This window comes from Netta rufina (assembly GCF_964035555.1).
Source record: "Netta rufina genome assembly, chromosome: 10".
Lineage (NCBI taxonomy): Eukaryota > Metazoa > Chordata > Aves > Anseriformes > Anatidae > Netta > Netta rufina.
Genome location: NC_140133.1, coordinates 2,812,633 through 2,873,580, shown reverse-complemented (window position 1 = coordinate 2,873,580; position 60,948 = coordinate 2,812,633). Strand labels below are relative to the sequence as shown.

Sequence of the window (60,948 nt, the reverse complement as noted above, 5' to 3'; positions counted from 1 at the left end):
ACGTCATGCTAAACAATATATAGGGGTGGCTAGCCGGGGGGAGGGGGCCGGACTGCTCGGGGTTAGGCTGGGCATCGGTCAGCGGGTGGTGAGCAATTGCATTGTGCATCACTTGTTTGTACATACTATTATTACTTTCGTATTATCCCCATTGTATCATCATTATTATTATTGTTATTATTATTTTTGTTATTTTTTTTTTCCCTGTCTTATTAAACTGTCTTTATCTCAACTCACGGGCTTCACTTTCCATTTCTCTCCCCCGTCCCAGAGAGGGAGGGGGGAGGGTGAGCGAACGGCTGCGTGGTGTTTAGCTGCCGGTCGGGTTAAACCACGACAAGGGTGGATGGTTGGACCCAGTGATCTTGGAGGTCTTTTCCAACTGTAACGATTCTATGGTTCAATGCTACTTGTAGATGCTGGTTACTTTCCCAAGTCCTTCCCCATGGCTCTGTTAGGAATAAAGCCAAGCCCTTGAAGCCAAGCTGATGGATGTTTACAGTACGTTTGGTTACTCAAAGCTTTTACTTGGTAAGCAAATAAAGACTGTAGAAAACATGTATTCAACGTATATTAATTATACAAAATATATACAAATGTATTAGTATATACATTTAAGAACTATGATTGAGCTCTTTATCCATGATTGCATAGCACCAACTGCTGTGGGAACCTGGTCCCTTGCTAGAGCTCTTAAACACTGACAACACTAATAAGAATCAATAATTATTTTTGGTTTCCTACAGGGGAGGAAAAAAAATTGCTGATTAGTTGGTTCTGTCAATTTCAAGAAAAGTTCTACCCCTAAATATCTGCCTAAAGCAAGATGTAAAACTGTAGGCTGAGTTATTTGCGAGTAATCCTGACCCTCACATAGAACAGGCTTTGGGGCACCAGGCTCTAGAGCTGGTGATTAGGATCTTTATGAAAGCTATTGTTTTGGTTTTCTGTTGGAGGTGGAAGAACAGGATGGATTACACTACTACAGCTGTGTTACTACAATGTTAGCAAACTGCAGAGTGTCTTCAGTGTGGTTTTTATCTTCTGTTCTTTGGTTAGTCAATGGAGCATATTTTCCATTAACCTGTTTTTCTGAGGTCAATGACAAAATATTCTGTAGTGAAATCTGAAATATTTTATTTGGAAAAAAATACATCTTCACTTGAGCTGATGATTTAAAGACAAAATAAAAATGCATTATTGTGTAAAGGCAAAGCCCATTTGTATTTTGCCATAGAAATTAATATATTTTTAAAGACACCTTAAATACATAGTTGCAACAAGAAAATATAAACTAATAGGTACATGTTCCTCAGGAATAAAACAGTATATAAAAACAGAAGACCGGAAGACTAGAGAGCAATGGATAAATTCCCATGCTAAAATTTTGTGGTTGTAATTCTTGAAGACAGATTAGCATAAATCAGGATTATCTTTAGTGTCAGAAATTTAAGCAAAAGCAGGACACTGTCTTATAGCACAAACTTCAAAAGCTCTGCCTGAAGTAGGCAAGAGAAAAAAGGGAGTTTTCTGTACCAGCTGTTTGGATATGCCAGGCTTCAAGTGTATTCAGATTTAACCTGCTTCAGTTTTGCTACACTTCCTTTTGTTGCAGCTAATAAAACTGGTACTAATTTCTATTCTATTTTATACAGGAAACTATATTTGGCTATAAATGACTTGAGGACTATAAACTAAAAAAGAATTAGTTGGTTGACATTCTGTTTAGTAGAGCAGCAAATGTCACAAGAATCTATTACTGTTTAAGTAGGCACAGCAGCTGCTATACACAAGTCATCTATTAATTTGGAGAATCCAGATCGATGCTTCTCACCTGCTATGTTTTCAAGCTTAGCTAGTGGAAGTTCAGGGCTTATTTGAATAAAATATTTTCTAGACATTTATTTAGAATCTATCACCTTAAGCAAAAAATAAGAATCATGGACTACTTCTGAAGTCATGGTAATGATAATCATTTTTTTTCTTTCCATCTCAAATTAAGCAAATGGTAATTAAAACTTCTGGCACTTTCTGGTCTGCTGTCTTGTTTAAACTTTTCTTATTGTGTGCAAGGGAAAGCTTCAGACAGAAAAGCCAAGCTTTAATCCATAACGTTGTGCTTGTTTGTGTGTGGCTGTTCATGATGTTCTTCCCTTCTCTCTTAGCAGAAACGAACTACATGATGTCGTACTGTTTCAAAGCTTCCGCTGCTTATTTTTCTTGAACCCCATGTTTATATTTCACTTGAATCCCACATTTCCTATCGGGATGCTATAAAATCTAGAATATTCACTGTTTTCTTTCCAGTTAGAAGTGCAATGCATTCTCTTTATGTGGCACTTTGCCAAGTTTTTTTTTTTTAAATCAATATTTATGTGAACTACAGAAATTTGCGTGGTTATGAGCATTTTTGCAGCACCTTGATAACTGCAACATGGAGAAGGGAGGAAATACCCATTGTGGCAAAGTTCTGTGTAGTGTAGTACAATAACCATATTTCTGAGCATACTTACATCTGAGGATCAGCTCTCATGTTCAAAACACTTTGAAAGTCGAAATCACATTATCTTCATTATACAGACTCTCAACTGCATAATTAAAAGTATCCAGCAATTACAGCAAAGGCAGCTAGAAATAGTTCTTAAATTCAACAGCTCACACAGCCATTCTCTCAGGAAGGAATTTGTGTCTGCCTGGGACTCGAGGATTCCTTCCTGCCTCTCCTTTCTATTCTTGCTTCCTGATGCTCAATAATTTTCCTTCTTTAAGATATCATTTTAAAAAGAGGTGGTGGGTTTTTGTTTTTGAGACAAGCAGTAATTTCAACAGTTAGCGATGGACAGATCTGTAGCACCATGTTCTGTTTGTCTTGGTGTTTTGAAGATGAGAAAAATTGAGAAGTTTCCCACATCAAGGGCTCCTCCTGCAGGTGTCCAGTATTTTATGGGTTTGTTGTTGATTTGCAGAAAATGGCAATGCTTGGCTACTCAGAGCATCACTGTTTCTGTCCTTGGCTCAGCAAACTAACCCACGATTTTCTTCTGTCACAGTCACATCATTATCTGGATATTTTCAGTTCCCTTCTGTTGCACTGATGTAGAGCCCCCTCCTATGCACCGATCCTTCCCCAAGCGCCAGAATTTCCCTTACTCCTTTCAGCTTCCATTTTCCATTGTTTCATTTGTATTTGGGCATTAAACTTTAATGAACGTGTTCCTTATATGATTCTTAGTAAACTGTTAAAATACTGCTTTAGTGAACATGTAAAATTCAGAATAAATGTCATCCTTTTATTTCTGCACCAATACTTTATTCTCCATTAATCTCACAAAATGTATAATAATTTCTTTGACAAAGTATTGTTAATATTTTTGTCACCTATTAAAGCTTGAAAGTGGCTATAGTATCTAAATATTTCTTTAAAGCAATTTAAAATCCTTTATGATGAAAAGTACATAAAAGCATAAAATTGAATAGTATTTTTACCTTAATTTTGTAATGCGATCTTTTAAAGAGACTCAAAATTTCATGGCAGTATGTTTCATTAAATGTGTTATGGCTTACTGTTGCTCTTAGGAGTATGTTTGCATCCTTGAATTTCCATTTCAGTTGAGAGCAAGTTGATGTTTCACATTTTTGCTAAATTTGTGGGAATAATTGCATATAAAATCAAGCAGCAGCAGCACCACCTGCCTAATACACAGACCAAATATTCTAACTTAAAGAGCAAGGGAAAGAAATGAACTGTTTGTGAAAGGAGGAGGAAAATATATGTTAAAAGAGCTTACTTTAAGGGAAGTAAGGCTGATTATCAACCCATTATTTTAATATAAAACAGAGATAGATTAAGGCTGAAAAAAAATGTTACATTGAAAAGTGGGGACTTGTCATTGCTTGCTGTATTTCACATCTTTTTGTAACAGCAGTATTAACTTTCAGACAAAATGGCAAAAGGGTAGAAACTGTAAGTAATTCCATTTTATCGTTCCAATCTCCTCTTTACTAAAGTTTAGAGTTACAGAGGTGTTAAGCATACAAGGGAGTAGACGTGTGTTGTCTAACACCTGTTCTGTAAACACGTTTTGTGTTGTGCTGTAATCTGTATGTTTCTCTCCATATTGTAAGGTATGCCCTTCTGTATTTATTTACTGACTTTCAGCCTAAGTGCATTAAGTTTTTCTTGTAGTACTTTGAAAATTTGCTGATGGGAGAGATGCTGGGGTGTGTGGGTGGGGGGAAACTCTGCGATATAAAGTGCTTGGGAGGAAGCATGAGGATAATTAAAATTCTCAGCACACAGCTTGGGCTACAAATGATTTATAGCAAGGTTGGTTTTCAGAAGAAAAGATAATTCTGCCCAGATCAAAGAGTTTGTATCATTTTTATCAGTGGAGATGAATCTGGTGGCCTGCTGAATTTGGTACTGAACAGCTGTACTGGTGGTGAACAAGCTAAGCCGGTAAAATATCAGTGGAAAAATAATGCACCTTCCTTTCTCCTGTCTATTCTACGTCAAAAGCAGAATAACAGTTTCTCACACTGAATTGAAGACATGAAAGGAAGCTGATTCTTCATGCACTAGAAAGAAAATGGATACTACTGTGGCTACAGACACTGGCTACAGCTGTTGTACGTCTAATCCTCTGTGGGTTAATGGCTTGAATCCATAGGTGCTATGCCCAGCTTTATTAATTAGGCTTCTTTCCTTTAAAATTCTTGTGAGGAGAAGAAAAGAATATCTTTAAAGAATACAGTTGTCCCAAAGGACTGGGAAGGAGGAAAATTATTGAGTTCAAAGCGTTCGTTATATCCAGGTAGCTTCTCATTCAGTGTTAGACTCAAAGACAAAAAAGACTTGAATGTTGATAGCCATCAGTGTTTTAAAGATGGTAATCCATCTTTTAAAACAAAGGGTGACAGCTCTCTTCTCAAGAATGAGATGGTAGTTGTGGTGGTTTTACCGTGCTGGGCAGCTAAACCCCACAACCGCTCTCTCACTCCCCCTCCTTTAGATAAGGAGGGGGAGAAGTAAAGCAAAGAACAACTCACGGGTTGAGATAAGGATAATTTAATTAAAGGGAAATAATTATAATAATTAAATAAAGACTACCATGAACTAAACAATTTAACTAAGGGGAAATAAAAGGGAAAGGGGAAAAAGGGAGGAAAACAAACAAACAAAATAAATGAAAGCGATATGGAAGTGCAGAGGAAAGAAATTACTCTTTACTTCCCACAAATGAGCGATGATTGACCACGTCCTTGAAGCAAGGCCTCAACGCACGCAGCCGGTGTTCGAGAGGAGGACCGACGTCTTCTCAACGAGAGCCCACCCCTCCCCTCTTCTTCCTGTTTCCACCTTTTATTGCTGAGTGTGACACCACATGGTATGGAATATCCCTTTGATTGGTTTAGGTCAGCTGCCCTAGTGATGTTTCTCTCCTCACTTTTTTGCCCACCCCCTAGGAGGGTTAGAGAAAGGCCCAATGCTGTGCCACTGCTGCTCAGCAGTAGACACAACACTGGTGTGATAACACTGCTGTTCCAGCTACAAGTACAGAGTACGGCACTGAATGGGCTGCTGCCGGGAAAGTTAACATTCCAGCCAGACCCAGTACAGTAGTGTAGAGCCAAAATATTGACTCCTGCCTGTTACTGCAAAAATTCTCTTAGGCCGTGTACGTAAGATATTCAGAAGTTTTGATATAATCTTTGTTTTATGATTTGTCCTTACAGCCCAGATGCTTTTGATAAACATTACACAAATATAAATTAACCTGATTCCCAAGATGTCTACATAATATGCAAATTCAAGGATCTGAGCTGATCTGCCTCTATGCTTTTCATTTCTGTGCTGAAGCCACTGAACACCATTATCAAAAACAAAACAGCCAAGCCTACCAGTACTTAGGTAATTGCTGAGTTGCAACTGCATTTTGGCACGCTGTTTGCGGTGATCTTGTTGCTGCTTTGTATGCCCCTTGACCATTTGTTACCTGGGGACCCAGTCATGCACTTCGTGTATGGGCTCAGGATTTTACTGGAAATTATTTTTGCAATAACTAAATAATTATGATGCTTCTGAGAGAAACCTAGGTTATTGTGCCCTGACTTTAATAAAGTAAACAAAAACCCCTTCAAATAATATGGATTTTTTCCCCTGTGTTTATGTGTGTGTTTGCTGCAAGAATAAACCAGGTGTATAAGAGACACAAAAAAATCCCAACGGATGTGCAAAATAAAAAGACAATTTATTTTGCTATGTATTTTTTTTAACAGCTCAAGGTGATACCTATAGCTAGAGGAAACTGGGAGTATGATTTCTGCCTTCAAATTAGTGTTACTTCTTTAAATTTGTGGTTTTGCAAATAAAGGTCACAGAGAAATGTCTTTATGCAGACATGATCGCTTAATTTATGTGTATAAGAAAAATAACGTTACATTTCTTACAGTCCATTCATTCTGTGTGGCTTAGAAAGAGGTATGTAGAAATAAGTTTAAAAATCTGATTTCCCATCTGTCTTTGCCACAGTCATCCTTTCTTTACATGTTTCCCTATCTAGAACTTGTGTTGCTTATTATTATTTTTACTTTTTTTTTTTTTTTTTTTTTTTTTTACGTTCTCTCTGATGTAGTAGAATCTAGTTAAATTTGTTTCTCGCACCTTAATGCTCTCAGGCACTTACCTTCCTTCTCAGATGGATTTCTAGCTGCTTCACAACTTATCCTGGAAGAATTACTGTGCTAAGGGGCATTGCTCAGTTCTGCGGGAGAGGAAGTTCATGTTTATTGCATAGCTGTTTGTCCACCAGAACACTTGAGTTCTGACGGTTCATTTTGGCTCGTTACTTAAGCTAAGATTACTATCTGATTATATTTTACCTGATTTGATTTTTATCATTGACATCGAAGACTACAGCTTAAGACAAATAACTTTCATCTAGACAAACAAGAAGGGGGATAAAAATCAGACTCTTTATTTTACCGTTTTTACAGAATTTTTTCTCTCTAAAAGAGAGAAGGTACATGGGAGAAGAAAGGCTTTAGTATTCATAAACAGATACTGAAATTCAAGACTCAAAGTGTATTTTTTTCTCCTTCCTTCCACTCCCAGCATCAAGTAAAAATGCACTCCAGAGACTGATGGATAGGTGGGGAATACATTGGCTATGATCTGTCTCTTAATTCCTGGTTCTCTTTCTTCAGAAGGTCCTGTTCCCAAGCTGAGGAAGCAGTACCATGTTGCACCAGCAGCATGATTATTATCTTCATAATCTCAGTGCTGTATTGGTTGAAAAACAAATCGAAACACAATTCCAGTCCTATTTCATGAATATAAGTTGGAGTCTCAGCACAGATGGTAGGTTTTTTTTTGTTTGTTTGTTTGTTGTTTTTTTTTGTCCAAGTGGCTGGTGGTGATCCTAAGGAGAGTGAGAAAATGAAATGCAGAGGGTAATGTCAGACACATGCCATGAGCAAACAAAAGGTATCCTGCTGCCTTTCAGTTTAACCATAGAGGTTTAAGAATGAAAGATAATTGTTCTGAAGAGATTGGTGAGTACAAACCTACACGGTTCCAGATCAATAGAGGCGTGTTGTCTCCTGGTTTGATTGATGTGTTACCTGACTTTGTGACTCTGGGTGCACTGTTGCAGTGAATACTGCCACCCCCTCCAAGCAGCAAATACATGTTCAGTAAAGCGATGACTTGGCTGCAGTCATAAATACACAAGATACTATGCCACTGGCAACCACAGGCAGGACAGGGCTTGTAGGCAAACATAATACATCGGAAAAAATAGCTAAGCTCCTGTTAGAAACAAAAGCAGTGGATGGCAAAGGTAAAAAAGAGCTGGGAAAAAATGATTGGAGTCTAGGGAGAACAGCATCAACAAGATAGAAAAGGTAGTAGTTGTTTGTGGAGTGGAAGGGATATTAACATAATTTATATTGTATGGACAGGGTGAGAAATTAGAATATGCTATAGAATTGCAGAGTCCATTTTTCCCCAGCAGAATTATGAATTCTGGTTCCCACATCTGGGACTTCCCTTGTTAGAATATAAAATATTTTATAAAGGATTTTCTGCCTCCAGTGGGATGTTTTTAAGTCTGCAGTGAAAAGACTGAAAACTTTACCAGATCTCCTAGGACAGGCACAGGTACAAAATGAAGTTATTCCTGTGACTGAGCAGAGAGCTGAAATAGACTAAAACTTAGATATTTTGTGGTTTAATAACAGGCTTTTTTTGTTTGTTTTCATGAGATGAACATGGAATAAACTGGATAAAACTGAGAAAGGTATGACAGACCTTGGTGTTAGTTCTGTAAACAGGCCAAAAGATCAAGTACCATGGCAAATTTTACCATTGCAGCATCTTATTCAAAGAACCTATTGTCACAGAAGTTTTCTCTGTTTAATGTTCTATGAGATGAAACCATTTTTATATTTTGTTGATCTTTTTTACTATGTCTGTTTTACTTCAAGCCAGCGTCAAAGAACTGACAGCCACAAAGATCTGTGTGACCAGCAAAGGAATTATTGAACATTTTCAGTGTATTTGATACAATTAAATGGAAAAGTTTCAAAGCCAAACTGCAGCTGGTAATCAAGGAGTAAGAAATTTTCAAGTACTTTTCTTCATCTGCCTTACTTTGGGAAGTGACATTTAAAAATATACAGTAGAAATGTCCCTTCTGCTGAAATGATAAAAAGGGACCTAGAAAAGGAAAAACTGAACATTGATACTTAAGATATTTACTGAAATAGGATTTTTAGCCATGTGTGTTGGAAGATGGAAAACAAAGCTATAGGAAAATCGGTCTGTGGAAAATGCCATGGAAAGCCATGGAATGCCATGGAAAATGCCATGAAAATCTTTCCATGGCTTACCTCTCCTTGTGTTCTCAAGTGAATGCTTAGAGCTAGGGTAACGTAAGCCAGAAATACATGAGCTGTCATTGGATGATCTAGGACAGAGGATGGTGTGATAGGGAGCAACTGTCCTTCATTGTAGGCTGAAATAAAATTATCCCATGTTGTCTGCAAGCTATAACTGTGCATATGTGTAATTATTACACTGATACTTTGTAACTTGTTGCAGTCTCTGAGTTCGGAATTCTCATTTCCTAAAAAACTATTTTTGTCTTCTTACGTGCACCTATCTGTTAGCAGATACTTATTTATATAAATTCTCCATTAAACCTAATCCCACTAGTATACATATTTCTAAGTATGAAGTCCTCAAGGCGAACTTTTCTTCATTTTTATTTTAGTGGCAGTTCTATTACATTGGATTCCCTGTAGAACCGAAACAAAATATTTCACCCAGGCTTACAATGTACCCCCAGCAAATATAAATGGTGATTTTCCATCAAAATCCCTTTTGCTAACTACACTGGGTAATTTACCAAGAATTCTCTGGTAATGATACTACTGTCTTTTTCCACCCATGATATTGCACAGTCTTCCTTAATGAGGTCAGAAAAGGCTTCTGTTTTAAATGTGTTTTGAAATCTATATGGCACCCTATAGACACACCGTTATCAAAGCTCTGTACTCAGATGCAGGCAGTTCCTTAGCACTGTTTCTTTCCATTTTGTTTTCCTCCAGGCTTGTTTGTTTCTGTATTTCCTTGCCACTTATATTTTAGCAATGGATTAATATAATTCTAAAGAAAAATATTTGTTCTGCTGTCAGTTTTAAAATAATTTGCATTTTTAACTGTATAGTTCTTCAATGTAGTTTTTTGTAAAACATTAATCAGGAATATTATTATTCCTCTAAAGTTGTAAGGCAGACTGTAGGTTCAGAGATGCTTTAAAGAACATGTTGTTCTGGTCATTTTGTCCAGTAACTGTTGAACTGTCTCCACACACAAAGACAAAGAACAGCTTGGTGCTTGTCCTCCAGGACAGCTGTCTAGGAGGACAGGTAGTGTCCTCCTTAGAAAACAGCTGTATTCATTACGCCTCCCTTCAAGACATCACGTATCAGGATCAAGGCACTGCTGCTGTATGCAGCATTCTTCCAGCCAGAACATGTTCTCTTCCTAAAAAGGCTTATATTAGTTTTGTTTGAAATAGGTTGTATGTGTTTATAACAATTTTCTTTCTTGTTTTGAGTTGGATTGTTGGGAGATGGAGAGGACTGCTGTTGGGAGATGGAGAATAAGCAGAGCAGACTGATAGTAGGATGTTTTTCTTCTGGTTTCTTTTAATCTGCAGTAAGATAAGTGAATCGTTTGTAAACAAGCTTTTGATTCCACAAGAGAGAGCACTGGGATTTTTTTTTTTAAACTTGAATGCCTAGTTATCACCATCACATTTTAGGCAGCTCTCTAAGAAGATAGCTAAGTGGAGTATGTCTTGTGTGTGTGTTTGAGGTGGTGATAAAAGTAAGGATGGTAATAGAAAATCAGACAAAACCACTAAGCCACTGTTGATGGAGCCAGAACTACATAGGCTAGTACTTATTTCTAACTGTCCATTTCAAAATGCACTGTGCATAAGGATTCATTTATGGCTAATTTGATGGACTTTAGTGAAAATGTACACACATTATGCAAGCATTTGCTAAAATTTTTAGTATCCATTTACATTCACAGGCTGTAATGACAACGTAATGAAATGCAGCAAAAGTTGTATTGAAACGGGTAAGTGCAATGTATGCATATAGAGATGAAGAGGGGAAAAATAACTTCATAAGTTTTACAAGATCATCTTTGCCTGCATACTGAATAGAATCTAAGATCTACTTTTTTTTTTTTTTTTTTTCTGTATATTATAGTTCATGGCCCTACGATGGGAATTTTGAGAATTCTTCACAGTTTAATTTAGATAATAACACCATACTTCAGTCCATGAAAATGTGATTGAGAAGTTTTCTTGGTTTCTGAGATAATGAATTTAGTTTAGTTACTGGTAGATACATTATGACATGAAAAAAGGTACTTTATTTAATAGACTAAAATTCCTTGCAGATTTTGGCATGCAGACGTGTCATTAATAGTAAGTACTACTGCTTTTCAATCTGTTGGAGCATTTATGGGCTAGTTTTAGCACATGTTTTCAAGTGACAGTACCTGAAGCAGCTGCAGGGTCTCCTTGTAACTAACACTTCTGACCGGCCCTCTTCCAAGGCACAAACACTCTCTTAGGTCATAAGCTGCCATCTGCAGGGTGTTCATTGCCTATCACAAGCACATTTACAGCAGAAATCCATTTCATCACTTAGTTATTACAAAAAAATAAGATGAAATCTTTTCAACCCTCATGAAGTTTGTGGAATCCAAATATAACTGTCTGTAAAACAGAGACAGGATTAGAAGTGAATTTTACAACAAGAAGTCTTGGGCTTGAATACTTCGTAATTTTGGCACTCATAAAGCAGTATTAAGTACTTCTTGAAAAAAATGTGGGAGCAAAGGTAATTTTCTGTTCAATCATAATATATTGAAAGCTGCGTCCTCTAAGTTCTTCTCTGCTATCATAGTTGTGCTCCACTGTTCCAAAGTGCTGCACTCCACTGTTCCAATACATTCTTTCACTTTTTGAGATGGTCTTTTTCATTTTATATGATTTTTTTAAACAAAATTATTTCATTCATCATGAGCTTAATCAGTAAACATGAAAATATAAGAAGATATATAGTCACTAGTTACTTAGGCTTAACTAATATGAAACTCATCCTTGCCTGCATTTTCCATTATGATATTATTTATTAACTGCATTTAAAGATAAACATATACGCTGCATGTAATAATGATACTGAGACATTAATACATATATAATACAACCTATTAAATGCGATTTGAAATGCAGTTAACTATTACCTGTAATTTAACTTACTAATGACTCCTTTTGTAATAAATGTCTGACTTTTTCCTCCCTCTTGCACACTTCTTTGGGATTTCATGATTAGATAAATGAAAGCAGAATTTCTGTGAAGATACCAAGGCGTGATGAGAGCACTGATATTTTTGTAGAGGTAGGTAATCTTTTGGATTTATTTTCTGTGAACAGAATATTTGCTTGTATATAGTTAATGTGAAGAGTAGTATCGATTCTGGCTATCAAACAAGATGCAACTATAGCATTGTACCTATTTTTTTTCTTATTAAAATGGCTTTTTGATTATGGATTGATAGACATCATGCCTCATCTCACGGTGGTAATCGGGGTCTGAATTGTTCAGTAGTGTTCCTGTGCTATAAAGCTTAAAGCAAACATACCTAATATATTCACGCTGAATTCTCTTAAATTCTTACTTACCTTATGAATGTCTCTTATTTTTTGTTATTTATATCATTAGTAAGGAAAATATCTTTCAAGAAAATCTTGTTTTAGGAAGTGCTATTCTTCCAAGAAGACTAAACCCTAACACCAAAGAAAATATATGTAAGGTGTTAATCTGTGCAGAACTTCAATTTAATTGTGTACTTGAATTGTTCTACTTTTTTCCTTTTTTTCCTCCCCCAGATAATTAGTAATTTTGGTAAGTGCGGATATGACTGCCCAAGGCCTATAGAAAACCTATCAAACTGTGTGCAGGTGAAACACAATGGTTAGTTGAGTGTTTATCATTCCTGAGTCACAAACTCATCAGCAACTGTTCAATATTTTCTGTTGTATTGTGTATATTCAGCAATTTTCCATGGTACATTTGACAAAATCTGGGAAAATAAATGTTTTGGTAAACAAACATTGAAATGTCTGTCCTGGTTTTGGCTAGGACAATTATTTTTCTTCCTAGTAGCTTATATGGCGCTGTGTTTGGATTTTGGCTGAAAGTAATGCTGGTAACACACAGCTTAGTTATTGCTGGGCAGTGCTCACCTACATCCCTCCTGCCAGCTACGGGGCTGGCGATGCACAAGAAGTTGGGAAGGGAGAGCACCAGAACAGCTGGCCCAGACTGGGCACTGGGCTATTCTGTGCCACGTGGCATTGTGCTGAGCAATGGAACTGGGGGGATTTGGCTAGGGGGCTGATGTTGTTCAGGGACTGCCTGGGCATTGGCCAATGGGTGGCAAGCAATTGTGTTGTACATCACTTTTTTTTTTTTTTTTTTAATATTGTGTTGTGTTTTTTTTTTTTTCTTCCCCTTTTCCCTTTTTTATTAAACTGTCCGTATCTTAACCCATGAGTTCTTGCACTTTGTCCATTCTTTCAATTCTCTCCCCTTGTCTGACTGTGGGGAGTGAGCAAACAGCTGTGTGGTGTTTAGTTGCCTGCCGGGTTAAACCACAACAGCATCAAAAACCTATTAAAAAGCAGGTGACTTCAGTCTAAGGTAATTTTATACACACCGGCCTTGGTAAATTTTGCTTTACATCTTCCCTCTCTTTAAAGTTGAAGTTTTAAACTTAACACAGTCAGTAATGCTGCAGTTCAGAGATTACTTAGTAACTATCGCTCATGGCCAAACTCTAAACAAAAGAGTAGAGAGAATAAGTAATGAGAGGTTGCAGGAGGAGGTGCTGGCAGGAAGTCTAAGGAAACAGATTCAGATTGCTTTTTTTTTTTTTTTCTTTTCAAAATAAGGAAGGAAGTCAAGTAACTCAGTACACAGCTATGCTGTTCTCAGTGTGATTGTGTGATTATTAGGCCTTTTGCGTTAACTTTTAGCGCGATTCTTCTTCCAAGTATAGTGATATTGTATAGACTCACTTTAGGATAGAATAAATCTTGTGGTTAAAAATTAATGAGAACAAAATAGATGACATCTTGTTATCTGTCGACCTCTTGTTATGTTGAAGCATCTTGTTAATTGAAACATCCCGTTATCTGTCGACCCTCAGTCAGGCTGAGACTTGAGATAACTTGAGTCAACCTTCTGTTATGTCTTGTTAACTGAGACATCCCGTTATCTGCCGACCCTCAGTTAGGCCGAAAGCCAACTCAGCTTGGAAAATAACTGATTCATCCTACCTGGTATTTTTTTAAGCAAAAGGTGAAAAGTGCATCACGAGGAAGACCTATGGTCTTCCTCCCAAAGACCACTGCCCACATCCTGAAGACCCTGGCCCACAATTCTTGGAAGGCTTTGCGCAAGAGCAAGGACTGATAAGCTAATTAGTATACAAAGCGAGAGTAGGCGGGTTTAGGTAATGAATATGTATAGGCATAATAAAATGTTCATCTTTTGCTGTATAAATATGAGATGGTTTGTTACTTCGGACATGCACGATAGGTGGAAAGATCCCCCGTGCATCCAGCGCTGCAATAAAGAATATACCTCTTAAGGAAATTTTGGCTTCGATCTTTAAATCAATAGACACTCGAAATGTTCATTTCAGTAATTCATTAACTGGAGACAGATTTTTCAGCTATGCAAGACTTGTTTGAAACTGTTGTTTCCCCACCACCACCACCCCCCCGAGATCCTAACAATCAATTCAGCTGGAAGATTTGTGTCTTCTCGCTGCTCTACTTGCAGTTGTATCTATTATTGCTGTGGTAGTTTGTATCCTTAGAAAGCAAGGTAAGAGTTCTCTCTTTTTTTTTTTTTTTTTTCGAAGTTCAGTATTTATGTAATTCCTGTTGATTTTTGTGATTTTTACCACATTATCCTTTTAGATGAAATAGATTGTATAAATTTCACCACCTTTTAGGTATCATTGCAATATATAGTCACAAGGTTGTTTAAGAAACTCCAGGTAAGTCTCCATTAACGCTTTATTTTAAATCAGTATTGTGCTTTTCAAGGGAATCACCCACCATGCTCATTACAGTTTGGTTCATATTGCTGTGTAGTTGAGGAGTGTGGCCTTGACTCTCGCAGATGAAATTGAACTGGAAGACAGGTTCTAATGAATCTAATGTAGTGCAACCACTAGTGGGTATGCAAGCCACAGGACCATACCAGGGATAAGCTGCAGTAAAACCCGAGAGACTTGGTGCAGTCTGGTCCTTGGCCCAGTTGTTCTGCTCTGCAGTCTGTTATTCTACCACACTATTCACTAACGTAAGCCTACCCTTTTTCCTTCCACTGTTTCTTTCCTAAATGGAGAATAGGTACTCAATTTCTTAAACACTTATGAAACAGTAAATTACGTAGCGTGGACAATTTTTGGTTTGCCATTTCTTCTTTCACATGAACCCAGCTGATGTTTCCTATAGTTTTGCTGTTTTTCTTTGCTTAGTACCTTAATTCACAGTATTAGTTTTGCAGAAGGACTAACAGCATCCTTCTGCTACATTTTATTCTTCACACCAGTCTATAATGCAAGGCTGTGGTCAACCCCTTCATACTGAGAATGCCATTCAAATTTTGTTTTGTTTCTAGAAATACTGACGCTTTAAGAGAGCATATGGTGTCTTTTTTGTTAAACAGATACATTTAGAAGGCAATTCTTCCATCAGGTGTGACTACAACTACATGTTAAAATACTGGTTATATATCCAGAAGAAGTGTGTCTTAATCTGTCCTTTCTGTCCTTTCTTTACTGTCCTTTCTTTTGCTGAACTTCTGCACGAGGGCTGCCAGACTGATGTCATTCTAGACTTGTGGGAGAGAAGGAGAATTGCTGAAAAAGGTCCTGTAGCATGGCTTGCTGCTCAAAAAGCAGCAGCAGATAGGGTTATGTTCCTTAGTTCAAACCCTACCACTGCTGCGTGTGACGGTGCCTGTAAAAGTGTGAGAAACTACAGTAACACAGAAAGCATGTTCTCTCTTGCAGTTAACCTCTTCTGTAGTGACATGACAAATCAGTCCTCTGTGCAGAAATATATGGTTGTTTCTTTCAATGAGGTGAATGCACAAGACACTTTACCAAGTGCTCTGAATATCTGTCCAAAACACTGTCTTATGAAGGACATGAAGAATTTCTATAGAGACGTTTCTGTTTTATACAACTAGGTGCACAGCAAGAAATTGAGAATTAATAGTTGACTGAATATTAAGCTCTAGTCTTACAAAAGCTGTACAACAGGGACAAATTTAATATGAGCTTTCTTACTTGAAAGAAATCACAAATTAAATACTTCTATTTTAACCGGTGAAAAACGTAGAAGTGATTTCCACAATATGAAATGAAATAATTTGTTCTCAAGTAACATAACCAGTAAGAAGTAATCAGTTGTGAAAATAATGGAATGTAGTTCACTAAGTAATTTAGAAGCACTGCTCTTTCCTGCACAGAGTTTGTCAACTTAACTGGTGGACTCCTCAGTTGCAGTGAAGTGGTGCAGTCTGGCTCAGAGGCTGTTTTGGTGATTGTTACTTTGTTGAGATACAGTGCACATTTACAGTATATTTGATATGGTATTATAAGAATGAAGTAGATTTTACATTTCACTTGCTGTCCAGATGTCATCAGCACTCACTGATGTAAAGTTGTGATTTTTTTTTGCTGTGGAGAATATTTGTAGGTCAAAAAATCCACAAAAAAAATAATCTTTATACATACATATTTTTCTTCTGTATCACCCTCAAGTGACTTAAAAATCTTAAAAATTAATTCTGTAACTTTTCTTGAACCACTCCCCCCGCAAAAAATGAAAAACAAAACCAAACCCAGCACTGACAAGTAACCTTGCCAGAGTAAAACCTGAAGTACGGTATGCTTTCTGGAGATCTGCAATGAAAGGGAGCTCACAGTTACTACTTTTAAATAAAATATAATAACGTAACTATAGTCTGCAGTGAATTATTTTTAGATGAGTTTACAGCATAATTTGACTAGAGAGATCCTTTCTCTAAAACTTTTAATGAAGGCAGGTTAAAAGTAAGTCAGTTCTTTCTTATGTGATTTGCAGAAACATTCATCTTTGATATTATATTGTTTAAAGAGGTTTAATATTAACCTACATTTTAATTGGGATAGGGATTTAAGGCATGGTTTGCAGGTGGTAGGACTCTTCATTACAGAAGATAAAAAAACAAATAGCACTTATATAACTAAGGCTTAGTTTATAACTAAGGATTCAGGAGAAAAAAAAACATGCTATATAAAAGCTATATAAATAAAGAAGAGCTCTAAATAGCTTTAGAGCTACATAAAAAATAAATCTAGTTTTAGGTGTATTATATTTTCTTTTTAAATAGGGAAAAAGGGGAGCACTACCACAAATAAGGAGAAGCTAAAATGAGATTTCAATTATGTGACCAGGGAAGAAAATATATTCCACTTTCATAAGTTTTTTCAGTGAATAATATAAATTATTATAGAAGCGAAATACAACAGCAACTGAAGTCTAGGTTCTCTATTTCACTTTTTCCATGATGAGCATTTGTGCAACGATTTTATCTCCTGGGAACATTAGTGTAGGAATGGGAGTAACGCATTAATCACACAGAATGCACGCTTCAGGTGTTGTTTCTGTGTATACTTATGTGTGCCTGGCATTAATCTTGGTTTAAACTTGACCTTTTCAATATGGTATATCATATTCCAACATTGTGCCACTTTGTGTGTGTGTGTATATATTTAAAACCCACATGATATAAATGTAGTGAATCTGGAGATAAGTGGTATTCTGTACACTAAATTCAATGCATACAATTGAAAAGATCAAGGATAGCAATGCTGAAGTAATATGCATGCAATAAGATTTTTGCGCCACCATTGGAAAAATCTCAGTTGAAGTTAGTTTTAATAAAATAAAACATCAGCAGAAAATCAATACATCTGCACTGGAAGAAAGTGACGTCTGGGGATCGATTAACCATGCTCTCCTGTAAACATACCAGTTACCAGACAAACGCAGCTCGCTCTCGTAACATTCTTACACCAAAACGCTGCCATTCTCGCTGATATATCCAGAGCTCCTGAGTTGTGTCAAGACAGGCTAAAACAGCACCTCCTTTCCATGCAATTAAGCGGGGATCCATATCCTAAATTTAAATACATAGAGAGAGTCACTACTCTGTGCACAGTTCTAAAATGCTGCCTCCTTTTTTTTCCCAACAGTATTCATTACTTAGAATCTTGGTAGTGAGGAGAGGAGAAAATTTTTCAAAATCATTCAGAATAAAAGACTTTCATGATACTGAGATTAAAAAAAAAAAAAAAAAAAGGAAAAAAATATTTAAGGTGTTTTAAAAGTCACTTTTTTTTTTTTTTTTAAACGACATGCCATGAAAATCCTGCCCTCAGCAGGCAGGCCAAATGCTCTGAAAATACTCAAACTTTGCTTTTTACAAATTTTGTTTGGTTACAGCCAAGCTAAAATGACCATACTTTAACACTGATAAAAATTAAAACAAAACCAAAACCTAACAATTCTTTATTGAACAGAAAGATACTTTCATGGATCCATACTAATTGCTTCTTTGAGAACATGGCCCTCAGCTAATAAGCACTTCCATGATCAATACCAGTAATTATCTTGCTTTACCTGTAATTGCCCACCTGTAATACCAGTGCTATAGTATGAGCTGCCAGCTTGCCTCCTCAAAAATACACAAAAAAGTGTAACCGTTCTTTCTGTGGTTTTGAAAGAAATGTATTATTAAAGATCTTTTGAAGATTTCAACCAATTCTAGTTTACTAACTGTGTAGCTATTAGTTAATGTTATACCTTAGGTCTTGTGATGACTTCAACATTTTCAACGACTCTTCTGAAAGAAGGGGGCATTTTGTTGAGAATTCGGTGTTGAAGAAACTCTTGAGCTTTATGAAACATGAGACCTCCTCCCACTACTAAGATGGAGCTGTACATCTTCTTTTTTGTATCATCAGATGCTGGAAGGAATGGATATATAGAAGTATATCTATTTTTAAAGTTTAATACAGCCTGTATTTATACTTCAAAGAACCTAATGTAACTCAAACTAGATACAAACTGGTAAAAATTTACTTTTAAAATTCTTTTGCTGTTCCTGGGAGCTTCAAAAACAAGCTCAAGAAAGCTCAACAAAGATTCAAGTTTAACAGTGCAACTATTCTGGAGATGATAAAATAAAGGGACATACATACTACTTTCCTAAATTAAATCCACATTAAAATATGGATTTAAATGTGGAGATTAAAACCACACTGAAAAGCAATTTGACAGAATTATACAAATGTATTTCTTACCACAGCAGTCAATACTATGAAGGATGGCTTTGTCAAGACCTAGGGCTTTGCCTTCAAACTGAGAAATTGCTGTTTTCCTGGACATGTGTGCACTTAAAGGTTCCTCTGAATCATTTCCAGATATCATACAGTCACTTTGGGAAGATCCTAGTTCCACTTCTTGGGGGTAGATCCTCTCTGAAATGTCTGTGGCTTGGCCTCTCAAGTCTCCCTCAAATGTACCAGGCTTTGACATAGACTTTCTATCAGCTGTAGCTTTTGCAGACTTAAAATAAGAAAACAAGTTTATATTTAAACTATGAAAAATAGGAAAAGATCTTCAACAGGTTACAGAACAGTACAAAGGCTTAATTAAGCACCACTTCTTTACCTTTCTGCACAGAGAACAGTTAAACATTGCATTGCTACCTCATACAATTTTTGATTCAGACTAAGTGTTTTAATTTCAAATCCACTAGATGTATCAATGCCATTATTAAGAAGTCTCCTTAGATACTGAAAATGCACAGTTCTAATTAAGGACTTGTCTAGACATGTAATTCCTAACTTTACATTTGTTCTTTAACACTGCTGACCCAGATAACAAACCTTGGTCTCAGAGATGAGGTAGTAAGTCCTAATTTCATTCCCTAATTACATAATACTCAATGAAAAATAAACCAGCAGTCACACACCTGCTCCTGCTTACTTTGTGTGGCTAGCAGATAATGTTCATCATGAGGATCTTCAGGGTCACCTTGTGACCTGTGTTGCAAAGTTGTCATTTTTTGTCCAACAATTCCAAAAGTTGCTGGATAAAACAGAGCCATAGGAGCCTGCAGAATGAGAGATTTGGCATTTTATTATGTGCATTTTTACCTAATTGGTATTATAGAAAAATCATCTTCTACCTTAGTTGTCTTGCAATTCAAAATTAATTCAGTTTTTTTTCAAGTAGTTTCATAAAAGACTTAGTGGCTTCAGTTTTGTATAAATAAAAAAAACACATTGAATATACTTGTAGATGTTCATAGGTTTCTTTACAGCCTTCTGTGATGTACAAGTAATTCAAATGTAGTTTGTTACAGAGCTAGTAAAAATTTGCAGAGTCAGCATTCATTCCTTACATTTGAAGGATAAACATCGTCATATTCAATTGAACTCACAAACCTTCTGGCTAAAGCTAGTTAGAAATGTTGTACATTGCCTTGTGCTTCATTAGGCACACTCATATATATTGTAATTCATTTTAATATTATTACTAAGCATATGTAAAAAACAGTATGTAAATTACGTGGGCTAAATAGCATGGAGACAATACAAAGGGAGGCCCTGAACCCAAACAATGAATGTATTTCTTGTCCCTTTTACAAAAATCACCTGTAATTTTTCATCCCCTAATCGGAACTGGTATAATAGAGCTGGAGAATCTGGATGCCGAATTTGGAACTCATGGTCTTGCAATCCAGAAATATCCTGCAGTGAAAAATGTTAAAAATAATTTTAAAAATAATTAAAAAAAAATATATATATATGTATTTTTTGTATCTCTATGCCAAGCTGCACAATCTAGTTAAACTGTGGGCAATGACAAAAAATAACAATTCTAAGTTTCATAAATCTATTCTTCAACTCCTTTTTAAAGTCTTTTCCTTTAAACAAGATCTACCAAAACACCTTTCCACATGCTTAAGCCTCTAAAATGATGATGTGTTTGGAACAATGAGACCTGCTGGTACATCTCACAAAACTGTAGCTGAAAAACAGCATATATGCAAATACTGTCAGTTTTTTTTTCAATAATAAGAACAAATAAACCTCCTTTCTAAGAGCTGGGATTTCTTTCAACTACAAGAAAAATAAAACAAATTTCAAATACTTCAGCTCTAAACCTTCTACAATTTTTGCCAGTATTTCATTTTCTATGCCCATTAAGCCCATTTCCTACAGCTCTCCTGTATCTAATAATTAAAAATATACCAGTTAGAGAGGACTATGAGATGACTATTCTATATTAAAAATAAAGCACACAGTATGTGCAAACACAACTTTTCATTGAAAAAAATCATGCATCTGAACTGTTGCATTATGTTCTAACCATTCTATATGCTTTTTCCATTTGCAAGCAATTGTAGACTCATGTAAAGGTTCCCCAGAGTAGCATTCTATAGAGGAAAAAAAGAACAGACCATTTTCCTTTCTCACCTGGTCTAGATGACAGAATGTCTCCTTTAGGTGCTGAAGCAGAAGGCAATCCAACTTATTAGTTAACTGACAGTCTCTGTACGGAAACCCTGCTCGTTGCATAAGCCAATAAAAACACCTTGACACATCAGATCCTCCATATGCAAGGCACAGCCTGAAGAATAGAGAAGAATATTTTATTCATTTTCTGTAATACTGGCCTTTTACAGTGGCATACATAGGAACGAAGGCAACATTTTAGATGGACTATGATCATGACTTCCACATAGTTTGCAGAGCATGATGTTCTGCTATTTTATTCTTTTAAACATTTCAGAATTCTTTAAGGTTTACATTCTATCATGATGACCTTGTTGAACAGCTCACAATAAAACAAACAAAATAACCACACGACAATGATGACAACAACAACAAACAACACAAGCAAACAACTGTACTTGCAAAAAAGTTTTCTGTATTTGTAAAGTTGTCCTCATTTTTTTAAGTCAAGTCTTTGGTAAGTAACTAAGTACATGTTTGTAATAATTCTGCACATGAAAAGATACCTGGTGTTGCGATGGGAAACACCATCTTCTACACAGCAAACACTTGTCTTCTGATCTCCCACATCTACTATACACGCACTGCTTAAACCACTTCCAAAAGTAGCACAGACAGACTCCTGGTGTACTATAATTCCTAGCAATATGAGAAAAAAAATATCCAATTTACACCAAGCACGACAGTTATGTTTCTGAATTCAAAGTATATCTTTTAAATGTCTTTTATGTCTTTAAATACTTTAAAAAAATCTACTCATAGCCTGAGTCTCCACTGAAAGTTTGTACACTTAGTGATGATTGGGTGGAGGACTAACACAGTTTTTGTTGGGTAAACCTTTGAAGTCCTGCAAAAAGCTACTACCAGGATGGATGCCTATATTTGCATGTTCTTATTTTTTGAGATTAAGGATACTGTTGCCAGACAATCTGTTTTTGTAACTTGTATTACCAGGTCTTGGTTATAAGATGCATATGAAACATTTTCCTATTTTTTTTTCTAGAATAACATTGTACATTTTAGAAACAGTCATTTAGAAATACTTGAGAAATCAAGACTTGCTACAGCCTTTTTATCTCAGCTGAAGCAAGAAGCCCACAGTTGGAATACCTGATAGCAAAGCAAGAAAATGATTTCAGTGCTAGGCAACCATTTTGCCCTATTAAAAGAGGCAACAGTTACAGGAATATCAAAAGATGAAAGCTGTGAGCCCTGGCCAAGCTGGGATTGGCCTGCAAAAATGTGCGTTAAGGGGAAAAAAACCACACACACAATTTTACGCTATTAATCATTCCGTGCTTGCTTCTGTAGGGTTTTACCTGAGAAGCCCATCTTCATTAGGATCATATTCACCAGTTCTTTCACATGCTGTTTATTGTAGATGTCTGGAATTAGTAAAATGCACCTATAGTACTGAATATAAGAACAGTAAGTCAGCTCTCAAACTGAGTTTCTCTTTGCCTGCTTGAACACCTGTTGCCAATTAAGAAAGCATAATACACGAGGTGCTAAAAGAAGCAAAATTATGGGAAGGTGGAACATTTTTAATATTTTTTTAAAAATACTGAGAATCAGTACCAAGTTAGCAATTTTTAAGTCATTAAAATGTTTTCAAGTATACCAAACACAACAAAAACACATACTCGGCCAGGAACAGAAATTATGCACGTGTTAGACACCCATTCCTGTTGACTCCTTTTTAGTCAACATACAAAAAAAAAGACAGAAATTTCTATGATGGATTCTATATAGGACTTTTGTTCCATAAAGGATTTATAGATCTTCTTGCTAGAAGTTCTATTAACAAATTTTGTCCTAAAGGAACACACAAAATTCCAAATGAAATCTTAGACAGGCAGATAGCCTTAGACAGTCTCACAGTCACCAGACAGACTATCCATTAAGAAAACTACCAGTAAGAGGTTACCAGTTTGCAGGCAGCCTCTGCTAGCAGGTTGATTCTCTTTTATCACAACATTTACAGAAGTGGATACAGCCCACATGTTTATAGCTCACCTTTAGGTCTTTCAGTGGTATTTCCAGATATTTTTGTATTGCATGGGACCATATCACTTCAAGATCTGCTAATACTGCAGTGAGGGAGCCACCAGGTCCTGTGTGGAGATTCAACTGCCCTCTTCTAATAGGCCAATGTATATTATAAGAATCCAGTGGATTAACATATAGTGCCTGAAAATAAGAGAGAAAGATAAAATAATTAAATTAAAATAAATTTAAAAAAATTAAAAATAATTAAAATTAATATTTCGGAAGTAGCTAGAACATGGCATACAGCAGAACCAAGACCAATGTAACAGCAATACAGTGGATTTCTTTTCAACAGGTCTGGATTGCATAAAAGAACATTCAATACATGGTTTAAATTGCCAGAATTTTCCTATCCATGGACGCAGAATCATTTAGGTTGGAAAGGAACTTCAAGATCAAGTCCCTAACAGTATCTTTTTTTTCCTGTTATCTCAAATTAATAACTAAAATAATTTAAAAACTCTTTGAAGCTCGTGAATACCTACTTACTGAGCAGTGATTACATGTGCTGATCCTTTTATCAGTTTCTTGCCTTTTCTCTGAATTACACCACATGGGCTAAGTTCTTACCTAGTCCCTACAGAAATGGTGATTTACAACAGCAAAGAATCCACCCTATTGCTTCCAATAACTAGGTGAAGCTTTAGAGTAGTCATATATGTTTTACTTATCCTTGACAAATACAAGAATGAGAGAGGCACGGTTTATCATGCAGTTTGAAAAAAAAAATGCTTACTTGCTAGGCACCTAGGAAAAAACATCTGGTCTTGCTGAATAATAACATTCAGTTAGTCCCTAGTAAAGTTTCTCATATATTGCTAAATTTAGCCTAAATTGCTCTTCAATACATACTACTATATAGCAAAGTACTACTGATTAAATAACCATGTTAAAAGATAATAGCCTCATTTTAGCAGGGAAATGAATCTTACCTCTTCTCCTACCAAAAATTCAGGATGATTTGCTGTGTTTGTCCACTTTGCCCCAGAGCTGTGATCTAAAATAGCTGGTCGCATCTGTCTGTTGTATGACCTGGCCTGAAATGTAAACAAGTCAAAAGCTGTTGATAAATATTTTACCAGTCGCTTTTTATGCATAAAAGCTAAACAAGACAAAACCAGAAACCAAAGCAATCAACATGGAAGAACCAATTTACATCTTCACCATCTTCTCAAATCTTAAGTATCAATGCACACATAGCACCATCTGTATCTAGCGTGTAACAGATGTCTGTTCTTGGGCATTAAAACATAGCATTATATCAAATGATTACATGAATTACCAGTGTACTAAAATCTTAAGAATGAGTTACCTGGTCAGGTGACACTGGTATACGCCTCGCACCATTTGACATCTTTTTGGACCATATTGCTTGGTCCACCATTTTAAGGCCATTTTGTCTCTGCTCAGTACTTTCAGGTTTCTAAACAACAAAAACACATATATAACAAAATACTTACTTTCCAGTCTGTAAACTAGTAGCATTGACTGAGAATCATGATTATAGTTGCTAGACTGTAGGACTTTTTTTATATTAGAGTTTCTGACACCTATTTGTGAAAGTCACCCTGAGTTTTTGTAATTGACTGTAATGGCTGCTGGACTTCATCTCCAGTTTGAGGAGCTCTGGACGTTATCTATTTAACTATAAAAATATAAAGTAGGAAAAAATGTTTAAAGAGATCTCAATTATTTAGAAGTGAGCTTAAGTATTAGAGATGTGAATTTGATTAACGATTTATGGTATAGATTTTGATTATGAATAAAATCATATATTTTCTGAACAGACTAATATTACTGGCTAAGTTATCAATATTACAAAACAAGTTGTAAGGGGTGCAATCACAAAAGGAGGGGTTTGATTCTAGATCCGCAGCTGGCATTCTATAAACGCAAACAGTACACACGGTAGCAGATCATGTGGCATGTAAGTCAATGAGTACAAGCTCTCACTCTATCAATTAATGAAATTTAATTCATTGTGACCAAATGAAATGACATGAAGTGGTGCATGTCTACTGGCTTGGTTAAGGTGACATCTACAGCATGTAAAAGGGGGGAAAAGAAAAGGTTTGCCCTCAGAAGTGTTCTGTGGAAAAAACATGCATGAGGGTAAGAGCCGCGTCACACAGCCGGAAAGGCCAGGAAATACGGCACACAAACACCAGTTCTAGCGCGGTCGGAGGGCACTGGGGTGCCGGGCTTACGTTAAGGCCGTCCCTGAGGAGCCAGCTGTCCCTGCAGGCCGCCTGCCCGGGCTGCCGCTGCCGCCGCGCGATGACGTGCGGGATGCCCACAGGCAGCGTGTCCGTGGCCCGGCCGAGGCGCAGCGTCGCGGAGCCGGGGTGGATGACCACGATGAAGTTGCTCTGTATCTGCTGCAAGCAAGCACAAGGCGCGGGGCCGCAGTGGGTGCCTGAGCCCGAGCCCGAGCCCGGGCCCGGGCCCGGGCCCGTCGCCCCCCGCCCCTCGCCCGGCCCGGCCTCACCTCCTGCAGGGACTCGGGCACGGCGGCAGGGACGATGGGCCGCTTGGCACCGCGCTGCTCGCGCTCGCGCTCGCGCTCCTTGTCCTTGCCGTTTTCCGCCTCGCCCTTCTCCGCCTGGGTCATGGCTCCAAGCCTGAGGAAGCCGAGCGGCGCCCAGCCCGGCCTCGGAGCGAGCGGGGGGCGGGAGCGGGCGGGCCCGCAGCCGGCACCGCCCCTCAGGGAGGCGCCGCTCGGGGGCTCGGCCGCCCGGGGTCGGTGTTGGTGAGGGAAGGGCAGCGTGGTCGGCTGTGCCGCTGCGGGGGAAGGAAGCGGCCTTCTCCGAGCGACCGCAGGGACTGCCCGCGCCTGGTCGCAGGGCGGGGGAGCTCCTTCAGGAGGAACATGGGGAGGCGAGAGCGTTAGGGGCAGCTGCTGCCACGCAGCGTGAGGCGAGGGGAGCTCGGCTGTGGCTGTGGGCATCGACACCTGGGGGGGCCATTTCACTATAACTAGTAGGCAAAACCAACTAGTACATCCTATATTAACCAAGGGGCAGTGTTGGATGTAATAATTACCTGCTATATAGGTTATTAGTTTTAGTGGAAAAGCTTCAAGTGGCACCTTACAGAAAATAAGCCAGTCTGGATTCTTCTTAGCAGGTACTATTTTCTCAAATAGACCCAGTCCTCTCCAACTGAAGTACAAAATACCAGTTGACCCCCAGAATAATAAAAATAATAAAAAAAAATACACCGAAGTGCAGAAAAGTAATTACAGTTTGAAAGAAAATAACTCTTCTGTGTTAGTACTGGGTGTTACCAAGTTTGTTACCTTTTCTTCCTTTTAAAAAAAGGAAAGAACTAACTTTATTGAAAAAGCGCCCTATCAGCAGTTGTACAGCAAATAGGCATATACCTTCATAATGGAAGGAAGTTGTTTCAAGAGTGCTTATAAAATCGGCATGTTGTAAAACCCATTATTGGGCTTAAGGAAGAGAGTTCGTAAAAAGGAAGATCTGTAAAACAGTAATTTAAAATTCATTTAAAAACTGTTTTTAGCATATCAATATTATGAAAATATGGCAATGCACAAAAAATACAGCAAAACCAACACCTTTCAGGAAGTATGGCTTGAAGTTGACTCTTGAATGATCCTCTGTATCAAGTAAGCATAGTGTATTTTTCATTTGCACAGGAAAGGGTTTTGAATAGAACCGTTTGATTTTCTAGAAATGATAAGAAAGAGTCTGCCTACTGACAAGCCATAAATAATTTACTTATTTTGCAACTACAGTAAAATGTTCAGAAGCTATACAAAGACTTTAGACAGACAGTAAACATGTATTTAATAAAACTGCAGTTCAGTTACACTGGATCCTTGAAGGAGTTCCCAGTACAACTTCATTAGTCTGCTAGTATTGCAGAACAGTTTTTGGTTAGGCATACACATTCACAACTTCAAACTCGTTTGGTCCACTGCTGAACTCTTCTTCCCTTTCACCTTGCAAATGTGCATTCTCATTTGCCTGCCTCTTACAGCAGGCGTTTACCTAAAAGACAAATTATTGCTTGGTTAGAAACAAGGCCTTCCTTTGCAAGATAATGTTATATAAGTAACCGTTTAAAAATAAAGTTGCTTTTAATTTAGCTAAATAGGCCAAAGGTTTGCAAAATTCTCTTCCTCAGATTACACATCATTGTTATCACACAAAAGCCTTCCCCCTTGGCTTTGCTGGCCTCATAGCTAGTCAAATGAAAAAAACAGATGAAAAAAGGATCATGGAGAGTCACTTATCCCTTTTTGGGACAGAACTGAAGGACGAGTATGCATGGTTGGTTTTGTTTTTTTCTTGAGTATGAACTTTTACTACAAGGCTTCTTAGTATTGATCACCTGCATATGTTTTTCTTGTATCTTTTATTATGGTAACAAGGGAGAATTCATGAAAAGAGCTGTTTTCTTAAGCCCTAAAGTAAATTAAACCATACTATATATACATGCAGTGTTAGATGAAAATCTGCTCAGCCTAGTGAATAAAAGACACTGCAGATTTTGAATTACAAAAAGCATCCCCTTTAAACAAAAAATCTCACCTGTCATATGATAACCATTAGAAATGCAAAGTTTCACTTACTACTGATCTGGATGAGACTTTGTATTAGCAACCAATAAAGAGTTCCATATCATTTTTTATCAGATATGTTCAAATAGCTGTTCAACACTTAAGTAGAAGCTCATCATTTCTGAGCCAAAACTTTATGCCATACCCCTTCACACACACTCCCCCCCACTCCCTTAATGAAGTGTCTAACCACTTGGATTCTCTTCCTGTTAACTTTTACAAAAGTAGGACAAAGCACTCAATTCTACCTTAAGCTCTGATTATCACTGTTATCTCCTGGATTTTTAAAAAATGTTCAAAGCAGGATATATATTTGGAATTACCTTCCTCATCCACCTCCAGCCATTGGTGGTGGATTGGGGCCTCCGCCCCAGTGATTTATTCGACCCATTCTACGGCGAGGATTTCCTGGATGCCTAAAAAGAAAACAAAATGTATTTAGTAAACATTCCATTGTACAACTAGAAATATAAAAACACTGAAATTACTGTAAAGTAGGGACAAAATTAGAGATGCTAGAAAAGTTGTTTGGTTTCAAGTGAAAAGCTGTAACAAAAAATTCAACACTTTCATAAAACTTCTCATACACAAACTGTTCTAATTACTCAAGTAATTACAGACATAAGAGAAAGCTAGAGGCATAAGACAAAGCTACCACTAACCAATGCTTTTACACAGCTCTACAAAAAGGAAAGGCCATCTAATACATGAAATGACTGATTTCATGTAGTCTAACACTTAATTTTAGGAAGTCTAACAAAATAAGAATTTTGAAGATACATATTGCTGATTACGCAGCCTTGAAAAATTAGTTAGACTAAGCTGTTATTACAGCTATTCAAAACTAAGTATTGTTATCAACAAGTTTCAGACAAAATGCTGCAGACAAAAAAAAAACAAAACACATTTTAGTCCTCTGACATGACTGATCCAACACAAATCACAACTGTAGTCTGAATACATTTGAATCTGAATGACAGTTGTCTAAGAAGAGGAAAAAAAATGAGAACTATTGATAATATGAAAAATACCCTCTTCCATCATTGTGTCCTAAATAGGAGGACGTGTAGCCTCTTCTTCTCAGATCTGGTTGAATAATGCTCTGGAAACTGAAAATAAAACAGGAGGAATTCAGTTGAACTGACTGTTAGATACAACTTTGTATTTTTGGAAGTTAAAGATAAGAAGATAAGAAAAAACAGTAGTGTCAGGAACAAAGTTCTGTTAAAGTTATTGTTAATTTTTGCCATCTTCTTCTCTATGGGAAGATAAAATCTGAAGTAATTCCAAATTGCAATACAACTCAAACCCAATTTTCAAATATTTAAAACTAGTAAAATTACTTTTGTGCTAAATAAAGTGCAAGGAATGCATAAAATGTAAGCCTATAACTGAAATAATGGACTGTTGAAGACATCAAAAGAACTCTTTGTTTCTTTACCGGCCTCAATCTAGGTCTTACCACTGTGTGATTATTTTCATGCAGACAGAAACTATCCTTACCAGTAAAAGTTCTCCAAGTAATATCTCAATTTGATCAGCTATTAGAAACTAGATATTTAACAAGAATACACATTTTCTTTTTTTTCAGTATAAAACTGGAAAAAAATCAAAAACTCGTTTGACCTGCTACTATGTTAGCACCAGATTCCATGTAGTTTTTATTACATATTTCAAAGTGCTTAACAACCAGGGCCACGTTGTCATATTAGAACACTCACACATGTTTTGAAGGCAGTAAATATGGGATGTTAAAGAATAAATCCAATACTTCTGTTGCATTGTGTTGCCTATAGTACTTAGTGCCATCTATCTATGACAAATCTAAAATACTGTTGATTAGAAGAATTAATTTTTACTTACAACAGAACCACAAAATCTGCTATTGACCAGAAGAAATCAGTTATAGATGACAAACTCCAAGGAGCCCGACTCTGGTTATCCAGCACTTGTCCTGTCACGACAAAAAACATTCAGCGACGTTTAGTAAGCGACGCCGCGCAGCGCGTTACATAAAGCCCCGTCCACGGAGCGCAGCATTTACACCCAGGCTGCCACACGACGCGCGTAATGGTTTATGGACAGAACACGGGAACAGCCGGGCTGTCGCTGCCACACGGACACTGCGTCTGGACAGCGCAGAGGGCCGGGCCGATCAACGCCATCTCCCCTTCGCCGTGCAGCGTTTCGCCCTTCTTCTTCCCCATTAAACCCACGCCGAGGGCCGTGCCGTGACGGAGGAGACCCTCAGCGGCCCCTCGCCGCCGTGGGGAGTCCCGGCCGCGCCGCTCACCGTTGGAGATGTACACCATGGCGCCCGCCACCGCCCCGCCGCCGGCCCCTGCCGCCGAGCATGCGCGGCCGGGAGGCGCATGGGGCGCTGAGGGCGGCTCCGCGCTGAGGGCTGACGAGGCCGAAGGGAACGGGGCGGGGGCTGCGGCGGGGCCGGTCGTTGTTCTGGGGACGCGCCGCGTCCGTCAGCGCGGCAGCGGGAGGTGCTGAGGGCGGCTGCTGCCTCACGGTGGGCGGTGCTTCGCCTCTCAGCGTTGTTATAAATTGCCCCCTTAATTAATTTTCAGAGAGCATTGCATTAATAATAGAAAGGAATTTACTGAGTAAGCAACAGCAAGCAAAACAGCGCTGGGCGGCCGCGGAGTCTCGGCTCCACCAACGGCACGCACCTCACCCCCACCAGGGTCCCTTTTTATATCTTGGTAATTCTGGGATTACGCAGCACATCCTGGTATATTCTGCGACTGCGCGCACTGTTGCTAGGGGGTCGTCTCTGTCCCTCTGGTGGTCGTGAAGATGAAGGCCGTAGTCTTCCTCAGTGTTGTGGTTCAACTTCTTTTTTTATTTGGTCATGTTGGCCCAGCGTGAGACAGGAAGGCAGGATGTTGATACACTAGTTTAGCAACTTGTCAGGAGATGGTTACATGAACTTTGCAGCAGTGTCTTTGAACAAAAGAGGCAACTGAGATGCAGAAGGAGAGAAGGGGAGGGGGTTCTCTTTTTGTTACATTAAGCAAAAGAATTTTCATAGTGTCTAGCCAAACATTATACAGCTCCTTACTTCAGCAGGGAGTTTTCACAACTCCCGTTCCTCAAACAGAACTCTTTGTTTTATAATACAAAAGACAATGAACAAACATTTATTGTGTATTACAGGAACACTTAAAAAAAAAAAAAAATTATCCCTCATACCTAGGTAATCTGTCACTCAATAAACGGGGTAGTACAACGGTGTTCGGAAATAGTGGGGGCTTCAGAGTTAGTGCACAGAGTAAGTGTGCACAAATGCAGAGTGTATGTTGAAATTATTCTGGGACAGCATTTGTCCTTTTTCTTCATTAAGTATGATTTTTTTTTTTTTTCCAAATAATAGTAAAGTTTCAGCTTAGAACTCGCAGAACAGACTGTAGGTGTATAAGAAAAACAGGCATTCACTCAGTAAGTCTTTGAAATGTTTTTGGAGTCTCAGGGAAACCAGCTACATGGAAAAATAAAAAGAAGGAAAGGTGTATTGGTATAAGTTTAAACTACAGAATGCATTGTAGATTTGGTACAATGTGTTAGGTGATATTGTTGCATAAATACTAAGTTTATATGGAAAGTGAAAGGATTACTTTAAAAAGGTATTGTCAAATAATAGGAAAATAGCTACTTAAGGAAAGTATATGTCAAAAGTATACCCTTTTATTTATATGCTAAAATGTGAAAATAATATAGTTTTGCTTTTATATAATTTTAACAAATATACCTTTTTTTTTTTTTTTCCTAGTACTCTTTCAGACAGAATACCAAATTGTCTTATGTTTGGAGAACTGTTGCACAAGCTGTAGTTAGAAGATTTGCCAAGAGGAAAACAAAAACACGGAGAATGGCAATGGGAAATTAGTGGCAATAAATTGAGATAAAAGAGGTATTGTAAATTTTATGATGTACTGAAAATACACACAAAATGACTCTTGCTTGTATAAAAACAGATATCAAAGTCCGAGCCTTCCGCTGTGGCTTAGACAGAAACATAATAATGAATGTGAATAAGATCAAGTAGTTATTCTACCTGAACTCATACGCTGTATGCAGTTGATGCTGTCCTGCAATTCATCCAATAACAGTTTGAACAATTCATTTTTATTTTTAATGGATTATCTTTCAAAGGGAATGTGTTAATTCAGCAGAGAGGAACATTGTGGGTTTTGTTTTCCAAATTAAAAAAAAAAAAAAAATATATATATATATATATATATGTATATATCTCATACGATGTTTAACTACGTATGTGCTTCTTCAGTTATTAAAAAAAAAAAAGTAAAATTACATTGGAGATTGTCTCGGTTTATTTCATTAAATTGTTATCTCAGTGCTCTAAAATTATATAAATACAATAGAAACTATGTGAAAGGTAGTTTTGGTGAATGAAATTAAAGACATACTTATTTTAAATTCAGATTACCAGTGCATGTTTATTCCTATTATATATTTTTCCATGAAAGCATATCCAGGTACTTAACAGTAGTAAAAATAAGTAACCACTGCATAAAATGGTACATGAAAATGTTAGTGTTAATAACTATTTCTAAATGCTCAAATATGCATTATTTATTTATTTATATACATATTTTAACTTTATACATGAAAATGTGAGATTCAGAAGATGTGGTTAAAAATCTATGGTAGCATAACATTGTCAAGCATTATCCATTTATCCATATTATCCATTGGGCCATCCTTGGTTTGGGAATGGAGTACAGAAGAGGAAGATGTTTATTCATGTGCATTTGCAGTTTATGGTGTGGCTGGGACAGCAGGTAGGGACATAAGCTCTGGTCTAAACTATTTTCTGGTGTTTGCACTGCCCGAGCATCCTGCTCTGAGCAGCTACTCCCTGACAAAGGGCAGGGCAGGTCGTGGGGGGGGCTTTGTTATGTCACAGTTGTTGCTATACCTATGTCACTCTGTGACCCTCAGTCATGCTTTCAGTCTGCCTGCCTGATGCTGGGAAGTTCAGAGGACAACAGCAGCAGTGCAGCAGTGTACCTGCTCTTGATGAAACACAGGAGGAGGCATTTTGAAAGTTGGCAATGGAAATAAAAAAACATCTGGCTTGCCTCCCTGAAGGCATATATGAGGGAGAATGAAGTCAGGCAGTTACAGGTATGTGCTAAAAGTTAATGTATAAGCTGTTTGGAAACTGGGGAGATGAGATCGTTTTTGATTGTATAGTAAAGATGTGTATGAAGCTAGTAACAGTAGAGTAGGTCATATATTAAGCTGAGTAATTTCAGAAGACTGATAATAAGTGGGATTTTCTTTTTTTTTTTTTTTTCATTGTGTGTGTGTTTAACACAATCTGAACTCTCAATTGTGATATCTTTTGTGCTTTTAGTATGTGTAGTTTGTTAATCTCTATTCTAGATACAGATTTGTGTAATCTGGTTCTTTGTGAACTGCATATTTACATATCAATACCTAAGTACTGGTGTCTGAGTAGTGTGTTACTGTGCTTTAACAACTAATTATGATTTTATTTTTTTTTCCATCAAAAGTACCAAGAGCATAGGTCAGCTATTTTTATAGTCAGCTATTGTTATAGCATTCTATATGCTATGGAATTACGTTCTAGGTGAAATGCAAAAGAGAAAATTGTGTGCATCTGATCATAGAAAAGTGGTGATATAATATGACAGAGGATGTACTCTCTAAAGTCTGTTGTCTGTTTGTTTGTTTGTTTTTATATCAATGTAACTTTATATCAGAAAATCATTTTGAATTAAAAGGTAACTTGGAGAAACCTGACCGTGTCCTGAAGAAGATCTGCAAACTGTTGACCATATTCGAATAGCAGAAATTGCAAAGGCATCTTTTTTTTTTTTTTTACTTGCCTATAGTATTTTTCACATCACATAATTCAAATAGAAACATGCCAAAATTCAGTTAGATTTGAATTACTTGTAGAAGAGTTGATTGTCGTGTAGTATTTGTCTTATGCACATGCAATTAATACTGTAAGTATTGGAGGTAGAACTCCAAAACAAATTACAAATGTAGAATGTTCCTTACATATTTAAAGATGAAATTCAGAGGGTATTCCACTGTATTCTATTTTTTTAAACAGCTCTTATATGAAAAAAATAATTTGCTTTATTTGAATGAGCTGAAACTTGGTTATGCTTGAAAATTAAGGTATGTTGATTCAAAGTCTAAATTTTGACCAGAACTTAACTGTTTAAATGGGCTTCAGTTCTGATAATTGATTGAAGACCTATTTTTTCTAAGTTCTCCTTCCTCAGACAAGAATATACTCATGTACTGTAGGGTTTCAGTTAAAGGAGGAGATATATTGTATAGATATCAACAGGAAGATATATTTTGCAAAGTTTGGAGCTCTGATCTAAGCATAAAGAAAATAAGCATGTAATGCTCTGAACTGTTTTTCTCCTTATCTGGGACGGAGACCAGGTGTTGCAGTAAGTTGTCTGTGATCTGTCTTCATTATGCTTTGCTGGTATCTGATTAACAAACATGATGAGGCTTTGGTGCAAGCTTACTGCTACAGGACAATTAACAGGCTGAAAGCAAATATAGACTGAAGGACTGCCATATGCTTTGTTATTTAATTAGATAATAGCATATCCTTATGTATAGAAAGCTATAACTTTCTGTTAACATATCTACTTTTCCTAGTAACAAAGACTTGACTTCTCAGTAGAATGAAATTGTTGGCCTTCAATTTGAAGTTGTAGAAAGCCTGGAAAGAAACTCCCATACTCCTCTAGGCAGGGTGAATAGGCCACTACATTTTCTTTTCAGCCTGAAACAGAGTGTTCTGTAGTTGGGCAAGCAAGTGCCTGACCAAGGGTGAAGAAATCCCTGCTCCACTCATGGGTGTTGAGTGGTGGTGATACTTTGAATAGCCAGAAGCTGGCAGACTAAATGTGAAATAACACAATCTACTTTGTTTCGTCGCGGTACACGTTTTCACAGAATCACAGAATTGTCTAGGTTGGAAGAGACCTCAAGATCAACGAGTCCAACCTCTGATCTAACACTAACAAGTCCTCCACTAAACCATATCGCTAAGTTCAACATCTAAACGTCTTTTAAAGACCTCCAGGGATAGTGACTCCATCACTTCCCTGGGCAGCCCATTCCAATGCCTGACAACCATTTTGGTAAAGAAGTTCTTCCTAATATCCAACCTAAACCTCCCCTGGCACAACTTTCGACCATCGTCCTGTCACCAAGCACGTGGGAGAGTAGACCAACCCCCACCTCACTACAGCCTCCTTTAATGTACTTATAAAGAGCGATAAGGTCGCCCCTGAGCCTCTTTTTCTCCAGGCTGAACAAGCCCAGCTCCCTCAGCTGCTCCTCACAAGCCTTATTCTCCAGACCCCTCACCAGCTTTGTTGCCCTTCTCTGGACTCCCTCAAGCACCTCCATGTCCTTTTTATAGCAAGGAGCCCAAAACTGAACATGGTACTCGAGGTGCGGCCTCACCAGAGCCGAGTACAGGAGGACAATCACCTCCCTAGCCCTGCTGGCCACACTGCTTCTTATGCAAGCCAGGATGCCGTTGGCCTTCTTGCCCACCTGAGCACACTGCTGGCTCATATTCAGCTGACTATCAACCAATACTCCCAGGTCCTTATCTGCCAGACAGCTTTCCAACTACTCAGCTCCCAGTCTATAGTTCTGCTTGGGGTTATTGCGCCCCAGGTGCAGGACCCAGCACTTGGCCTTGTTGAACTTCATGCAGTTGACCTCAGCCCATCGATGCAGCCTATCCAGATCTTCCTGCAGAGCCTTCCTACCCTCGAGCAGATCAACACATGTACCTGTTATAAATGAAGTCTCAACTCAATCTGAATTTAGTAATATTTATGAAAGGCAAGTAAATAGTGCTGGGTGCATGGGGAGTCTACGCTCTACCAACACGCACACATGAACATCGAACATTCTAAATATCACACACACAAGAACATCAAACATTCTATATATACAGAACATTGCTTTTACATACTAAAACCAAGTACACCTATACATACGTACAATCAGAAAAGGTAACAAACAATCCTCTAAGTTCCATGACTCAACAGTCTCCATTTTCCATTCTCATTTGTATGCATATTGTTTTTGTTAGAGCTGGCTGCTCCTGATGCTTGGTATAGTGTGGTTGGCTTTACCAGAAAGTTTCTGTCCCATAGCCTATTCCAGTTCTACTGAACACCCGTGCTATCTCCAGCTGTAGCTCCTGGAAGAATTTCTGACGATTTATGTACTGAGGTATTTATACATAAGTTAAATTTCTTGATTATGTCTATCCCTTTAACATAAACAGTAGTCTTACTGCTAAATATTGTTGAAGAACAAAGAAAATTTCACCTATTTCTCTGTTTCTTCATACATAATCAAGTGTAAGAGCATGTGTACCTGAAAATATATATAGCTAGGATATAGACTGTGCTGTTTTCTGCTCGGGTTGTATCTACACTGATGAGCTAACAGAACTGGTTCTTCTTGGTGCAAAATTACTTTACTGTACATTTGGAGTCCTGTGCTTGTATATGGAGTCTTGCCGTAGGCACTTGGATGTATACTATTGTGCTGAGAGCGGCTTCCCTAGGGATGAGCAAAGGTTGAGGTTGTGCAGCAGCTCTGGAGCACTCCTGCTGTGTAGACACAGGGTTATTAGCTCTCTGTCCATCTGCTGTAAACACAGAGGATTAGCAGCTGACATTACAACTTTACCAGCAGCAAGGTTCATGTGGATATGCAGTCCTGGAATCATACCAGATTTCAGTGGATGAAACCTTTTTTTCCCCACTTAGCACCACACCAGCCAGTGATGTAGACTTGTCAATGAACATTAGGTACAAAAAAGTTAACATAAATTTGAGGGATATTCACTACAGCAAACAAAAAGGCAATGCAAATAAGGTGACAAATGAAAAAAGGCTCTAAATGCAGCTAGAGGCAGATATCTCTGATATCTGATCTGCAGCTTTAGCTGTTGAACTTTAACTGTTTCAGACCTAACAACCGAGTTTAAAATAACAGGTAAGGTACTTGTCAGAAGCAGGTAGGTGAAGCCTGTTCTATAATATATTTGCTGAATAAAACAGTGATCTGATAATTGACAAGTTCTGAAGAGGTCTTATGGTTGTGTTGGAGTAATATCAGTGCTTGTCTTCTGAAAAGTTACTACTTCAGTAAGATATGTTAATGAGAATGAAAATCCCATAAACTGGTGCAAACAGTGTAGATATTTTAAAAACAGTTATGATTTGTTAGGGGGTGTTTGCGAAGATATGAATGCTGTGAAGGGCACTGACATAGTGATTCTGTAGAGATACCTTGCTTTGAGGTTGTGATATTCTTACTCTGTTCTCACTGCTCCTGATTTTGATGTTTCTCTGTCTGAAACATTGCCGTTCTTGTTTTTATTGAGCAGAACAAGGACACTATGGCCATGACAAAAGATTCAGTGCAAATACAGATTGCCAGATCTGCAAGATGTATTTAAACCAATGGGCTTCTGATAGGACAATCCCCTAAAAGCTATAGAAGGACAACACACCACCAGAAGAATACCACATTTTTGCAGGAGGTTTGTACATCTTGCAGTACAGTGTCTTGCAGGTTGCAGAAATGTTGAGTTACCATATGAAATACCAGTATAGGTATATGCAAGATGTTGTACAGTAGACTCAACCAAAGTATTAAGTAATATATGATTGGGGCACACACTATACCCACATTTTGAAGTTTATATGAATATCATTTGCTCCTGCCATTAACACATGATAGAGGACTGCAATGAATATGATTTAAAAATATATCTGAAATTCTTTATTGTCCTATTTATTGCATTGTCCATCTTTTTTCATTTCAGATAGCCCATTGTGTTATAACCTAGAACATAACATACAATGGCATTTTGTTATTAGAAGCAGAACTAGCCATGAGCAAGAAAAAAAATCCCATTAATTAAATGTTTTTGTCTGCCTCAATCAATTCTCTACATTCAGCTCATCATGACTTGGACAATTCATCCTTTTACTCCTGGCTTAAATAAGTAGTTTATAACTCAGAAGGAACAAATATGGACATTGAGAAGAATCCCCAGTAACTTCTTTATGTTGACAATTAGTTGAAATTGAAATGTGCTTCATGCTCAAGGAAAAATGTCTAGCTTTTTTTAAAAAAAAATTATAAGTGCTATTTTCATTCACCGCTAAGTATGGTAAGAGTTAAGATTCTTTGGAAATCCAGTCAGCATGAAGCTGACCTTCAAACGTAGAAGAAAATAATGGAAGTCAATCTAAATAATGGGACGATAAAATTTCTAGTTAAAACCTTCGATAGAATAGTATGTTCAGTTCTAATTACTGCATCATAAAAATGGTGTTATAGCAGTACAGAGAAAGGAAGTAAAAGCTGATTTCTTTTAAAAGCAAAGTCACACATATATAATAGCATCTAAGTATCTTAGTAGGTAAATAGTAAGAGAGTTGATATATCAAAATGTAAATGGATTAAGCAGTGCCAAGTGTTGCAGTTTCCTTTGTAACAGAAACATTTTATGCCCATGAAAATTAGTCAGTGATAACAAGTAGCAAGAAGCCTTTTTTAGTGTCTTGACAGAAAGACACTTCCATGCAGAAGGAGGTTATGCTTCTTCAAACAAACGAACAATAAGCTCAATAGATATTACTTGTGAGAACCAAAGAACTTGAATTCCATGCTGTGATTTTGTCCTAGAAAGTTTGTATTAGTGATATTGTGAGGGTCCATAGTCATCTCAGTACTTCAGCATAAAATACCCTTTCTGTATATATTTTTTTCTTTTTCTCCCTTCCTTTCTATTGTTACCCTTCCTAAAACATTTGTTACCTGACTATGAGATGTAGGTCTCCTTTGCAATGTGTCATCTGTAGAAATAGGTCTCTGCAAATTATTTAGTATTATCTGCAAATTATTTAGTATTATCCTTTAGTATTCTATGGCACCTGTGTATAGCCCCGGACAAGTACAAAATAGTTGCAATATAATATAGAAAGAAGACAGAAGCAAAGTGCTTTGTGTGCAAGTGTCTGTGCACCAATGTGCTACAGCTATGCTATGTACATGTATATTCTCTGCTGGAGTGGATGGCACAGAAGTTTCAAGTCATGCTACATTACTCCGCTGAAGTCTGCAAACCCTCCCTTTGAAGTATGTGTTTTTGTCGCTCTTTGAGCCTCCACCATACCTGAAATTGTTTCTATGAGACTGACTGTGTTGTGGCTTGTACTGGCTGCTACAAGTAGATCTTTTCTGGCTGAAGAAATTATGACATGTGTTACACACAGAGAGTTTTCACAACCTATATTGTAAAGTCAGTTTAATTTTTCTAATACGGAGTTCTTCAGGTAGAGTCTTCACAGCGTCCTTACAGAGTTCTTAAGCCTTGATCATTGCATCAGAATGTATTACTATTCAAAATCATAAGGGGCTTTGAACTCCTGGACCTGCTGTGACTTCATGGAACTCCTACAGATCGTTGCTAGCATTTTTGCAGGACCTTTCCTACTCTGCATACTTGTACATTGTGCTCATCTCACTTGTAACTAGTGCAGCATTTTGTTGTAAAATGCTGTTGTAAATCAGTTTTATATTTTCAAATGTCTTTGCAAGGTGGTGAATGACTTAGCAGAAAGTGCAATTGCTGACAGTATGTTCTTTCCCTTAAGAGATAATGCTTGCAAAAAGAAAACATAATGTAATAGTGTAAACAGAAAAAAATCTGGAAGATGTGTGGCTCACTTCAGTTCAGTGACCTTGGATGTAATCAAAAAGACTTCACATCTTTGTCTCAAACAATCCATAAATAGTCTACACAATCTTGACTGTCTTTATGAAGAAAGATGGAAAATATGGTACAGTCTAGGAATTTGATGTGAAAGGTTGTTATATTTGTTGTTATATATATGATATTATGATATATATATATATGATGTTATATATATGAATATTGTTTTTGTTGTTCTAAAAAGTTTTTATAAGAATTGTGTAGTCTCGGATCTGAACAAATACAATTTTTCTACTTTTTTTTTTTTTAATATCCAGCAGCTCTATCTAATGCAGCAAATCTACTACAGAAAACAAGGTTTTCGTTTTTCGAACAAACCTTTATCTAATTACAGAAGATTGAGTATCCTCTTATTCTCCAAAGTTATCTGGTTAATTATGTTATCTATTTCATTATAAGTTTGTGTCCTTAGACAGACCTTCTTACATGAAAATAGGGCATTTTAATCTGACCATGTTCATTTTGTCATGGGATATCTTATTCCAATTATTACTTCTCTTCCTTTTGTCAAGGATCCTATTTTGTATATCAGACAGCTGTGCTAACAGTCAGCTTATGTGAATTTTCTTCCGTACTCTCCTAGCATATATCCTGTTTTACATATTTTTATTTTGTTATTGTTAACCAAATTGGTTCTACATGCCGTCAGCCATGATGTGTTTTTGTTTATAGTGTTCTGACTTAGTTCAGTGTTACCATGTCTTCCTTTCTCTGTGATTGCATGAAAGTTAGCAAGACTGTGCAGTGTGCTCAGGTGGCCAAGAAGGCCAACAGCATCCTGGCTTGCATAAGAAACAGTGTGACCAGCAGGGCTAGGGAGATGATCGTCCCCCTGTACTTGGCTCTGGTGAGGCCGCACCTCGAGTACTGTGTTCAGTTTTGGGCCCCTCGCTACAAGAAGGACATCGAGGTGCTTGAGCAGGTCCAGAGAAGGGCGACGAAGCTGGTGAGGGGTCTGGAGAACAAGTCCTACGAGGAGCGGCTGAGGGAGCTGGGCTTGTTCAGCCTGGAGAAAGGGAGGCTCAGGGGTGACCTTATTGCTCTCTACAGGTACCTTAAAGGAGGCTGTAGTGAAGTGGGGGTTGGTCTGTTCTCCCACGTGCCTGGTGACAGGACGAGGGGGAATGGGCTTAAGTTGTGCCAGGGGAGTTTTAGGTTGGATGTTAGGAAGAACTTCTTTACTGAAAGGGTTGTGAGGCATTGGAACAGGCTGCCCAGTGAAGTGGTGGAGTCACCATCCCTGGAGGTCTTTAAAAGACATTTAGATGTAGAGCTTAGGTTTAGTGGGGACTGTTAGTGTTAGGTCAGAGGATGGACTCGATGATCTTGAAGTCTCTTCCAACCTAGAAATTCTGTGATTCTGTGATCTTCCTTTTTTTCTTTTTTTTCCTTTTTCCTTTTTCCTTTTTTCTTTTTTCTTTTTTCTTTTTCCTTTTTCCTTTTTTCTTTTTTCTTCTTTTTTTCTTTTTTCTTTTTTCTTTCTTCTTTTTTCTTTTTTTTTCTTTTTTCTTTTTTCTTTTTTCTTTTTCTTTTTTTCTTTTTTCTTTTTTCTTTTTTCTTTTTTTTTTTTCCCCCCACCTTAAGTCTACTTATTCATTTTTTTTCTGGGCTCTGGTCCTCTGGAGGAATTGTGGGAACTTTCACATGTTGCTTAAGATCCCAGAACAGCTAGATAGTCTTAGGGGTGGGATGTGTGAGAGACCATGAATTTGTTGATGTACTTAGCCTGAGACTACAGAAAATACACTGGGCTCTTCGGCTGGCTATGGGCAGCATGAGACTGGAGTGTTAGTGGTAGGCTGCTCTAGGACCATAGTACAATTGCTGAAAACCATCTTGAAACTTCACATTTAAAAAAAAAAGAACTGTAAACTTCCCAGTCTGTATTGACCATGGCAGAATTGAGGTACACATGGTTACTTTATGGGGAATGACTGCTGATGCTTTCTGGCAAGCCCAGTTCTTTTAGGATGATGTTTTTTAAAAAAGGGAAAAGCACATATGTTCTAAGCTAAGAATAACAACTATCTTAGGGCAGTAGCACTAGATGACATTTCTCTTACCTGTTCTTATGATCTTATCCCAAAATTAATAATAGTCTTTGACTGCTATTGCTGTGATTAGGAAAGAGTGACATTGCTTGTTAAAAGTACTTCACAGAATATTAAGAAAAAAAAAAAAGTTCTCAGATTAATAACACAAAGTTAGCTGATGTGTCAGGGCAAGCAAAGTAGTCTTGAAGTTCCAGTTACCAGAAGTTCATGAATGTCACCGTAAGATAATGGACAAGATGCTGCTTCAGGACTTTCAGGGACAATGTATTCATTGTTCTTCAGTTTGTCTAATGTAGCAATTAATGTGATTAAGCTAGCATCAAATCTGTTTTAAATACTATTGCACTGGGTCATTAACTTTAACACTGTCATCATGTTCTCCCTCCTGCATTTACCTTATTTAGGGAAGATACCAATGCTTAGTACTCACTTGAATCAAAGAATATAGTAATGCTTCTCAAATTCTCAAAATATTACTCAAATTGTTCTTGTACTGGGAACTGGACCATAAGGGGGAAAAATCAGTCCTATATCTCTTGGTCACTTGGAACTTGCACTGAAATAATGGCAAGTTTGTAATTAGCAAACCTATTGGTGGTTTGCCAGGGGTGTGTGTGTTTGGAGGGGGAGAGGGTGGTTTTTTTTGTTTTGTTTTTGTTTTTGTTTTTTTTTTTCTTCTTAACAGTTGCTGGTTTAGATTACCTTTAAGGTTGTCTGGAAATAAAAAATAAAAAAAGAATAAAATAATAATTAAAAAAAAACAATAATAAAAAAAAGAGCTGTCTGTAGATCCTGTGAAAGGATGTTTCAAGGTAATTCAGAAGAAGTCATCAAATGATTCTCAAGGAAGTCTTTTTATTCGAGATACTCCTCAAGTCATGCAGGTTTTTATGGTGAGAAGTATCAAGGGTAGCTGGGGAAGGATGTGAGGGGTACCTGGGATAAGAGGGTACAGAAAGGCTCTGATGTCAGACAGCCATGCACCTACAGAAACAGTTACTCAGGTAGCAGTTGGTGTATGTGGTTTCTAATCTTTATCAAATGCACTTGAAACAAAGAAGTGAATTAAGATCATGTATAAAAATATATACTGTAAATCTGCTGTAAGAAAGGGATACAGACATCAGTCAGGCAACACTCATTTTTCACATGTGGAAACAAGAGTAAGAAAAATGACTAAAATAAATTTTTATAAATATGCATATAAGATGAAGAGGAAATATACTCTGTGTGGCTCTACTCTTCACTTTTAAAACTCTCCCAAGTGAGGTCAGATACTGAAGTCTCGAGGATTTTAGGTCCACCCACCACGACATATGTAAAAGTCTTTTAGGAACTTGTTCGGAAATGAATCTGTGAACTCAGTAGCACTAAGATTAGAATACATTCACAGCTCTGAGGTAGGAGGTGGGAGTTCTTGACTAAATGATGCAAGAGCACAAGCTAAAAAAAATGGTATCAGTCTCATCTGAAAAAATATAGAGAAATTAATAATAGGGTCAGATGGATGGGTAGAAAGATCAGCTGCAGATAATGGGGAGCCCCTGCATTGTGAAGAAGAGAAGAGAACAGGAGAAAGAATTCCCAACAGGAATATAGGAAAGGAGATGCACAGATTCTAGTGTATGGGGGCACAATTTCTAGCCTAGGAAATTGCGCGCAAAGAACTTGGTGAGGAGGGCTGGGGATGGAAATCTGTAAGCAAGCCACAGTGTATGCTATCTTCTCAGCCTGTGGAACAACAAAATGGAACCTGAGTAATTGGGGCATTGGTTAGATGTACCTGGAAATATTTTTATGGGGAGATAATAGACAAAATCTTGGTTGTGAAGTTATAGTCTGCTGACTTTGCATTAAACCCTTATAGGTATCTTTATAGAACTCAGAGTAGGCTGTTTTGTTCATAGTCAGTAGTAAAAAGAGAGCTCAAACTGGGAACTAGGATGGACTGGTGAGTGCATGGTAAACTCCTTTCCTAGTTTATGTTGTGCTATGTTCCATGTGTGGAAAATCACATAGATGTCTAAGGGCTTGTATGCTTAGGAACAGTTACGATAGTTAAGTTAGCTTTACTGAAGAAAGGTAAGACCTCAATAAGTGAGATTTGTATCATAGTAAAGATGAGGTGGGAGCGGGGGACTGTCAAGAAGTGTAAAGTGACCATGAAAGCATTTTTATTTTTTGTACTTGTGTTGCCTTCTATGAAGTGCACCAAGCAACTGAATCTCCTGGAACAGACAGTGTTACATTCTATGTTATTCTATGTGCTTGTTGATATCAAAATCTATGTCAATAATTATGCTGAATTTCAACCCCCCTCCCCCCTCCACCCCAAGTTCTCTTAATTTTCAAAATATTTCCCTGTGTTCTGCCAATTCCCTAAAATATATTCTGGAGAAATAAGAGGGTAGCTTTTTTCACTTTCAACCATAGTCCACAACATAAACTGGATTGCCTCTGATAGCCTCTCTTCTGCTCTGAAACTGATTGTTTTATTTTTTAAAACTAGGCAGTCTTTGAAAGCATGTGCCTATTGCATTTTATATCTTGAAATAAGATAGAGAACTTTCACAGTTCAGTAGAATTATCTGACTTGAAGTGATCCAAAGAAGATGGAAGTTTTTCTTGTACACTAGCCAGGTGGATACCATATTGCACAATCTGATCTATACTCTTGGCAATAGTTCGTTTCTGATGTACAGCTTAGCTTCAGTTTTTAATTTGTGATGACCTTCGCTTTACAAATTTATAACTTTGAAGTATGCCATCCATCAGCTGTTTGTTTAATCTAGTAGCAATATAGTTCTAGAAATTGCTTCCCAATAAATTCTCCTTGTGGTTTATGTTTTTGGAGGGTGAAAAGGAGGAGAATTTCTTCTTGCACATTTCCAAGTTTTTACAGAATTGGGATCAAGAATATATAATGCTTAAGAATGCTTTCCTTTTAATGACCTAAGCAAAATCTTACAGAAAATATGTTATTGGGCACAGAAAGTATATTAACTTTTGCATCTTCCTCAAGTAGTAAAACAATTTGCTATATTTAAAATTATAAAACATAGCAAATATGTTTTGGAGATTGCCTATTCCAGGTTCTTAATTGGAAAATTAATGCACTTGTTTATCAGAAAGTCTAGGTGTTCATTGGTCTGGCAAAACTGAATGAGAACTGCAGGTGTTAGGTTGCTTTCACGGTTGTGTTCAAATATAGTGACTCAAAATCAGACCTTATGTTTTGAAAATGCCTCCAGTGCATAGCAATCTAAATGATTACAAAGGCTTTACAAAGACTTAGAAATGACTCACAGTTTCCTAGAAGACTTGCTTTTTCTGTAAGAAGTAACTGAACACAGATTTTTTTTTTTTAAATGGCATGTGCCTGTCATGAGTGATGTAGAGGGCAGGTGGGCTGAGAGAAGTGAGAAGATACTTATCTACGTAAGTGTCCCTGTGAAATCTTTCACTAAGACAAGAAGAGTTAAAAAGACTTATGTGAAAGTACTGTGGGCTCTATTTATGGATGCAAGTAGAGGACTTTTTTTAAAATGTGCACCTCCAAGATAAAGTGGTAGCAGTCCGCTTTGTTTCCACTCCAGGAAAGGATCTATGGCACATGAACCAAGTCCAGGGAAGTAAGGTCTTTAGGTGTTATTTTCTTTACTTTCAATTAACAAGTATCTGAATTTTGTGTACATATATATATTTCATATATGACAAACTCATTAGCTCTGTGTTATCTGAGAACATGGGACATAGAAGAGTCTAAGAAACGTTAAGTCATAGAGTAGTGAAAAACTGTTTCCAGGATCAACTTGTCAAATCTTTTAGATGAAAATCATGCACACTGGGAAAAAAAACAAACAAACAAACAAACAAACTGCAATTCAAAGTTAAAAGAGATTGTTTTCAGGAGATTAGTGTACAAAAAAATGCATAAATTATGGTTCCTAAAAGAAGCCCTTTGAACTATTATTCTTACCGCTATTGCATTTGGTATTTGTAATACAGAATCCAGAGTGCTGATTGTTGTCACCTTGGACATTTTGAAGAACAGTTAGTTATTTGCAGGTGGCCATTGTCATTTAATAATAATATTAAAGTCAGTATGCCATGGCAAAGAGTTTATGGGCATCTCTTGGTTGATAATCCTGATGCTAATTCATACTGGTGCACTTGTTTTACTCACTGCACAAACTTTAAGAATCTCTGTAGTCAGTATCACAGGTCAAAGAAGCTTTTCTACATTGGTCAGTGTTTTCATCATTAAATGTGGCCCTTTTATTACGTATTTTCTTGTAGGGTAAAAATGAATAAATTACAGTTCTTTAGTGTCATATTTTTAATTGGATAACCTCAGCTTTATAAATTAAGTGACAATGCTTTGGTTTTTGTTTCTATAAATTGCTTTTATTGGCTTCTTGAAAAGGGTGACTTCAAGCAGCTGTATTTAAATGAAGGTGGAAGTAATTTATAAGCAGAATAAAATTGTCATAATGTTTCAGATCAATAACAAAATAACTGTACCTTAAAAATGAAAAAATAAAATTTTCACTACTAGGGTGCATTTCCCTTTCATCTTGATGACCATCTCTTCTTAGGGAATTTACTTGGTTCACAGCTATTGCTAGCGCTTTAAACTGCGTTTTGACTTTGATTCTAAATACGTTGGGATATTTGGAGCTTAGTGGCTGGGTCATATATAGCCTATATTCAATAAATGGCATGAAAGAACGGTATAAATATCAGTATATATGTAACTGATGATAGCTGTTCTCATGCATACACAGCTATGGTGATTTTGGGCACTGAAAATAACTAGATTTCTACCTCTCTTTTTAGTAGTAGTGCTTATTTTCCTACAAAACAAAACAAAACAAAACAAAAACAAAAACAAATATACTTGGAAAAAAGTCTGAAAATTTGAGATGTTTCAGACCCTCATGGAAAATCCATATTTGATCTTTTCCAGCAAGGAAAGAAAATTCTTTATAGATCAGATGTTTTCAGGCATAAAAACCCAATAAAGTCAATGCAGCATCTGCAATAGTTTTCCAGCAAATTAGCAATAGATTGGGGTAGCATGAAGGGAATCAAGTATACCTTATGGTAGTTAGTTGATTTTCTATTTAAGAAATAGATCTTCATGCCATAATGTAAGCATCTCCCATGGCATGGCATGGATTTCCATTGGGTATCATTACAGGTAATGGACTTGGGTTTGCTTCTTGGGTTTTCATAATTTTACAGAGCAGAAAACTTTGATTGCCATGTGCTTCCTTGCATCATTGCAAACGTAGTGGTGGAAGCAATATCAAAATCACCAGAAGACCCAAACAAACAAAAAGCAGCCCCAACTGCTAAAAGGGAAAGTACGTATCTGTGTAAGTAATACTGAAATTCAGGAGTACATCTACAAAAGACCCTGCTACTTGTGGGCTATTTTTTAAATTCCAATTATGGAGCAACTTATAGAATGAATAGTCATTGAGGTAAGGTAAAAATGATAGCCCTTTTTGTTATTTGAAGAGGCCTGTTGTAATAATCCGCTTTCATGAAAGCATTTTAGATGTAATGCGAGGCACTTATGAGATATGCATTTCAAACATTTCTGTTCTTTCTTATCATCACTGGAATGACCTTTCATACTCTCTTCCTCTCATCAGTCTCTTGGCTAAAATAAAAATTTGCAGCTTGCACATCCCTCTTTATTTCAGTCTGTAGTTAATGCACATGCATTCACTGATTTGGCAGGTGCAGATGCAGTTCATTTCATAATCTCAAGGATACTGACTCAGTTATTTACTAAATGTGCAGATCATCTGTGGCATCATTTATTTAACTATATCCTGGTGAATTCTGTACAACAGGTTTACACTGAAGTGGTCAACTCCAATTTACTGATCAATAATCTTGGTTTGTAGTAGGCAGCTCTATAAAAATGCTATCTTGAAGCTTGACAGTGGTCAAAAAAGGAAGAAAAAAAGGTTAAGATAGTAACTAAAATTGTTACTGTTCCTCTGAATGCAAGTAGTTACATCTTGAACAGTGTACAGTTGAAGTCGTCCTATCTCCAAGATGATGTAGTGTAACTAGAAAAGATGTAGACAACGGTTTCAGCACTATCAAAGGTATGGAGATGGCTTTGGGTGAAGAGTAGTTGTAGGACTCTTTAGCTTTGATAAGAGAATTGAAGAGAGCTATGAGTGTATTCAGTCATGAGTAGTGTGGAGAAGTCAACACAGAACAAGACTCTTCATATCCCTGTAGTGCAAGAATAGTAAACATACAGTGAAGCCACAAGTGGCAGGTTTACAAATAACTGTGTAGTTCTCACTATACAATTAGGCTGTGGAACCCTTCTCCTGTTCTATTTAGGTTGTTTGTAGATTTTATGTGAATTCAGAAATCAGATATGTAAATTTATGAAATAAGAATTCTTGAAGGAAGAGGAAGCATAAAGATATCACATCTGGGTTAAGATGTCTGAGCTGCAAACTGGTGAAGGTTAGGAGGGTATACTCTGGATTATCAGAATTATCATGACTGTGGCCTGGCAATACTTTAGGGATTTTCACTAGAAATTTTGAAATGGCTTAATTGCACACACTCTTGGGTGCTTCAGCACTTAGCAGACAGGTGAGGTTGGTGATAGCTTCTGAACAGAAGGTAAATATGTTTGTATCTTCTTGAATCTAAATATCTTTGCTGCTGTCTTCTTGGGTGATAGACAAACTGAGGTTCTACCATTGAGTTTAAGATAGTTGATTAGAAGTGATGTTCTCCCATTTTTAAGATGAGCAGTGGTATTTGAGTTGCTAACCTGGTGAGGAATGAGGAGCAATATGAATAATTCAGTTTATCATGTGGAAAAGCCAAATAATTGTAGCACAGATGAAATTCTACTGTACCATTCCTTCTCCTTTCCTATGGGTGCTTGGACTTGTCTCAGCATATTGCCTGGTTTCATCAATGTAACAAATCCAAAAAACTGTCAGGTTTCCATTATCACCATCTCTTTGGAGAATGAGGTAGTTTTTCAGTAGATGATTCATGAGGATGTGTTTTTGGAAAGGACTGTTCTGAAATGTGTGTGGCAGATGTCAAAGAAATATTGCTCACATATTTTAAGTGTTGCTTCCAATTGGGGCATTCTTGAAGTGTAAATATCCCATAACAACAAGGAAAAAAATTCTTCTGTACTCATCAAGAAATACTTTATATATAGTTTTCTGGAGCCAGGTTGAATTTTTGTAATGATGCTGACAGACATTTGTCGGATAAGGGACAGACCTAGAATAATACCGAAGTCATCCTTGTGAATGTGATTCTGAAACAGATTGCTGTGCTTCTATTCTACTTCGCAGCTTTTGTGTGAAGGTTACATCTTCTTCACTGCCTTTTGTCAGTACTTAGCACTCTAAAAGCTTGCAAAAACTTTGTGTTAAATGTCCGAAGTTTTACAAGCACCTTGCAAATGACAGTAATAATATCAGATATACAAGATATATAGGTGGGGATCCTGTTGTTTCAGCCAAATTTCCTTGTAAATTTCCTTGTGTGTGAGTGGGACCAGCTTGGAAAAGTTAATAATATGGAGAAATTGTCACAAATAACAAGTTGCAATTAAACCTTCCAAAAAGTTGATTCCTTATGTGCCTTGTGGACTAAAATATGGCCTAAATTATAGTGGAGGTACTAAAAAACTAACCAACTAAATTAACAACAACAACAATACAAGTGTTTTACAAATTCCAGAGAAGGTAAGGATAGTAAGGAGGAAACCCTTCAGATAGACGAGGGCAAAGGGATATACATGCCAAAACTAGCTTGAGACACTTTTGCTCTAGTGGCTGCTCTGTAAGAACCATGAAAGGGGGAAGCTGAAGTGAAGGAGTTTGGCCAGAAGGAGAAACTTGTGAATGGCTGTGAGACTATTACGAGCTGGCAAGGATGTTGCCAGAAAATCCAAAGGTACCTGAGGATAGTGGTAATAGAAGGGAAGTAGTTACAGAACTTCTGCCAGGACTTGGTGATTTTGTAGGTTACTCCATGAACTGAACATGCTCTGTTTGTTTCCGTTGGAAGTAATTCTTGCAAGATAACATATCTGAAATGTCTTTATATTTAACAATGTTTAGCAAGCAGTATGTCTGTAAATGGCACTGAAACGATGCTTTTTTGGTTTTCTGAGACCAATAAAATTGATTTTTCACTAAGCGAGTTTAGTGAAGCGGAGTAGAATAGTGCACTTACAACCACAGTAATGCTGAAGAGCAAATATGAATAAACATATGTGTTAAGGTGAAAAAAAAAAATTCAGATACTGAAAAAAAATTGCTAAATAAAGCACACTTTATTTTTTTAATAATTGTTTTCCTGATCGTAATTTTGTGCTAATAGCTTGATAGACTTATTCCTTCCTACTAGATCAGGTTTCTTTCAGTACAACAAGCAAAAGAAAAAATCTCCTTAGATCAGGTATGATCTATGACCCTTTCATAAAATAAGAAGCAAATCTCTTTTTTTTTTTTTTTTTTTTTTCTACTTGTGGAGACCAGAAAGACAGTAGCAGTATTTCTCCAAAGGTTGGGATATATATTATCTGCTAATATAAAATAATGCATCTAGTTTTAATAGGAAATTATCTACATAGACTGCTAATTTTTTCAACATCTCTTTAGATTCCAGTAGGGAAAAATAAGTTTATACAATCAGTCCATAACTCATGTGAGGACAGTAAGTGTTGGAGTTGGAAACACTGCTGCAATCAAGGCTTGCTCTAGCAGTGGCAGAGCCCCTGACTAGACTAAATTTCTACTTACTGTGGTTCCAATTTACATCTGTTGAAGGCAGTGGCAAAGCTTTTAATCAAGCCTCTTCCTTCTGGCTTTAACCAGAGACACACTAAAAAAACAACCAAACAAAACAACTACAAACTTGTAGCAAATGCAAGAAATTATCTGTAGCTGAGATCTACTAGATATCAGATTTGAGCATATTTTGTAGTTAAGTTACATATATCACTATAAAGGGTTTTGGTTGAAATGCAGACCTCTATGGCTATAGAAACAAAACACACTGCTTATTGTTGTTTAATTAAGCAAAATAATTTACTTTTTGATCTTTGGCATGGAAAGTACATGTATGCTTGTGGCTATAATAGCAATAATTCTCTGCTTGTAATAAGCCAAACATACTTTAAAAAGTGAATATATTTTCATATTTTTTGTAAGTAGGAATTAAGTTTTGTATGAATTCTGGTAAACACGATTTCAGATTCCTCTCATTTATCCAAATGGTCCCAAATGCTGATCAAAATAAAGCTTAATGTTTTCAAATTTGATGAAATACTCAATGGCAAGTGAACTGAGTAAAGGCATTCATTTTTAAATATATGTTCCCTAACAGTCTTGCCTTAGGACTTGAAGTAATGTGTAAATGTGTTCTCAATACTATTCCAATGATAATTTCTTTATCATGTTTTCCTCAGCAACAGACTATTTTATATTTAATTCCATGTAAGATTATCTCATGCATCTCTGCACATAAATAGGACTAGTTTACTGGTCCAAATGTGCATCAGGATGTCAGGTTTCCTTGTTGCCTAACTTTCCCAACTTGTTAACAAGTTGTTAATTTCTTTATAACCCGTTATACAGGTTATAAAGAAATATATGCTAAGAACTTAATCATATAAAACAAGTCAGCATCGGAATTATTTCTGCCTAGAGAACTGACCATTTATACAGCAGCCAGTGTTTTGTTTTATAAATGATAAATGAAACACTTAGACTGAGGTGGTTTTTAGCAAAATGGACAAATAAGTGGGTGTGCCTGCCTTGGGTGTACTGAGCATTGTCGTCCTTTTAGGAGGCTAAGTGAAGCTCAGGGGAGAGTTGCAATTGTGATTATTTTATTTTTTTCTCTACCTTTTTCTTTGCAGTGAAATTAAATTTTACAGAGGTCAGTATCATAAGTTATGGTACCGTACACATTTTTATACCACGCATATATTTGTATATACCATACTTATCTATGTATATCTATTTGAAAGGCTTAATTCTTGTTTTGTGTCTGATTATATAATGATGGAGTTAAGAATGTATTTCTCTGCTTTTATACTGTATAGACCATGTTCCAAGTAATGGTCATAGAAATAATCTTTCCTCTTGGTTTCTGTCTGCAAGTTCAAATGAATTCCATGATGTGACACAGTCAGCTAGTTCTGTGCTTTCATGTATTTGCTAAAAAAGAAGCACACTTTTGATATTGTTCTACTTATGTCTCATCAAACGTTTTGTGGCAGCTGCATTTCATGTTTCTCTGCAAAACCACCTGGAAAACATCCCTCATCTGAAAGTGATATTCTGAAGAGTGCCTTGCAGACTCGTATTTGCAGGTTGCTGAATGCTGCTAAACTGAAAATGACTTTATTTGAAAGGAAATAGATGCTGTCAATCCTTTAAGAATATCAAAAGCTACAGTACAAACAGCTCACAAAATGTAATGAGTGTCTAGAGATCCAGCTGTAAAGCTGCAGTGCTAGTGTAATCTGTTGAATTTTAGTCATATAGAATAAGATTTTGCACATTTCTTTCAGAATGATTTAATGCTGAATGTCAATTTTAAAATTTTACTGAATACGTGATTGCCTGTGCTTATTAAAAGAGACAAGACCAACATTAAATGAAATTGTAGTTAAATACTCCTGTTACCCTTTTGTTTTTCCTATCAAGTTGTCAAAGAGAAAAACATATGCATTGATATTTCATCTATTTTTTCCAAAGATACATACATTTAAAAGATCACTGAAAAACGATCATTCGTATTGTTCAATGGTAGATAGAAAAATAACTTTTTTTTTTTTTTTGAGAGAGAGAGGAGGAATTATAAACGTTCATGGCGAAGTTACTCATGAAGTCCCACAGGCATTTGTCCATAGACCTATGCTGTTCTATGTAATTCTATACATTCACAAATTATTCAAGGAAAGAGTAAATAATATGCATCATCAGCAAATTTTCAAACAGTAAAAACTTAATTTGACTGCAGACAGTTAAAGTAGGCTCTTTTAGTACTGTGTGGTGCAGTTATATAATAACATTTTTCCAAAAAGTGCCAAGTAATATGAAGAGGAAAACCAAATATTCGGCACAGAGATCTCTAAATTGGCTGTGGTCATTTGGGGGAGAGGGGGGGTGGAGGTGGTGGTGGGGAAAGCACCAACAAACATCTCTGACAGTTCTGGCAGGCTCTCCAAAAATGTCAGCTGAACGTTTACACTGGATTATTCCAAGTGGCTTTAGAAAAATACACATTGGTGAAATGTATCTTCTTTTACTAAATCAATTTTTGGAAAAAAAAAAACAAATCAGTCTCGTTTCTTCCCCTATTTCCCCTTATCCCCCCTTTATTAAAATTGTTTGCATATCCAACTTGTTAAAGTAAATCAGTCAAGGAAAATTAGGATACAAAAATATCCAAAATTAATGGAAAAGTTAAAGTAACATGAGAATCTCTGTTGTCTTTTTCATTTTCTTTTGTATTAATCTGCTATGTATTTCCATCAATCATTTCTAGTGGCACTTAAATTAGTGTTGTGATTCATACCATTAATTTATTCCAAGAATTACACAAATAGCACATAATAATTATCTGCTATGGCCCGTAGTGTTGGTTTCACTAACTGCTACATGAAAGGATAGATATCTCTGCACTGATCTGACATCTTTTACTCTTCAGGTGATGTAAAGGAGCCAGATGCTGCCTGCAGTTAATCAGCAGAGAATTGTTCTGCTGATGGAAAGCTCTCAGCTGGAATAAAGCACACAAAGCAGGCTTCTTCTCCAAACACTTCTGCTACTCTGACATCAGAAGAGGGACAAAATTTAAATCTATTAATCCAATCGATGTATTGGATTATGGCCTGTGAAAAACGTGTTACTAGGTCACTAGGTTGGTGTTGGTTTACTCACAGAATCATGCAGCTCTAATTGCTCCCTTGTTTTTCATCTGCTGCACTGGTCAAATGAAGAATGTAGGAGCAAACATAATGCAAGAAGAATTTGACTGCACCATTTTTATGAGTAATGCTTGTCCATTAAACAAACAAACAACAAAACAAACAAACAAACAAACGCAACACAGTATTATGGATACACAAAACTTTATCTTTTAAATATTTCTCCTCCTACATCTATGAATATTTGTGATGATCTCATAGTGACAAGAAATACAATAAAATATAAGTTATTTGAAGAAAAATATTTATTTAAGAAAGGAAAATTATTGTTTCCAATTGTGCACAGAAAAGCAGCTAGTAATTTGCCTTTCTCTCTAGGTCACCCAAGTCAGTAGCATGCATATATTTTCTCTTGAACTGTTTCCCTATTTCTGCACTGCAGTAGAAGTTAAAGAAAGCAAGATAAAATCAGATCAGGAAATAAAATGAAAAATTCAATCTTTATTCAAAATATAAAACAAACATTTTGTGGAGGCTTTTATAACTGTTCAGAAAGAAAAAAAAATACATCAGGTTTTAATTCTTCTGTAGCTTTTTATGACCTTCTGTTTCTTTTAAATCACAGAAAACAAACAAACAAACAAACAAACAAAAAACATTTCAAAGAAGAAATTGCTCTTAAAATGGTTAAAATACATCTTTTATTTCAAGTATTGATTATGAAGACGTTTAAATGAGAGATACTCTCACAATTTACTGCCAAGAGGCAACACTAACATTTTTGGAAATTGCACCACACGTAAGAATTCTGGGCAAATTTACGTAGCAGCAGCTTGAGTCATTTACCTAGTATTACCTAGTGTCATTTGATTCCTGTGCTGCCTTGGTTTTTCCACTGGGTGTCTCCACACTACGTAGGAAAGACACACAGTCCTTTTCAAAGGGATTATGTAAAAGCGGAGAGAGTGCGTGAATACTGAAAAGGATGTTTTGAAATAGAACTCAACAGTAAATTATTGAAAATGGGAATATCTAAACGAGCCCTGTCTTTCAGGCCTGAAACCTTGAGTGGCAGCTGACTGCTTTCATTCACCAAAGATTTTAGAAATGTGTGCTGATAGAGATATTCTTTCTATATTGATCTGACTTTGAAGAATTCATGTCCTAGTATAGCATTGAAGTGGAAGTGGATATTCATGGAAAGAGAAATTACAAAATCTTACTTTTTTTTAATTCTTTTTTCTTTTTTCTTTTTTCTTTTTTTTCTTTCTGTGTACATTAGTTATAGAACTCAGATCCAGACCCTTCTTTTGAATTCCACATTCAGTAGCACTTCTTTGGCTAGAGACGGTCATTCCTATTTCACACTGTAATGACAATGACTGATACCTTTGAAATTAACAAACCATTACCTAATCCTTTGAGTGCAGTTGTCCTACATTTGAGTTCTCAGCTGCACTCTTAACTATGGTCACAGGCCCATATTTGCATTGCTCTTTAGCATTCTCCAGAGCACCATCAAAGAGATACACTTCTGTGCTGATTCCTTCTCTCAGCATCCAGTGTTTTACACAGTGCCTTACACCCAAGCAAGGCTGTACTGCAGGAAGAATCCTTGAAAACGACTAGAATTGCAAATGGTTGGGGGAAGATGAATTCTACTCTGAGTTCATCATGTTATCATCATGGCTAGGTAGCTGTCCTATGTTGTTAAATGACTAGCATCAATACCTAGTGCATACATGACAATATTGCTGGAATTGTAGGTGACAGGTGTCCTGTTTGAAGACATATAACATGTTTGAAGACATGTTATAACTAGATATGTCCTGTTTTTGCATTGAATGTGACCAGGTTGCTAGACACCATGACCAGCAGCTGAGTACCAGTTCAGAATAAGAGGCATAGCATTTCCAGACCTTAATGACATAGGTTATCTTCAGGAAAGTAGTCTGTTACAGCAGTTCCTGATAGGAATCAGGTATGCTAGCTACAGAGATGTGAAAAGTACCTGCCAGGTTATATCCCCCCACCTTTGCTTTTTGTTTGGGATTATAAAAAGCTGGCATTGCCACTTTCTGGAGATGTGAGGAAACCAAGTGTGTCTGCCTAGTAGACAGGATACATGTTGTAATCCAATTTCTGCTGGGGGTCATCAGTAATTCTGACAATCAGAAGTATAATTTCATCACAGTTGCCAAACATTGTTCAATTCTTACAGAATTTTGAGGTAGGTGTGATTCCAGCACCAGCTATGCCATTTGAATTACTGTTGACATGAGTTTCACAGTTGGTTAGAGAACACCTGGAGTCCCACCAACCATGCGACTGAAGGAGCAAGCTGTATCCTGGAAGCCCTTCTCTTAATCTGGTGTCAATAATAAATGCACCTTGAGAACTTCACTTGCTTGTGATTCCTGGGCGCAAGAACCCATGCAGACCACCACTGTAGCTAAGAAACACCAAAACATCTCGAAGGGAAGCAAGGCTTTCCATGTCTTGATGTATTCATGTTAATACTGTCTGTTTTGGGGGGATTTATTATTAGCCTGAGCTGTACTTGAGTTAAGCTTTCTCTTTAGAAAACTGGATGAAAATCTAAGGTATATTTTACAGTAGCTGGCCATTTTTGTGGTAGGCTAAGAATCTATATCCACTTTTTAAGAACATAGATTCCTGACTGATTCTGTGTTTTTCCTCCCACTTATTACAAACATTCAATGGAAAATCTGTTTAAAATATCCAAGTGTTACTAGGTCTCTTCTGCAATGAACTAAGTGTGCCAACATGGGTCATAGGCAAGTCTGTGGAATGGGATCTACCATTTAGTAATCTCATTATTTTATAGTAATATTAATAGTAAATTGCTGTGATGTTTGTACTGTACACCCTGGCAGGTTGATTGAGTGAGGCCAGTATAAAGAAAAAATAGCTATGTGAAACCATTAAGGTAAAGTGAAACATTTTCAAACTGACCATGTAGATCTTTAAGTATATAAAACAAAATTGAACTAGCTGCTAGGGGCACAGCTGGATAGCACAGTTTGTTTTATCAGGGAAATCTGTCTTAGGGCTGGTAAACTAGTAGACCCTTGAAAGGATATTGAACTTTCCGAATTTCTAATACTGGGCAAAGGAATCTTTTGCTTCAGCAGGAATATTAGCTTCTTCATTCATGGTTTCTCTGAAATTTCAGGATTTTTTTTTTTTTAAATCTGCAATAAAATTGATGTTATTTCTAAATTGTAATATGAACCCACATAGGAAAAATACCAGATGTAGGCACTTTCCTTATCCCTGATTGACCTATTATCATCAGTTTTTAATGAAAACAGTCACTTGTCTATTAGCTGCCTGTGGGGGTCTGTCATCTTTTTCCCCCTCTATTGCAAATACGCATCTAATATATACAATTTTTGCTGCAGTTGCAGTGGGAGTTGCAATGGAGTTATTGTTAAGAAATGTGGAACTCTCTTTAATGAGTGTTGCCCAGCTTGAAATCTTTTCCCTATTGCTTTGGTTGCCTTCTTGCCACTTTTGCCATGCAGACTAGCAGGCTGTTGCTTCCTTTTTACGAATTAGTAGAAGGAGAACATAAAGGAAAATATGCTTGTTTATATCAAAACATTTCTCCATGTGTTTCAGCAGTGTTCATATCAAAACAAATTTCCATGTGTTTCATTAATATTCCTGTAAGAAGAAGCAGTTTTCAAGTACGCACAGTTAATAATTTGTCCCAAGAGTGCGCAGAATGCATTGATTAAAAACACACGGACAGATGCAACAGGTGGTATTGCGTACCCTTGGGAAGCCTTTAATGGTTGGTTCCTGAGACAGTCTTTTCTCTACATGCTATGAATTGCTATGTGTGAGACAATTAGTTTCAGTACAATCTGTATCAGTGCCCTTTTTAATGGAAAATTCAAGCTACGGTATCTAATTGCTAGATAGATAGAATTATAGTGAGTTGTGGTCTATGTGACGTATGGTGCCATAGCTACTTCTACACATCTGCAGCTGTGCAATCTCCAACTTGGTTTTCTCAGATGATGGATGCTGTCATCTGAGATCTCTGAATGAATCAATGAGGAAATAAAAGTTTGCCATTAGTACAATCATTCAGTTATAGTTTCTGGTCCTTTTATTCAACTCTACGAGAATTAATTGGAGCATATGTTTTTGCAAATGCTTTTTGCCCGCATTCAGTTGTGTATCCAATGAGATGTTCAGTGCAAATATTGTCAGTTGTTACCTACATTCTTATTTTAGTCATACCTAAGGGTTCCATATTAAAATTAATGTATGTTATTTATCATCTCACCAACAGTGTACTATGGCATTTCATATGCCCAACATTTTGAAAAAATGTGGAAATACACCTGAAGATTTTTTTTCCCACATTTTACAGATGGGGAAGGTGAAGCAAATTGAAAGGTTCACCCAGAGTCAGCAAAAAGGCTGTGGTATAGCTAGAAATAACTGAAGTCTATAATTAAACTCTTACATGTATTCATAACTGATCCATATAATCTTATATTTGAAATATAAGGGAATCAAGATTTTATTTTCCCCTACATTTGTTCAAATAGAAAATGTTCCTGCTAACAGAGGGCTCCTTGTTAAATATAAATGAATTTACATTACTGAATCCATAATGTGAAGATTAAGTTCTCTCCTTGTTTGGAGTAAATTGTGCCTTTTTTTTTTTTTTCTCTTGTGACATGAAATGAAACCAAGAAAGATGCATTATTTTTACTCAGTACTGATTTTGCTTTTGACATCATGTAAAATCTCAAATTCCCATTCCCTCTGAGAACACAGAAGACAGAGTATTTAAGTCTGAAACTTTTTGATTCATCATAGCAAGACTACATGTGTTTTGCTTGTATTTTCTATATACCATTAACTAGTAAGTAAAAATGTTTATCTTCTTTTAATTGCACGGAAGGTATTTTTCTGATAAGCAGTGCTGAACTATCAATGAAACTGCAATTCAGTTACAATAAACAATACCTGGAGTCAGACCAAAAAATACTCTTTTTTTTTTTTTCTTTATAGCCTTTAACTTTATTCTGATTGCTATGCAGAGTACTAGAAAAGATGAATATTTATTTTTAGTCCATGTCTAAGTGGTATCTTTTGGAAGATGTTTACCAAAATGATCAAAAGAATGTAAGAAAAATGCAGTTCTAATATTTGCATCAGAAGGCAGCCACTCAGGAACTTCCGTCTTTTGCTTTTACTTTTGCTTTTACTTTTTTACTTTACTACTACAAGGCAGATTGTGAGGAATACACACTTCCTTACTTTAAAAGGAATCTTAGGTCATTAACATTTATTTCTATGACTACATCATATCACTCATAAATCATTCTGTCAACATACCCCTTGCATGGTTTATAAGATTTGATACATTTATCCTGAGGAGTCCACTTGCATAAAGAAATATTGTCCATTTCCACTCAAGAAAGAACGCTAACAAATGTAAATTTGGAAGCACATAGATCTATCTGCATTTCAGTGTTTGCTTTCTTCTCAAGGCAAATAGATGTTCTGGGTTTGAATTCCACCATCCCAATGCCATTAAGCTTCTCAATTTAGTCCACTTTTGGTATTCTCTCTTTTTGCCTTGGTCTCTTACCATGAGTATGTGACCAGAAATAAAGAAATTTCAATGACTACAGAAAATAATGTTTAACATAAGCCAGGCCATGATGTAGTGCAAAGAAAGTGTTAAATCAGAATCAAGGAAAGATCCATCAGTTATGAAATTGGTACAAAACCAATAATATGTCTGGTAAAGTATAATTCTAGTATTTCAAAGGACTGGTTATCCACAGAAATGTGTTAGTATTAAAATGCATACCACAACATGAAACATGGCTGTGCAACATGTGTTAAAAATATGCTTCAAATAAAATTTCTGCAATTTGATTAATTACATTCATAATAGACATTCACACTATTTCCTGATGATAGTTGACTAGCTGACATGGAGCTCAAGAGCATTCTCACTAGGTCAAGGAGTGTTGTGCCATATACATACACATGCATGTGAAATATGTAATACAACCATTTATACTGTACAGTGCAAATAGCTGCACTTTAGCTCAAATAATGGCCTTACCAGAAAGTCTTTGCTTAAGTATTAAGTATTTGCTTAAGTCTACTTAAGTGTTTATGTATATATGCATGCATACACATATATAAATATATATATTCATTAAAAGGAATTCTGTGTAAAATAAGCCTTGTTTGCATTTTGCTATTAATCCATGTGAAATGCTTATATTATAATTTAAACAGCTGCTTCCTTCTTTCTATAACTTCCAAACAGTTGTTCTTATAAGGTCATTGAATTACAGGTGATCGTGTCCTTAGATTTCAAATCTTTGATTTCTGAAAGCACTGTGAAGTCAGCTGCCAGATTTTATTGTTTCCATTTACTCTTTCTTTAATATTTCAGCTTTCTCAGCTTGTACTTTAAACTTCTGAGAAAGGTTGGATTGCAACTCCAGCAAGTTCTTCAACAGCTGCTGCTGGTTAGTCAGCATTCTGTAGATGATTGTCGTTGTATGGCATGGCAGTAAAAATGCTGTACTGAATAATATCATATATATTTAATAAGTGTAGAACTTTAGCAGGCAGAGTAAACATTAAAATATTTTCTAAAATAAAGAACTTCCTAAATACCTTTTCATCTGTTATACCTACAGTAGGTATACATAATATTTTCTGAGGCTTCTTTTAGAAATTTTCATAGTCTACAGACGGAACCATAATGATTTCCAGTCCTGCTTTGCTGGCTATAGGAGCTGTTCCGTGTTGAGGTAAGAATGCTTTCATTTGCTGCTTTTATCATGGAGAGGGGTTTTATTTTATGAGAAGGTTTTGTGTGTAGTGCTTTTGCAATGAGCTGTGAAAATAACTAAAATTGCTCTAATAGAGCATTCCCTGACATAAGGATCAGAACTGGCAATGCCCTGGCCCTAGTCCTCAGCTGCACTGCAGGCACTTTGCACCATGCCAACAGTGCAAGGTGACTCTGAAGACAGCTTAACTGGCCGTGGAGGGATATGCTTAATGTAAGGATCCTCCCTGGCGGCTGTACAGTGTGTGGCTGGGCCTTATAGAACTGCCAAGCTGGCTAGTGCAAAGCCTTTGGGAACATTGGCAGCCAGTATAAAT

The 60,948-nt window shown here is 36.9% G+C and overlaps 3 protein-coding genes across 4 annotated transcripts; 1 reads left to right on the top strand and 2 right to left on the bottom strand.

The window, feature by feature from the left end:
• Positions 1-7,116: 7,116 nt before the first annotated feature.
• IL17RB (interleukin 17 receptor B) lies at positions 7,117-15,861 on the top strand (the record flags this gene model as incomplete). Its single annotated transcript, XM_084292880.1, is given in 9 exon segments — positions 7,117-7,360; positions 8,488-8,561; positions 8,565-8,570; positions 8,574-8,615; positions 9,276-9,309; positions 9,312-9,401; positions 10,607-10,658; positions 11,280-11,367; positions 15,337-15,861. Coding segments are annotated over 9 exon segments (1,032 nt in total). The 5' UTR covers positions 7,117-7,239.
• Positions 15,862-17,580: 1,719 nt separating this feature from the next.
• On the bottom strand, positions 17,581-26,047 carry ACTR8 (actin related protein 8). 2 transcript variants are annotated; one of them, XM_084292985.1, is made up of 13 exons: positions 25,785-26,047; positions 25,504-25,671; positions 24,609-24,719; positions 24,229-24,333; positions 23,264-23,437; positions 22,567-22,660; positions 21,754-21,886; positions 21,209-21,362; positions 20,384-20,479; positions 19,699-19,839; positions 19,025-19,289; positions 18,525-18,688; positions 17,581-17,838 (listed from the first exon to the last, which is right to left on the bottom strand). In XM_084292985.1, exons 1-13 carry the CDS (start codon positions 25,905-25,907, stop codon positions 17,695-17,697), a joined length of 1,872 nt encoding a protein of 623 aa, XP_084149111.1. In that variant the 5' UTR covers positions 25,908-26,047; the 3' UTR covers positions 17,581-17,694. The 2 variants fall into 2 exon arrangements, with proteins under 2 accessions (XP_084149111.1, XP_084149110.1); XM_084292984.1 differs by having other exon boundaries at positions 25,504-25,674; positions 25,785-26,044.
• Positions 26,048-26,835: 788 nt separating this feature from the next.
• SELENOK (selenoprotein K) lies at positions 26,836-30,296 on the bottom strand. Its single transcript, XM_084292967.1, has 5 exons — positions 30,178-30,296; positions 29,748-29,838; positions 28,916-28,993; positions 28,208-28,300; positions 26,836-27,312 (listed from the first exon to the last, which is right to left on the bottom strand). The coding sequence occupies exons 1-4, from the start codon at positions 30,194-30,196 to the stop codon at positions 28,213-28,215; spliced, it is 276 nt and encodes a 91-aa protein (XP_084149093.1). The 5' UTR covers positions 30,197-30,296; the 3' UTR covers positions 26,836-27,312; positions 28,208-28,212.
• Positions 30,297-60,948: the final 30,652 nt, after the last annotated feature.

Coding starts and splice junctions, on each gene's coding strand:
- SELENOK (XM_084292967.1), bottom strand. Junction 28,994..29,747: donor GCAGATTTTGTGGTTCTGTT/GTAAGTAAAAAT, acceptor TTTTATTTTCAG/TTTCCAGAGCATTATTCAAC. Junction 28,301..28,915: donor GGACACAATGATGGAAGAGG/GTATTTTTCATA, acceptor TTTTCTTTTTAG/GCATCCAGGAAATCCTCGCC.
- ACTR8 (XM_084292984.1), bottom strand. CDS start 25,907: ATGACCCAGGCGGAGAAGGGCGAGGCGGAAAACGGCAAGGACAAGGAG. Junction 24,334..24,608: donor TACCAGTGTCACCTGACCAG/GTAACTCATTCT, acceptor TTTACATTTCAG/GCCAGGTCATACAACAGACA. Junction 21,887..22,566: donor AATGAAGATGGGCTTCTCAG/GTAAAACCCTAC, acceptor TCATATTGCTAG/GAATTATAGTACACCAGGAG.